At 37.7% G+C, this 72089-nt stretch overlaps 3 protein-coding genes across 9 annotated transcripts in view; all 3 read right to left on the bottom strand.

Moving 5' to 3' along the window:
• gpr171 (G protein-coupled receptor 171) overlaps nucleotides 1-1848 on the bottom strand; it is a 6288-nt gene extending 4440 nt beyond the window's left edge. Inside the window, exon 1 of one of the 2 annotated variants that reach the window (XM_039757984.1) lies at nucleotides 1795-1848. The gene's annotated coding sequence lies outside the window, so the exon portion shown is untranslated. Of the gene's footprint in view, nucleotides 1-1494; nucleotides 1744-1794 lie in introns of those variants that run through there. The other variant, XM_039757981.1, reaches the window with a different exon arrangement.
• A 24901-nt stretch (nucleotides 1849-26749) lies between these two features.
• Nucleotides 26750-65977, bottom strand: LOC120532056 (P2Y purinoceptor 14-like). 3 transcript variants are annotated; one of them, XM_039757971.1, is made up of 2 exons: nucleotides 65809-65977; nucleotides 26750-29343 (listed from the first exon to the last, which is right to left on the bottom strand). In XM_039757971.1, the coding sequence occupies exon 2, from the start codon at nucleotides 29336-29338 to the stop codon at nucleotides 28346-28348; it is 993 nt and encodes a 330-aa protein (XP_039613905.1). In that variant the 5' UTR covers nucleotides 29339-29343; nucleotides 65809-65977; the 3' UTR covers nucleotides 26750-28345. The 3 variants fall into 3 exon arrangements, with proteins under 3 accessions (XP_039613905.1, XP_039613902.1, XP_039613912.1); XM_039757968.1 differs by lacking the exon at nucleotides 65809-65977 and adding an exon at nucleotides 35300-35424; XM_039757978.1 differs by lacking the exon at nucleotides 65809-65977 and adding an exon at nucleotides 33498-33562.
• Nucleotides 65978-71013: 5036 nt separating this feature from the next.
• LOC120532031 (G-protein coupled receptor 87-like) overlaps nucleotides 71014-72089 on the bottom strand; it is a 21549-nt gene continuing 20473 nt past the window's right edge. For all 4 annotated transcript variants that reach the window (XM_039757947.1, XM_039757961.1, XM_039757956.1 and 1 more), the window contains exon 2: nucleotides 71014-72089. This exon is cut by the window's right edge and continues 352 nt beyond it. In XM_039757947.1, the coding sequence (XP_039613881.1) occupies nucleotides 71435-72089 (655 nt within the window). In that variant the 3' untranslated portion in view covers nucleotides 71014-71434.

The raw sequence follows: 72089 nt of genomic DNA, 5'->3' as shown, positions 1-72089 counted from the left end.
AAAAGATTAATAGATTAAAATCTTAACAAGTAGATGATAAAAGAAAAATAATGAAACAAACCAGACTTGCAGGTCTTTGAAGCTGACTATATCCACTATGTCACACCATTGCTGGATGCACTCACTCATATCAGGCCAATTTAAAGGCCATAAGCGGGTCACAATTAAAGGTTACCCAGAGTCCCTGAAGGAAACCCACACAGATACCTTTTTAAATCTTTAAAATGCCCAAAATGAACCATTTCTAAACTAGTGCACTACTATTAATGGCATTTAGAAGCATGTCAAGTTTATATATTCAATGATTCCTACTAAACAACAGGCCTCTAATTAAAAAAATTCTTTGCATCTAAAACCAGTAGCCAAAGTCACTAATGCAGCTAGTTGTACTAACTCTGTTGCCTTCTTTTACGCATTTGTTTCATAACAATCAACACAATAAATACTGTAATATTCATTTCAATTAAAAAAAATGTACTAGTACACTGTTAACCCAACTAAGAAAAAATAATTTTTTTGAAAAAGGGATGTATGGATGAATACCGAAAAGTTGAATTTTGCTTTTAAACAAATATTGAACTGATAGCTCTTTGAAGCTGGCAGAGTCTTTCTACACTTTTTACTACTGTGTGTGCAACACCATGACATTTATATTTTCTGATCTCCACTTGTTAAGCTTTTGTGATAATGCTCAAGGGAAGACATTTTTAAAAGGCTCTGTCATAGTGTACTTTGGCTACCCTTTAAATTTTAATTTGTCCTTTGATTTTCTGCATAAAAGAGGAACTAAGAAAGCAACGAAGTTTGTGTTTATTGCGTAATGTCCCAGCTGAAAGTCAAATCAGATTTTATGTTTAAAACTGCCTGCTTTTTATTTTTGTAATCTGCTTTGTTTTTTTTTTTTTTGTTTTTTTTTGTTCTAATGATGATGCTTAGATAATTCAAAAAGGAATACAATAAAGACTTAATTGTAACATAAGTCACAGGCGTTCTGGGGACCTGATCCTATCCTGACAGCATCTGAGATAACAACGTGGGCACCAGTAATTTGCAGGGTGCACTCTCACACTCACTTAAATGTTTTAATTTATTCTGAGAAGAATAAAAAAAGTTGTCACCAAAGAGTGAAAAATCTGTTAAATCTGTAAAAATATAATTTGAGGTTGATGCTAAATCTGGCATCTTTTATACTCTTCTATCTCCTTTTTATAATAAATCTTTTATATTAGTTGACAGCATGCTAAAGAGAAACTAACTATATTTTTTATTAAATAAGTGCAATTTTCATTTTATTCACTCTCAAATCTAAAACACATTTCATGGATGAAGGAATTACGTCTAGATAGTATGTGATTAACTGTGCAAGCCAGTTCTAAAAATGCAGCCAGATTATTATTTAAAATTTTAAAGGCTGGTTTAGTTTTGGTAGTCTTAGTTATAGACACACTTTCTTTATTACAAACTGACACACACAACAGGTTTAATTTGTCTTACCTTAATTTTGGCGACTTTTATTTTTCATAGAGCTAATACATTTCCTTTGACAGGCACGCTGAAAAGCACCCTGAACAATCATTGAGGCCTAAACCTCTGGTGAATGTCGACTTTGCTTCATGATGCATCTTTCTTCCGGGAGGCTGAATGCCCTTTGTGGTTTTACCACTACGTCAATTGATGTCACTGTTACAATAAACTTTCCAAACGGAGCTAGGTGTCATTTAAATCTGAAAGAAGTAATAAAAGTAACAGCCTATGCATTCCCGTAACATATATTAGTAACACTCAAAAGTTTACCTTTTTGTTAAAGTTCACCGATCTCTTGTGTCTGTTGTGCTTAAAGAAGTGCATGAAAGGGATTTCAGTGCAGCATTCTATGCACAGAATTTCCTTCTTTGCTAAACACATTGTAACTCACCAAACATTAACTCCTGATGGCTCCTGTCTGTTTTTTTAAGTTTTATTGAGCTTATAAACCACACTATTATACATACAGCTCAGCTCAGTCACATGTTGATCAGTACAATATTGCAGACATTACTGTTTAAGATAAGGTGTTTTAAATCAAAAAAAAAAAAAACAATGCCCCCTCTCCTAACCATTTCAAAGAGCTATTTAAACAGAAGGGCCATCACAAGATAGTTCCTCATCTGTTCTAGAAAGAAACAGACTAGAAGCCGAGGCCTATTAGGTTTATTTTAGAACAGCTTTAATGAATTCTTGCTAGCTCTGCACTATTCCACTATTGCTTCTCCATTGAGTAGAAGATAACTAAATGCACAAGCAATGTAGTATAGGGAATCATAAACAAATAGTAGAGCAAACAGTAATCATACTCCATATAATGTTATTAAGTAATTTTAGATCCAATACTATCTGTCAGATAAGCAGAACGCTTCTGGTAAAAATGGTCTAAATATGGGACAGCCCCAAAACATATGACCCATTGAGGCTAGTTCTTGTTTTTAGTTATGATCTTGAACTTGATAGATTTTAGATCATTTTATTCACAAATTGATGTGTGCTGTTAACAATGTCAGGCTATAGATTATGGGCCGAAGAAGACTGTATGTTGTGTCATATGTGTATGTTTTTATGTGATTGATTGGTGCCCCTTCCATGGATTGATCACTACGTTTGCTTGCATGAATAGGCTCCAGTTTGCCAGCAACCCTGCTCAGGATAAAATAAGTTTAGAAAATGGATAGATGTACTGTACATTGCGAATTTATATAGCACATTTTCATACAAATAGTGTAGCTCAAAATGCTTTACATGATGAAGAGAGAGAAAAAAAGACAAAATAAATAAGAATTAAAAAACAAAACTCCATATGGCTGGAGAAAAAAGTAAAATCTGCAGGGGTTCCAGGCCACAAGACCACCCGGCCCCCTCTAGGCATTCTACGTAACATAAATGATCAGTCCTCATTGTATTAAGGGTTCTCATGGAAGGACTTGATGATGACGGTCACGTGAAATTCTGGACTTTAATCCATCAATGTAGGGACATCACAGTGCTTTGATTAGGTGGTGGTGGTGCAGGTCACCACCACAGAAAACCGGAAAAAGAACAGAAGAGAAAGTAGGGGTTAGTATGGATTTTGGAAGCCACCATGAATAATAATGATAATTAATTAAATATACAGAGCATCAGGATTAAATTAAAATGAAGTTATGAGAAAGCCATATTAAAGTAATTTGTTTTCAGCAGTGTTTTAAAGTGCTCTACTGTATTTGCCTGGTGAATTCCTATTGGCAGGCTATTCCAGACTTTAGGTGCATAGCAGCAGAAGGCCGTCTCACCACTTCTTTTAAGCTTTGTTCTTGGAATTCTAAGGAGACACTCATTTGAGGATCTGAGGTTACGATTTGGAATATAAGATGTCAGACACTCTGATATATAAGATGGAGTGAGATTATTTAAGGCTTTGTAAACCATAAGCAGTATTTTAAAGTCAATCCTGAATGACACAGGTAACCAGTGTAGTGACATCAAAACAGGGGTGATGTGCTCAGATTTTCTTTTCCTAGTTAGGACTCCAGCAGCTGCATTCTGCACTAGTTGCAATCGATTGATGTCTTTTTTGGGTAGTCCTGAGAGGAGAGTGTTACAGTAATCTACAGACAACAAAAGCGTGAACTAATTTCTCAGCATCTTGCTATGATATAAGAGGTCTTACTTTTGCTATCTTTCTTAAGTAAAGAAATGCTGTCCTAGTGATCTGATTAATATGCGATTTAAAATTCAGGTCAGAGTCAATAGTTACCCCTAAATTCTTTACCTCTGTCTTGACTTTTAATCATAATGCATCAAGTTTATTTCTTTCACTTACGTTCCTTATCCAAGAAAATGAGTTAGTAGAGCCTGAAAATGCTACCAATACCTTTTTCATCACTAGCTAGTCTACACACAATCATACAAATTGACAGAAGATTAGGGAAGTTGAGAAAGTCCCTTTAGAAAGTTTCCAACTTGTACATAGAGAAAGTATGTTTCTGAAAGTTTTTACGTGAAGCATAGTTGTTTAAAGAATATGTACACATTGTCATAACATCCATCCATGCAAGTTAAACCTGCTAATCCTGAGCAGGGACGCACAGAAGCTGAGCTTATCAGGAGGCATTGGACACAAGACAGGAACAGTCCCTGGACAATGAGCCAGTCCATCGCAGGATGACTTACTAGGGCCAGTTTAGCATCTCAAATCTACTTAACCAGCATGTCTTAGATCACAGCGGTCTTAAAAGGTCCAGATACCTATCTTCTCTGTTCTTCAATATATGACTATCAAAGCTAAAATATATGATTATAGCCCCTTAAAGTGTTTCCTGTGTTGGTGTAATATTTTACATGAGTGGTACAGGTACAAAATATTGCATAATTGGAAATAGTTATTAATAGCTAAAATGCAGAGCATAATATTACCTTGAAATACTTTTCAAGATGTGTTAAAATGACATTGTGATCAAATGGTTTCCTATTGTTTCAACAGGTCTTCCTCTCATTTAAAGATATCTTGAAATGCCTTTTAAACATCTTGATTTGTGTGGAAAGTGGCTTTAAAATACCGTAGATGCAATTTAGGTATTTCTAAATCCACAGTGACTTATTTCAAGATTTCTGGAAACACAGTACATTTGAGATTTTTCAGAATATCTGGTTATCAAAAATATATTCAAAATATTGTAAATAGCATTGCAGATATATTCTTGTTGGTTTACATTTGAGATATCTCTAAAACACATTTTAAGATATCTTAAATACATTTTGAAATGTCTTAAACAGATACTGAAAAAAAAACAAGAAAATTCTACAGGAAATGATTTCAAGATATCTCAAAAGACATGTGAAGTATTTGTGAATGCGCCGCAACTTATTTTAAGATATCTGACAAAATGTATTGCACTTTCTTATAAAACAGGTTCAGTTGTCTTGAAATGAGATAACTGATATTTGAAAAGCTGAACTGCATTTCAAGATAGCTGAAATTCATTCTGAGATATCTGTGAATGTGAATTTGGCTGGCCATATTTAATAAATATTTGAAGGTTGTCTGTGCTCATCATACTTAGAATGGCTTATTCTGAATAACTGGTGAACATGTCCAGTTACCACTTTTACTAATTTTTTGTCAGTACTGAATATATCAAAACTCACATTAATTATCAGATGTTGACTTACTGCCCTCTAGTGGTGAACCTGAATATTTTATTTAGCCATCCAAGAGCTTCTTAAAGGACAAGTTCAATATTTTTCCTATTCAAAGTTATTTCTTCACACTCATGGTATATATTAATTTGCCACTACACTTTTCTGGAGTGAAGTGTTTTAATACATTTTAAAAATATGTTTATTTGTTCTTGCAGCTTACAATAGGATTATATCTCTAGGAAAGAAAAAGCCTTAAGTAGGTGCCAAATACTTCCACTTTGAGGTAGAAAAGATTTCATCTTAACAAAACATGCGTCCGGTTTTATGAGGCCTCCTTGTGATAATAAAAGGAAACTGGAAAAAAAAATGATCACAGATTCTTTGTACTGTTTTCTTGAGGTAAGAATAATGTACGTTTCTTTCTTGTTTGTATGTTTACAGTGGCTGTTGTGGACAACTTGGTGCAGAATCCCCCTAAAGCCCATTGAATTCTGTGCTGTTATTTTACAAAGTCCTTGGAGCAAGATGCACTCCCAGAAGCAGTGTAAATAGACGAGTGCAGTTTCATTGTGCTTTGCACATATAACAATAAATCTGAACCAAACTAATTACACCATATTGTATTGTTAATGAAAGAGCCAAGCCATATTTTCCATGGTGGTATCTTGCTCTCAGAAAGTGACAAAGGTAGAATGTCAACCAAGCAGATTCAAGTGGCACAAACCAATTATCATTTTTTTTAATGAATGATGAGTTGCTCTTGCTTATGACCTGGTAAAATGTTTTTAAGTGAGTAAATTCACTGACACTTACACTAATTAATCTGTAACTACACATGGAGAACATGCAGATTCCATATAGAACCTGGCACTGTGAGGCAAAATTGATAGCCCACTCTTCCTATGTTCCATCATTTATAATGAACTTACTAATCTTCAGCCTGATTAAGCTTAAAGTGAATTGCCATTGTTACAGTGACTCTAGTGCATATGTGAATGTGTGTTCTTCCTGCAATGCACTAGCATCCTGTCCAGGCGTTCTTCCTTACTTGCATTTGATAGTTCGGCTGCCTAACAAACCCTAACAACCCAAACCTGAGTAGGCAGAATGGATGCTTACATCGATCAGCCACAATATTAAAACCACCTGCCTAATACTGTGTAGGTCCCCCTTGTGCAGTCAAAACAGCTCTGAATTCTTGAGACATAGACTCTACAACACCCCTGAAAGTGGTATCTGGGACCAGGATGTTAGCAACAGATCCTATAAGTCCTGTAAGCTGTGAGGTGGGGCCTCCATCGATCTGACTTGTTTTTTCAGCACATTCTACAGGCGCTCGATCAGATTGAGATCTGGGTAATTTTCAGGCCAAGTCAACATTTTGAATTCTTTATTATTTTACTCAAACCATTCCTTAACAATTTTTTACAGTGGGACTGGGTGCATGATCCTGCTGAAATAGGCCACTGCCATCAGGAAATACTGTTGGGAGGAAGGAGTGTACAAATCTGCAACAATCTTTAGGTAGGTGGTATGTGGTAAAGTCACATCACACCCATGTGAATGCCAGTTCCCAAGATTTTTCAGCAAAAAATTACTCAGAGCATCACATTGCCTCTGTCAGCTTGACTTCTTTCCATAGTGCATCTTGCTGCCATCTCTTCCCCAGGTTAATAACATACACACACCCAGCTGTCTACCTAATCTAAAAGAAAATGTGATTCATCATACCAGGCCATCTTCTTTCATTGCTCTACGGTCCCATTGTAGGCACATTTGCCAGTGGATAGGGGTAACCAGGCCCAAATGTTGCAAGCTTCAATGCACTGTGTGTTCTAACATCTTTTTATCATGACCATCATTATGCTATTCAGCAATATGTGCTACCGTAGCTCTTCTGTGGGTTTAGACCAGACAGGTTAGCTATCCTTCCCCATACACATCACTGAGCCATGAGCGTCCAGGACCCTGTCGCTGGTTCCCCAGTTGTCCTCTCTTGGATCATTTTTAGTAGGTACTAACCACTGTATACTCCCTGGTTAAAGTAACTGAAATTCTCACACTTGCCCATTTCTCCTGCATCCAGCACATCATCTTCAAGAACTGACTGTTCACTTCCTGCCTAATATATCCCAACCCTTGACAAGTGACATTCTAATAAGATGATCAATGTTATTCACTTAACCTGTCAGTGGTTTTATTGTTGTGACTGATCAATGTTCATCATCTGTTCAGTTCCTGTCACCTAATTACATGCTATGTACAGTGCTAAAAATGTGAACAAATAACTGCAGTTGCTCATTGTTTCTGTAGGCAGCTTGATCCACCTTGTGATTTTTTTCAGATTGTATGCAAATTTGAGTGAATGGGGGTTCCACCTCAGAGTTTTTAGTCCACTGTTAGAAATATATTATTTTGAGGAAAGGATTGGGAATGGCTGCCAGTCAGAGCCTGAGGTGCTGGTCCACAGCCATTTACAGCAGGTAATGCATGCCACCCCAGTTCAGGCCTTGGCTGTGCGCCTGCTCAATATCCTCTCCTATTGAAGCACATGCATGCTTTAAGAATCTAGCATTATCAGGCAGTTTCTGTATCAAGTAATGAGCTTCTATACACTGAAAGAATATAAACAATCACTTGACATTATTCATTTACTCTTGCCTAGTTGTCTACAGAATGCAGGTAGAATACAATACAACACAATACAATACAATTTATTTTTGCATAGCCCAAAATCACACAAGGGGTGCTGCAATGGGCTTTAACAGGCCCGGCCTTTTGACAGCCCCCCAGCCTTGACTCTCTAAGAAGACAAGGAAAAACTCAAAAAAAAAAAACCCTTGTAGGGAAAAAATGGAAGAAACCTTGGGAAAAGCAGTTCTAAGAGATACCCCTTTCCAGGTAGTTTGGGTGTGCAGTAGGTGTCAAAAAAGGGGATAAATACAATACAATACACAGAACAGAACACAAGTAATCCTCAATACAATATAATAGTTCTCATCCATCCACTCCTTTAATTTACTAACACAACTAATTAAAGACAACATCAGAGAAACTTCATTTGGTCTAAATAAAGGTATAACTGGGTGTCATCTGTGTATGAGTGAAAATTAACATTATGTTTTATAGATCCCAGTGGAAGCATATAAAGTGAAAACAGTAAAGGTTACAGTACTGAGCCCTATTGACACCATACCTCAGTTCTGTGTATAATGATGGAGTACTGTCAGCACATTTCTGTACGTACTGGAATCAATTTCATAAATAAGAACTAAACCAGACAAGGACAGTGCCTGTAAGCCCAACATCATTTTCTAGCCTGTGCAGTAAAATAGAATGGTCAATGGCACGCGTTAATGCTGTTTATGTGCAATGACCAATGCAGAAGCCAAAGTGGAATTTCTCAAATAAATTGTGATGTGTAAGGTGTGAAGCTGATTGGTGACTACTTTTTCAAGTATTTTAGAGAGAAAGGGTAAATTTGAAATGGGTCTATAGTTATTAAGTATGTTTGGGTCCAAGTCTGAAATTTTTAAGTAATGGTTTGATGACCACCAGATGGAGCTCTCCCTGCAGCATGGAGGTGCCCCGGATACCAGCAGGGAATAATGGTGTTTTCCTCTACAGCACTGCTGGATACCACAGGGGGCCAGAAAGTCAAATGTGCCCTATAATGCGGACGTACATCATAGGCAAAGCAACAACGGAAGTGATGTACTTCTGGGATGAAGAAGAGGACTTTTTATCTGACCCGGAAGTGATAAGGAGTCACATGGACGAAAGGATGGGAAACACTTCTGGGTCAGGGACTATAAAGGACTGTGGGAAATCCCCAGACGACGAGCTGAGCTAGGTGGAAGGGTGGCAACACTTCTGGGAGTGGTGGAGGATTATTGATTGTCGTGTATTTATGAGTATTGTGGAGAGGAGGGTGCTTTGTGCACTGTTTAATTCAAATAAATTAATAATTTGGACTTTTATCTGCTTTCTGACGTATTGTCTGAGGGTTCAAGAGGACGAGAGTGCCCTCTATCTGTCACAACACTTTTAGTGCATCAAGTACTGCAGCAGGCAATAATAAACTATTACTAATGTTAAGGATAAGAGCTCCAAGAACATGCATTGCGCTTTTACTAGTTTTGTTGGCACCACATCTAGGGAACAAGAAGCAGATTTCATTTTAGAAATTAAAGTGATGACTTCCTGTTCAGTTACAGGATTAAAATTTATAAAGTTCTAAATGCAATGTGAGGCAGGGTCTGCCAAGCTAATATGCAGTTTGAACTGTGATGCTGAGATCTGGGATCTTATATTTTTAATTAAAGGAGTTAATAAAATCTGTACTGCTAATGTATGTTGGTATTTTGCACTGTAGATCTGAATTCCCATTTGTTAAATTAGCCACTGTTCTAAACTGTACCCAAGGATTTTTATTATTGTTGTCTATTATTTTAGAATTGTATTCTGAGCGAGCTTTAACAAGAGCTTTTTGATATATTTTTTTAACACTCTGTGTCCATGCAATTTGGAAGACCTGCAGCTTTGTTGTTCTCCAACTGCGCTCCAGTTTTCAACACTCTAATTTAAGAGCTTGAGTGTTTTCATTAAACCAGGGAGACTTTCTATATGCTTTGATCACTTTTGTTTTAAGGGGCACCACTGTGTCCAGAACATCTCCCAATGTCATATAGTAATGTGATGTTATTAATTTTGAAGCAGAATTACAAATTAGGTTTCACTCTGTCTTTGTTTTAACCTGTTAGTGTATTACAACAACAACAACAACATTTATTTCTCTAGCACATTTTCATACAAACAGTAGCTCAAAGTGCTTTACATAATAAAGAATAGAAAAATAAAAGACACAATAAGAAAACAAAATAAATCAACATTAATTAACATCGAATAAGAGTAAGGTTCAATGGCCAGGGGGGACAGAAAAAACAAATAAACTCCAGATGGCTGGAGAAAAAATAAAATCTGTAGGGATTCCAGACCATTAGACTGCCCAGTGCCCTCTGGGCATTCTACCTAACATAAATGAAACAGTCCTCTTTGGGTTTAGGGTTCTCACGGAAGGGCTTGATGATGATGGTCACGTAGAGTTCTGCCTTTTAATCCGTCCATCATTGTTGGAGCATCATGAAGCTTTGAGTAGGTAGAGGTGGCGCAGGCCACCACCACAAAGAAACCGGAAAAAGAAACAGAAAAGAGAGTAGGGGTCAGTATGGATTTTAGAGCCACCACGAATAGTTATTATGATGAATTGAACATATAGAGTATCAGGATTAAAGTTATTAAGTATTAAGTATTAGTAAGGGCAGAACCAAATCAAACATAATTAAGTAGTGATCGGAAATAACTTCACTTAATGGAGTAATATTTATCCATCCATCCATTATCCAATCCGCTATATCTTAAATACAGGGTCACGAGGGTCTGCTGGAGCCAATCCTAGCCAACACAGGGCACAAGGCAGGAAACAAACCCCGGGCAGGGCACCAGCCCACCGCAGGGAGTGCACACACACACACACACACACACACACACACCAAGCACACACTAGGGACAATTTAGGATCTCCAATCCACCTAACCTGCATGTCTTTGGACTGTGGGAGGAAACCAGAGTACCCGGAGGAAACCCACGCAGACACAGGGAGAACATGCAAACTCCACACAGGGAGGACCCGGGAAGTGAGCTAAATGTGAGGCAGCAGCGCTACCCACTGCATCACCGTTCCACCACTGAGTAATATTTAAATTTTGAATTTCAAATTTGTAAGTTATAATTAAATCTAATGTGTGGTTATGATTATGAGTTGGACCTTTGGCAAGCTGACAAAATCCTACTGAATTTAACAAATAAGTAAAACATTTGCTAAAAGTGTCAGTTTCCACATCAATGTGTACATTAAAATTCCCCCATCAACACTACGTGATCATAAGTTATAGCCAAATCAGATAAACGGTTGCCAATTTCAGTCATGAACAATGAGTATGGCCCTGGTGGTCTGTAGACTAGCACTATAATTGTGTTGGAATCTGTTTTAATAGGCATTCAAAATTGGGCATCAACACTGAATGTCAATAACGGTGAATGGTGATATCTTTCGGTGGTGAATCCATCGCCATGGCCTGAACAGTGCTACACCTCTGCAGAGGAAGACAAGTTTAGTGAAGTGAGGTCTACAGCCGGTCTCCTTTTAAAATGGCTGTATCTCTCAACAGTTTGCTTTTTGGCCTTTTTGAAACAACATGGATATGCAATGTATGTGTAATTTTAAGATAAGTATCAATACTCAAAAACATTTTTGGCTTGAAATGTAGATGTAATTATTAAGTTTTATTCATTCATTAAGTCTTTTCTTTATAATGGTATCCATAAGCTCCATTATAAAACACAACAGCAGGCTAATGATTTTTTTTTTAATTTATAAAATATGCTTTACTTTTTAACTCCATTTCATGTGGCAAACTAATATATACCATGTGTCGAAGACTGGGATGGCAACATGATGGAAGGAAAGGGGGAGAGAGCGTGCTCAGGGTATTATCTTACTCAGAATGCTAGAGGGCAGTACCCCTCCGGGGTTGCTGTGGCACCACAGATTCTCACAGTGGCATGCTTTGTGTTGGAGTTCGCTGCAGCCCTGTTGAGTTCCATAGGTTCCACCAGGGAGAGTGGCAGAGGATGGAGAGCCCTGTTATGTCAGGCTTATGCCACACTTGTGAGTACTTCTGGGACATGCTAATGGACCACCTAGAGTCCTCCCAGGTTTGGCTTAAAAGGAGCCAGCTGTCACCACTCCGGGGGCCAGAGTTCAGAGGGAGAGGACAACGCTTGCCGGAGAAGGAGTGGAGGCGAACGAGAGAGAGAGAGCCAAGAAGAAGGCAAAGAATGTATTGTGTTAATTAGTACTGTACTGTCCTGGGTTACTGTGGGGAACAGAAGAGGAGCGCTTCTCCACTGAAATAAATGTGTGTTGTGCTTGGAAATTGTTTGTAGTGTCTGTCAGTGTCAGGTTTGGGTGGCTGGTGCAACCCTTCAGGCCACATATGATTATGATTAACTTTGATTTGAAAAATGTTGAACTTATCCTTTAATTCACTTTTTCATGGTAAAGATATGTTGGAGCTTTAGCTTATTGAAGCAATAATGGGTGTAAATAAAATCAAACCCTAAGAAGACACCAGTTCACTACCATGATGATTTCTTTACGTTTATGTCTTTGGTCAAGGCCTCTTACATGACGTCTGTATATTGCCACATCTCTTGTTTATTACTGCAGGGTTTTTTGAGCCATTTCAGTTTTGTATTTAAACAGTGATCTGACACTTACAGGGCAGAATTATTCAGACATTTTTATTCTGTCCATTGTGTCTCAGCCCACCCCATTCAGTGTTGGTTCCCATCTTGCAGCTCCTGTTGATTCTAAAATGGATCAGCAGATTAGGAAATAAATGTATGGAAATATAAAGTTTTTTTATTAGACTTTTTTGTGGTTTTAGAACTTTATTGTGATGTTTCTGTTTACTTGAATTTTTCATTTTGTCCTTTTGGGTCAATATTGCTAGGGTGACCAGATGGGTTCGGCTAAAAAGGATTCCAATCAACCGCTAACCGCTGTCCGTTGCACCATTAGGCGTAAATATATAAAAAACAGTGTTGCTACTACTTGATGTTACAATTATTGATAACGTGATAACGTAACGTGATGTCATGCGGTGACACGGAAGAATGGAGAATGGCCGAAGGCTGCTCATTCTCGGTATATATCATATGTAATCAGTCAAAAATGGTCAACTCTGTTTGTGATTTTGTGAAAGGAGGACATTTTAATGAATTTTTGGAACGCCTGGAGGACGGAGGAAACCATGTTAAAAAAGAGGACATGTCCTCCTTTTGGAGGACGTCTGGTCACCCTAATATTGCTGTCATGTGCTGCCAGGCAATTACTCTTTTGTATGTCAGTGTTGCTCCTTGCACTATGAAATAAGTGGCAGGTATTAAAGTCTTGAACATGTTACCCAACAATACATAAGAGAAAAAGTGAAATATAATAGAAAATACATCTAATATCTTATAAATCAGAAATTGAGAAAAGGGATTTCAGAGGTTTGTTTCAAATTATCCTTTGAACTTATACTTAATGCTTGTCCTTTTTAAAGTTTTTCACAGGTATTTACCAGCTCCATATGCAGTTTTTGTTACTATCCTAGTTAGTCAACCTTCATATCCAGACTGAAAATATCATCCAGTGCACAGAAGAATAGTGGTCTGTTAATATGTCAGTAGTTGAAATGTAGATTAGCATTTTAACGCATTTGTGTTCATAAGGATGAAAAAAAAAGTAGAAGTGCCATTGAAGTCATTAACACAGTTGTTGAGCTTAATGCCTTACCATTTTCTTAGCCCACTTAATCCTGAGAAAGGTGATGAAGGCTGGAGCCTATCCCAGCAAGCATAAGGGCGCAAGTCAGGAACAATGGCTTTGAACTGTGGGTGGAAACCAGAACACCTGAAAGAAACCCACACAGACAAAGGGTGGACGTGCAGACTCAACACACGAACCCTGATCTCCATATTGCAAAGCAGCAGCACTACCACTGGGCGATAATGCTGCCAACACTTAAAACATCTTTTGCATATATCTATGTTATCAGGACAAAACCACACTTAAAGTCAAAACTAAAAGCTACACCCAGCCACTAACATTTCGTATAAATTATCACCATGATACAAAACAAACTCATAATTGGAACAAAATAATATTCAAAGCTCATATGATATTCAAATATAATTGTGGAAGAATTACATTTTTTTATTAGAGCCACGTTTCTTGTTAAAGTCTGTATTCAGTGTGGCCGGAACTTGCATGCTTCACAAGGGACATGGACTCCTTTTATAGTGCAAGTGTGCCGATATCACATGTAACATAGCAAACAAAAGGTTGTACTTCTGCATACATGAGATGTTGCTAGCCATAGTAAATGTCATATAGGGCAAAACATCATAAAAGTAATGTGTGTCACTGAAGTTAAGAAGTTATATATTTATGCTGACTGATAAAGCATTTCCTTAGATTTTTGGTGAACATATATAAAGTAATGCTTGTTGTAACATTTTCAAGCTACTGTGAATTTTAGGGCTGTCTATGATGCAGCTGTTTTTTCTGGACAACATTTTCCAATTTTGCTATACAGCAGATTTTAATGTCTATTTTTTAAAACAATTACCTACCTCCTAAAACTTACCTATTTTAAAAATAGATTACTAGAAGAGATGAGTTAGCTACAGTCATGGCCAAAAGTTTTGAGAATGACACAAATATTATTTTTTGCAAAGTTTACTGCCTCAGTTTTTATGATGACAATTAGCATGTACTCCAGAATGTTATGAAGAGTGACCAGATGAATTGCAATGAATTGCAAACTCCCTCTTTGCCGTGAAAATGAACATAATCCCAAAAAACCCATTTACGCTGCATTTCAGCCCTGCCACAAAAGGACCTGCTGACATTGTTTCAGTGATCCTCTCTTTAACACAGGGGATAGTGTTGATGAGAACAAGGCTGGAGATCACTCTGGCATGCTGATTGAGTCAGAATAGAGAGGTTCAATTGTTGAGAAGAAGGCTTCAGGTTGCCCAAAAAAGTCCAGCAAGCACCAGGACCTTCTCTTAAAGTTGATTCAGCTGCGGGATCAGGGCACCACCAGTGCAGAGCTTGCTCAGGAATGGCAGCAGGTAGGTGTGGATGCATCTACATGCACAGTGAGGCAAAGACATTTGGAGGATGGCCTGGTGTCAAGAAGGGCAGCAAAGAAGCCACTTCTCTCTAAGAAAAACATCAGGGACAGACTGAGATTCTGTAAAAGGTACAGGGAATTGGACAGCTGAGGACTGGGGTAGAGTAATTTTCTCTGATGAATCCCCTTTCTGATTGTTTGGAAAAAAGATTGTCTGGAGGACAAAAGGGGAGTGCTACCATCAGTCATGTGTCATTCCAACAGTAAAGCATCCTGAAACCATTCATGTGTAGGGTTGCTTCTCAGCCAAGCAAGTGGACTCACTCACAATTTTGCCTAAGAACACAGCCATGAATAAAGATTGGTACCAAAACATCCTCCAAGAACAACTTCTCCCAACCATCCAAGAACAGTTTGGTGATGTACAATGCATTTTCCAGATTGATGGAGCACTATGCCATAAGGCAAAAGTGATAATTAAGTGGCTTGGGGGAACAAAACATCAAAATTTTGGGTCCAAGGCCAGGAAACTCCCCAGACCTTAATCCCATTGAGAACTTGTGGTCAATCCTCAAGAGTCAGGTGGACAAACAAAAACCCGCAAATGCTGACAAACTCCAAGCATTGACTATACAAGAATGGGCTGCCATCAGTCAGCATTTGGCCCAGAAGTTGATTGACAGCATGCCAGGGCAAATTGCAGATGTCTTGAAAACGAAGGGCCAACACTGCAAATATTGACTCTTTGCATAAACGTAATGTAACTGTCAATAAAAGCTTTTGGAAGTTATGAAATGCTTGTAATTATACTTCAGTATACCATAGAAACATCTAACAAAAAGATCTAAGAACACTGAAGCAACAAACTTTGTGAAAACCAATACTTGTGTCATGCTCAAAACTTTTGGCCACGACTGTATTGTTTTTTTTTAAATATTTAACTGTAAGATTTCCTCAATACAACTGGAGTGATGATATCAATTTAGCGAGCACACCAGTGTAGTTTCATTGTTATCCAAGCCCTCATTTAACCTCCAGTAGCATGGGCTCAGTTTGATTCTATTTTGCATACTAGTTCAGTTCTGGTCACTGATACTGTATATGATACGTTGCAGAGTTGTAAAGCTTGCATGTGCGAGTGGTGGCATACAATTTTAGGTTATATTTTTTTAGATTCACATAGATTCATTTCAGTGGATATAATAAAGGCGCTGCGATGGGTTGGCACCCTGCCCGGGGTTTGTTTCCAGCCTTGCGCCATATGTTGGCTGGTACTGGCTCCAGCAGACCCCCGTGACCCTGTAGTTAGGATATAGCAGGTTGGATAATGGATGGATGGATAATAAAGGCGCCTCTCTGGATATTACGAAAAGAAGTTGTTTACCATTTCCCAAATTTGTTAAGCTTAGGCTAATTGTGGCAGAATAACAAAAAGCACAGTGGTTCATCTGCCAAGTAACTACTATGTTACTTAACTCTGTTACTTACTTTAGCATACTTTTCAGCTGTTTGTACTTAACTTGAGTAAACCTCATTCATAGCTACTTTTACCCCAGTACGTTTTTAGCAAGTCCTCGTTACACAGATAAAGCTATTATAGGCTCACAAAAGAGACCTATCAAGTGTTGTCCACTTAGGCTATAGTTCAGCATTGCTCAGCCGCCGCCATATATTATTCAAAAATAAAAGCACAATAATGTGCCTTATTTGCTAGGTTGTTCCAAAGCTTCCCATGTACTGCTAAGACATAGAAACTGAATGTGCATGTTCCCCATGGTTGTATCTGAACACTTTGTTCGAGGTTGTAAAATGTAAAGGTAATTCATATATAATGCAGTGTCTTCTCTGCCTCCTAGCACCTAAAGAAACCTCTACTTTCAAGAATTTGCCTACAAATTTAAAGAAGCCAGCCAGGGAAAAGAAGTTTCCACTGCGGCCCTCCAGGACCAGAGTTGGGCACTCCTGCTCTACATTAAAACATCTTTCTTGTTTATTGCTGTGTCTTTTTATTAATAATGGTAATAAAAAGAAATTGATTTTTTTATTGCAACTGGTTGTGGAGTTAAATTAAATAAAGAAATAGTGAATAATTTGTAGCATATTTCAGTTATCTGCGGTGGGTTGGCACCCTGCCCAGGATTGGTTCCTGCCTTGTGCCCTGTGTTGGCTGGGATTGGCTCCAGCAGACCCCCGTGATCCTATTCGGATTCAGCGGGTTAGTAAATGGATGGATGGATGGATGGATATTTCAGTTATTGTTATCAATTTGCTGCTTAGCTCGGGCGGCACGGTGGCGCAGTGGTAGCGCTGCCGCCTCGCAGTTAGGAGACCTCGGTTCGCTTCCCGGGTCCTCCCTGTGTGGAGTTTGCATGTTCTCCCCGTGTCTGCGTGGGTTTCCTCCCACATTCCAAAGACATGCAGGTTAAGTGGATTGGCGATTCTAAATTGGCCCTAGTTTGTGTGTGTCCTGCAGTGGGTTGGCACCCTGCCCAGGATTGGTTCCTGTCTTGTGCCCTGTGTTGGCTGGGATTGGCTCCAGCAGACCCCCGTGACCCTGTATTCGGATTCAGCGGGTTAGAAAATGGATGGATGCTTAGCTCTATATTTCAAGTTCCTGCCTTTGCATAAAGTAGTGTAGTGTGATACAATACAAATTTAAGACACATTTCAGCAATTTCATGTCTAGTACCAACTGACCCTGTCAGTTTAGTAAATCCTAATCCTACTTTAGGGAAATGCTTCCTCTTGAATGTCTAAAATCTTTCAGCATTTTCGCATCCAGAAACCAAGAAGTATGTGGTGACTCTTTAATGTTTTTTAATTCGTTATTGGATTAGTTCAGTGGCTACTGATGTTTGACAATGAACGGTTCGGCACTGTGGGGATTTTATTTAGCATAACTGGACAGCAGGAACTTAGAAAATTAGCTACTATGTAAGCTAAACAGAAAGCTTTGCAGTTTATGAAGTGCATATATATATATTGTTTTGGTGGAATATTAGAAGTTTCTCTAACTCCAGTTATGTAATGATTAAAGACATTATTTTTACTATTATTATAAAAAGTATTTTATTTTTTTTTACTTGAGTTATTTACGATTACTAATGTTTTTAATGTAATTAGTTTAATGTTTAATTAGTAATGTTAAGATTTGGCCTCTGGCTTGTTACCATACATTTTTAAATTATTTTTTAAACTAAGCTAAAGAGATGCTGCTTTCAACGCAGACTCGAGCATGGCCCACCTCAACTGCCTTTCCGACAAGCTGCAAACTTGAGAAAGGTCACACAGTGAGCATTGTCACAAGAATAGACTGGAGCCATAAAAATGTTTGGGGCAGCCACCTGTATATTGCTCCTTGGCTGCAAAATTAGTATAAATGGTGTACAGGTGTGTACAGGTTTTAGTCCAAGACAGAACTGATTTGCTGGCATAAAGATGACAGCTTTAAAGTAGAGTGGAGGAAGTGACATCATCATTGGTGGCTGGAACCAGAAGTGGTGCCACTGTGGCCACAACCGGAAGTGATGTCTTCAGGTGAGGGGGGTGGGGGGCATTACCGGAAGTTGCATCAATGAAACGGAAGTAACTTCATTGGGACCAGGCAGAATTTCCCGTAACTGGAATCACTCTCCTTCAGGCCCTTTAGCTGTCTCCCATGTGCATGTGTGTGACAGCGTAAAAAATCTGATGGCTGCGTATATCTGTAATACCTGAGAGTATAAGAGACTCTGAGGAATGTAAAGTGGGATATATTAAACATTCCAGTATTCACCTGGTATCAGTGTGATCACAGTCTCCTAAAGAGCCCATTATGCCCTGTCGCAAGACCTGTTAGTTGTAAAATGAAAAGGATAAAAGTACCAAAGGTCATCTGGAGATGGAAGAGGTGCAGATCTTTAGAGCAAGAATAAAAGTAAGGTGGAAAGGATTCAGATCTCACCTGACTTCATATAATGGAAAATGTTCTGTTGCTTTCATGTTTGAAATGTTAGATCTCATAGTGAGTTATGATAAGTTCAGGTACTGTGATATGTTGGGTACTGCAGAGAATGCGATTGCAATTATTTCAGATGCTATTTTAATTCTGGATTAATTTCATCAAAGTGAGCGCAAAAAGCAGCGGACTGGAGATTTTTGTGAATGGGCAATGGTGAAAAAGGGAATATGGTATAATTCAAACTAAACTGCATAATGAAAACATTGAAATGCAGATGAATTTATCCATGTCACAGCCCAGGAAAGTAAGGTACATCATCCTGGCTGAGTCAGCAACAGAAATAATTCACTCTGTACTAATATCTTAATGATGAATAATAATGTTGACTCCAGCAGCCGTGTCACATGCATTTCAAAACAAGTAATCCACTTGAAGCTAAGCATGTTCAGGCCCGGCCAGTACTTGGATGGGAGATAACCAGGAAAAGCTTGGGTTACTGCTGGAAAAGATGTTGGTGAGGCCAGCAGGGGACGCTTACCCTGTGGTCTGTGTGTGGATCATAAACCCTCAGTGCAGTGATGGGGACACTGTGCTGTACAAATGGCACTGTCCTTCAGATGAGATGTAAAATCGAGTTTCTAACTCTTTGTGATCATTGAAGATCCATGGGCATCCTGGGCAAAGAGTTGGGTGTATCCCGATGTCTTGGCTAATTTGCCCATCACTGACTGGTCATTCTGGCCCCCTAATCACCCCCTGTCTCTAACTGGCTAACTATCTCTCCCCCCTTCACCACCTAACAGCTAATGTGTGGGGAGTGTACTGACACAATAATGGCTGCAGGTGGATGCTGCACATTAGTGGAGGTTGAAGTGGCTCCCTACTCGGTTTGTAAAGTGCTTTGAATACAGAGAAAAGCGCTATATAAACATAAAAAGTTATTATTATTATTATGAATCATTCTGATTGCTGGTGACCTGAAACAAGTCAGGCATGTTCCATTCATGGACACTACAAGCTGGACTTGCTCTACCCAAATATAAATGACTGTAAATATAAATGGCACAATCTGACCTCACTGTACTGTCACCTTCAAGTCTGTTATTGACAACAGTAGCACTCTAAAATCCAAGCCCGATGTTATGTGTTTTATTTTGGGTGTTGTTGTTTTTTATTTATTTTAGGAGCATCTGTGAAATGTTAATTTCCACTTGGAGACAAATAATTATAATTTAATCTGGACCTAAATTTCAAGTATCATTTCTGAGTAATTTTTAGAGATAAGACCATCTGAAACATGCGCATTACAGCATTACAATTAAGAATCTTCCAGTTCAGTGTCACTTATTACGTACAGTATATCTTTCATTAACATGATCAAGCAAGAAGACGAAACTGGCCTGCCAGAGATTTCATAAAATTAGACCACAGTGTCTCAGCTCAGTATTGTCATCTTCTTTTTAGCCCTAGTTTGCTTCTTCGTGAGCAGCTTCTTTATCCACAGCATCAGTCTTAAACATTAAGCCCAATGTTTGTTACCATGTATGGTATATACAGGTGTGCTTGGGTTTGATAATCATCCAGAAAACTGCTGGGCTGGAAGCATGTCCTTTTTTTAGTTATTTAAGGAATTAGATTTAACTGTAGGATGTTCTCACCAAATGGCTGAGAAAGCTAATAGAATCAAATCAATGTGTATTCAAAATGCATCCCCCGGGTTCAATATACAGTGGCAGAAATGGAGAATGTCTACCTATTGGAAATTTCTCTTGCTTGCTGATCTTTATTAGATCAAGTAGAGGAGCAAACTGATAATCCCATTTTGGTAGAAACCTCTATGCGCGTGAGAACTAGAAGACTACTTCCAGCTCTAAAATGTATTCCAAACTTATGTCTTGTTATAGAGTATCAAGTTGAACAAAAATATATGTGTTCTTTTTCATAGGCAAATAGATTTGCTTTTACTGAAACATCAAAAATGGTTCACAAATGGCAAGACCCATTACAGTGCTCCCAGTCAACCTCTCACATTAGCTGACCCCTAACCTCCAGCATTCGTAAAGACTCAAACTGCATTTGCAAAACTGAAAAATGAGGTCTGAAAGAAACATAATTAGCAAGTGTAATTTTCAAATGTGCACAATGAAGATTTATGTTATTGAGTTAATAAAACACACATAAGCTCTCTTGCCTTGGTCTGTGAAAAGGGAGATGAGATGATCCTTCAGTTCATTGCCCTAGAGGAGAGGCAAAGTTAAAAGTTATTGGGGCTAAGGGGATTAAAACATAGTTTTGTCTTAGAACATAGTTTTTTGATATACATGTACAGCTTTAAACAACTCAGTGAATGTACGCCTTCACTGGTGTGAATCCTTAATTAGGCCTGGGGAAGTTAACATTTTTGTGGCCTGTTTAAAGTGTTAAAAAATATTGTCACCTCCAGGGCCAACAACAAGGCAAACGCCTCTGGCAGTGCTTCAGTCAGGTTGGCATTTCATGTTGGTTTTTTTCGTTTTGTTTTTTAACATTACAAAACAATAATACTGTAATGATCAGACTGGAGATGCAGACGGCCATGAGGCTGGACAGCTACTGAGTATGGTGCTTTCAGAAGGTGCAGTGCATTTTATAAAAGAAACATCTGAGCAAAAAGAGAAAGTCCTGGGAAAAAGAGTGGAAGGAGCGCGAGAGATGGGATGGAGTGTGGAAGCTGCTGGAAGAGGGAGTGGATGAGAAGGAGCATTGGAGTGAACAAGTGAGTAGAGGGGAGTGAGAGTGAAGCAGTAGTATGTTTCTGGGCTGTAACACTGAAACCAAAGACAGTACAGAGGGGTTAGACAAGCCAGAGTGCGATTAAAGTTAAGGAATTTACAGAGTTGCTTTTATGTCAGCTTCTCTGAGTAGTCCCGTCATCCTTAGACAGGTCTCGACCACCTGAGAAGTGTGTCTCTCTCAGGTCAGGACCCAGGAGCATTACACTGTTATTTCTACGGTGCAACAGTTGAAAAACACTTGTGTAGAGTATAATTATCAAGTTGTTGATGGTAAACAATAGATGATAGTATTTACAGAGTTTTAACACAAGTTTTAACGTTTGCCCATTTAAGAGATTCATATTATTTCAGTTAAATCAGTCATCAACAGTGCATTCGAAGTCAACAGTCATTTCAATCGTGTAATTTTTACTTTGACAAGTCTGTGTCTCGTATGCTATGCCAGTTTGAGAATTAATTGGCCTTGTTTTCTTACTGCTTTCTTTCAACTTGACTTTTAGGAAGGCATTCAAATACTACTTGCTCAAGTGGTATTATGTTAAAAGTTCAGGTTTCAGGTCATTGTTGAAGTGTATTTTTTTATATTCTTTTGTGTTAATTCTACATTAAATGTGTGAATCACTGTGTATGTACTTCATGATGTATGTATTAATTTTATAATTACATGTTTTAATGTTAGATGCGATTAATCACGATTAATTGCATACATTTATTTGTTTAATAGCTATTTTTTTTTGTAAAAAAATCCCTATCCTTCATACAATTATATAAAGTTTTGTAGCGATATAAACAAACTTTGGTGTCGTTCAATATCTCAGATTTCTGGGAGGTTGATTTATATCGTTAAATATCATTATATTGCTTCAGGGTGCTGGCCTCAGGAATCTGGGATTAGTCCCAGCATAAGTCACTGTAACTGTAGAGGTATATATCTGTACACTGATTTCCTTCCACATCTCAAAGTTGTGCGTATAACATTAACTGGAGACTGTAAATTAGTTTGCCGTTGGTATGTTTTGATTACAAGTTGAATTTTTTAGTCATTACTCACATTTCTTTTAATTTTTGTCTGTGTTACATTGGCTGTGGTGTGTGTGTGTGTGTGTGTGTGTGTGTGTACGTGTGTGTTCACCCAGTCAGGGGTGCAGCACAGAACTCTGGGTCGTATATACAAGCAGTCTCTGTGGGACACTCCCTCTCAAAAACATACTTTTTATTCCAGACTCAAGGCCCCCCCCCCCATGGGGCTCTGGGTATTCCTTACCCTTCTCCCCCTCACTACAATGCTCATGCACCCAGTGACTGACTGGCACCCTGCGTGGGTGTTATTCCTGCCTTGTGCAGGTTGATTGCTGAGATAGACTCCAGCTGCCCCTGCCCTGGATAAGTGTGTTAGAAAGATGGATGGATAGATGGATGCACATTTTACAATCTGTTTTAAAAAATGCATTTGATGAAGATAAGATGCAATAAATCCTCATTCATGCAATAGTATCAGTTCACGATTTAAACTAAGTTATTACTTAAAGGAGCCTAATAGGCTTGACTGAAATGTGAAAATAAAGGGAAAGAATGAGAAATAACAGCCTGTATATTATCAGTAAAGACTAGTTTCAATAGAGGAGTTGGATGGATTGAACAGCTATGCCCACTGCAGCCCTCCATTTACTGAGCTGGTCGGGCAGAATGTGTTGTGTCTCTTCAGTTCACATTAGGGAAACAAGGGGCTTTTTTGTTGTCATTTAATAACAAATATATAGATTTAAAAAAATGTAATGAATGAATAACAAATTACAAGCTTTCTGATATGCATAAAACATTTTGTTTCCAGTGTTTACAGGGGCACAATGTTTGTAGCTGCTGTTTCATTGATCCATAATGCTGAGCTCAAATCCCACAGCTCACTTTCCATGTTCTCGTCTTGTTTGTGTGGTTGGTCTTTCAGATGCTCCAGTTTTCCTCCCACATTCTTATGAACACGTGTGTTAGCGTGCGTGAGTGGGACCTGCGCTGGACTTGTGCCGTGGCCAGGACTGCATCCTGACTTTCACCCAATGCTGTCAGGATTGGTTCTGACCCCATGTGACTCCAAATTGGGCCAAGGGAGTTTTTCTTTTTCTTTTTCACAGTAAATATTAATACTCATTAATGTTTTTTCAACTACCTCTTTCTTTTTGCAAAGTGAAATGAGTGACGTTTGCCTGTTTTAATAGAAACAGCCTTCTGTTAATAAAGGGAACTTGTTACTTTCCGAAGAACAGATCTGGTTTCACAACTTGGATGACGACATTAAAAGCTTGACTAGAAGTTAAAGATTTACAAGTTTCTTTAGAGTGTCTGTTATAAGTTTGCAATTAATAAAAGTTGAACATGGGAACATAAGAAAGTTCTAGCTCTTCTTGCCTGCACTGGAATGTTTCCTATTGTCCTCATTAATTTATTTGTAGAAATGTCACTTTCAGAAGAGAATAAAGAAAAAACAATTTCCATCCAAGCAGAAAAACCTCTCAAAGTTCAGAGCAGTTATATTTTTGTATTTTTCTGGTAATTGAATTACATTGACATTAATGCAAATGGACAAAGCACACTGACAAAGAATGAACTTGTCTAAGAAATTATAACATGACATTCTCAAACCCATTTAGCCCAAGTCAAGGTTGCAGGGGTCAGCAAGGGGAGTGTGGAAGATGAATGTTCTCTTTGTTCCCTTGTACTAATTCATGTCTAAGAAGTAAGCTTTACGAAACCATATATTATGTAAAAGCATGCTTTGCTGAGCAAACAGAAAAGTATTTGTCCAAAGGACTCAAGGTCTAAGCATTCCACACATGAGTCTGCCTTATCATGTTTTCCCTTAGTTTACATCTGAACGCCATAACAAAGGGGCCAAGAAATCAAGATGCACAAGGGGCTCAAGGATTGTGTATAATAAAAGTGCCGACTGTTACATTTTATAATGATATTAAATCACGCATTCTAGGGGTATAAAACTGGACCCCACCCAACAGACGGGGTTCAGAAGAGCCCTGACGCTGTCATGTATATTTGATTGTCTGCTTTTCTGAAACTCTTCTCACTGTGACGCTGCAAAATAAAGCTGCTATATAACCACACCTGCTGTCTTGTCTGAAGTCTTCGTCCACAGGAGCAAGGCAGGAAACAGCATTATGCAGGAGTTAGTCTGTCACTCGGCCCACTCATATCCACATTGACAGGGACAGTTTACAGTCACTAGTCACCCTACTCAGCATTTCTCGAGAATGTGAAAGGGAAACCAACAAAGACACAGGGAGAATATGCAGACTCGACTTGGACAACTCCCCTGTGTGGAAATGAAACCCTAGATGCCAGATCTGTGACATCATAGCGCTGAATGCTGTGCCTCTCTGCCCGAGAAGATAACTTGTAAGAAAATCAAACTTGAGGCAAGTAGGCTGTCCAGTCTGTGAAGCAAGTCTCGTTGCATTTTGTGACATTTACTAACTCCTTGAACTAGCTGCTTGGCATTTCTTGATGTTGTCAGGTTTTCTTGATGATTTTATTGAACTATCCTTCTCAAAGTGCATCTACAAACAACCTAACTTTTTACTGATGTAGGACATGTTTTGTAATTCAGTTAATCAAAGTGTTTGCCATGTTGCTTGATGTGCAGCACATGCTGTAGACTAGCTTGGAAGTGTATTTTAAAAAGATTCCAGTGACATTCATAAAATGTGTGAATCCCCCCTGCTGTTCTTTTTATTACTTTAAATAAAAAGGCTAGGCATTCTCTCATGTAAAGTAATGGTAAACTATGCCATTCCATTTCACAAACACACACTAACCCATCTGAGCCAGTAGATGTTTTACACTCATTTGGTTTATAGCTAGGAAACAGCTACAAACAAAGTCCTGTGTTTAAGCAGTTTTTCTTCTTCTTCTTCATTGTTTGTTTGATGGTATTGTAATATTGATTATGTAGGTAGATAGATAGATAGATAGATAGATAGATAGATAGATAGATAGATAGATAGATAGATACTTTATTAATCCCAAGGGAAAATTCACATACTCCAGCAGCAGCATACTGATAAAAAAACAATGTTAATTAAAGAGCAATAAAAGAGCAGTGCAAGTTAAAAAATGCAAGGTGGAGAGTGTGAGGCAGGTATAACAGTCTATAATCTTGTGTAGTGTTAGTGTTTACCCCCCCGGGTGGAACTGAAGAGTTGCATAGTGTGTGGGAGGATCGATCTCCTCACTCTGTCAGTGCAGCAGGACAGTGACAGCAGTCTGTTGCTGAAGCTGCTCCTCTGTCTGGAGATGATATAGTATTTGTTTTACTTTATGTCTATTACCACAAAATCTATTTTTTTTTTTTTTTTGCTAGTTATCCATTCTTTTTCAGATGCATTTAATCAGATTGCAGGCTTACAGAGGGCCAAGTCAGAGGGCCAGGCAGATGTGTTGGGGTCCCTGTCTATTGCAGGGCACAACTTATACATGTCCAGACTTACTCACTCTCTCAATATAGAATTGCTGTTTATCCAGAAACACGTTTGGGATGTGTTAGAAAACCAGAGAACCTGCAGAAAAACTTATATAAACATGGGGAGAAAGGCAAAATACACACAAGTAGTTACTGGATCCGAAAGCTGTGAGGAACTTGTTATTATTACAATTATTATTTATCCATCAATTATTAATCTTACTTAATCAAGGGTTGGTGGTAAAGCCAACCTTGGTAGCACAGACCATAATCAACCATGTCTGGATGGGTGATCAGGGCAAATTTAAACACATCCAGATCCATACTCGCCCCTCTCAGTTTAAACTTACCAGTTAAACTTATACCACAGAAAAGCTTATGCAGACAAAAAGACAAACGGTAAATATGTAAAATCTGCACAGACAGTGAACAAGTCTGGAGCTGATGGGCTATTATTATTATTATTCTACACCCTCATAGTACCATAAAACCTTTTTTTCCCATAATTCTTTTTCTTGGACTACAACTTACAATGGCTTTTTAAATATGATATCATAAGATTTCAATACACTAAGGATAAACAATATTATCAGATTCTTTCTTTAATTTACAGAAATACTTAAGAATAACCCAATTAATCAGGTAATATTGCATAGCAAAAAGTAATGAAGGGGCTGAGGTTGACATTTGTTTTGAAGAGGCTATATGTTAAAACTTCTTACAATATTTCAAAACATTTTACCATATCCTCAAAGTTAATGTCTCATATACTGTACCAATACACCAGTACAGCAAAAGTGTTGGTGGACAATCAAAATGATTTTAGGAAATTTCTTTTTTAAAATGCCAGTCACCCTCTGTGACCTTATATAGGATTAAACAAAATTGATAATTGATATCTGAATGGACATCCAATGCCTTATTTTTGATTCTTATTTGTTTACATGACTCTTCATTAAGTGAGGTAGCTGCAGTGTGATATTTACATGAAGTTTAACGCAGGAGCCTTACATTGGCTGCTTTGAAAATACATTATTAGGGCAGCAGCAAATTCAAACAGCAATAAAATATTACTTAAACTAGACACAAGCACAAGGCATTTGGGTTGCTTAACAAACAATAATCAAAGGTTTGATGCTAAATACTGCAGATAGCACTGTTGTCTTACAGATCTGATGTCCTGGATTACCCTGCATCTCGATCAATGTCCATGTGGTATTTGTACGTTCTTCCCATATGATGCATGGATTTTTTTCTTGTTAGTCCTGTGCTCCACCCACATCCCCTGAGATGTACAGATTAGGTGAACTGGTCATTGTGTGCATATTTGATCCCTGAGATGAACTGTTAGCATGTCTAAGGCTGGGGTTTGCTTCTACAATGGCTCTGCCTCCCAAACCCCTGAATTGTTTGACAATGAATTGACCTCAGTAGATACAATATATTGGTAAACTGCTTTTATCTAGCCATGTATTAATGACAGTCTTAACTGTTAAATGGCCACTGCTAAATTCATAAATCATTCCAATTTTCAAGGTTTATGACAAACTATATTGTATAATTGTACCCTTCTTACATTGTTGTATTTGCTTTTCTTCCTTGAATGCCCCAATCTTAACATGTTTCATTGCACAGGTAAACTGGGTGTCTAATGAATATGGAAGGCATCATCCATTCATCCTTCCAAGATTTTTTCTTTAAATCAAATCTATCCAAATTTTTTAAATTAATAATTAAAGTATTACATTTTGTAAACAAATTAAATTAATTGGCATATAGTATTCATTTATGAATTTTCAATTTCTTCTGTAGGAAGAATGTTCTATCAGAGTTGCTATGTCTGACTCATTCAAGGTAAGGAATGTGGGTGTGGGTGTAATGCCATCTTCTATACATGGTACAATGAACTGTAGTTAATTATCACTACCACTTTTGAGAAAGTTATTTCCCACTACTGCTTTACAACCCCAGAGTCTGAGTTTAAATTAAGTTCAAATTGTGTGAATACTTCCATCCCAAAGACACCCATGCCAGGTTAACTGGTGAGTGTAAGTGGCTGACACACCCTCAAGTTTTCGGCCTTGTGCCTGATGGACATTTGAGCAGACAAGATCACTGCTCCTGCGCCACTGGAAGGGTATCAACAGGACATGATGCTCTGAGTTCAAATGTGAGGTTCCAAACTTCTCTCAAGACAATCAGGAGAGATGAATTCTTAAAGACCTTCTGCCGTCCGCCCTGAATTGTCCAGGCTCAGTAATTCCTAGAGTATGCTTTCACTGTTTGGAGAGCAAGGTGTCCTGTTACTTACATCAGCTTCAGTTTTGGAAAACATTTGCATCAGTAATCGTCGAAATGTTTTGCACAAGAGAAAGTAAATCATAGGATCAAGACACACATTCATCGCAGATAAAAACAGAGTGCCTTCTTTGAAATGAAACAACAGGAGCTGGCCTTGATAGCTGAATGAGATGCCAGTTTGACTTAATGTGTAAGGAATCCTGCACACGTGGTAGGGGACAAAGCAAATAATGAACACGATCAAAACACTAAAAATGTTTCGATTGAATTTTCTCCTTGTGACTGAGTTATCTCGGCTGCACTTTTTGTAGGATTTATAGATTTTTACTGCAATGGATGTATAACAAAATAACAGAACGATGAAAGAAACCCAAAAGATGATTATGCAGAAATAGGTAGAAACCTTATGCCATTTCATTCCAAGACTACTCTTTAGTTTAAAACAGTGTTTAGAAGTTTCTTCTGTTGGAATTTCATTTGTTAAAATACTGTTTGGCACAAGAAGAATGAGCATCATGAGCCATATTCCTGCTGATAGGGATTTTGAGATAGTGACACTCTGAATAAACGAGTTACCCGAATTTCTGACCACTTTTATAAAGCGCTCCAAGCTTATTAATGCCAGGAAAATTATTCCAATGTACATGTTTAAGTAGAAAACAACAGCAGAGTAACGACATACAATGACGCTGAGTTGCCAGTTCCCAAGACCAAAGTCACTTATGATCTTAAAAGGAAAGGAGAGTGTCATGAAAATATCAGCGGCAACCATGTTCTTGAGGTAGATAGTAAAACTAGACTGATTGGAAATTCTGAAGAAAATCCAAGCAGCCAATGAGTTTAAGACAATTGCCCCACAGAAAAGAAAAAGATACAGTGTTGGCAAAATCCTCTTCATTAAAATGGTGTTATTGAGAGCTGTGGAGTTGACATCAGTAGTGTTTAATGGAGCCATGGAGCCTTCAATTAAAAAAAGGAAGGGAGAATTGTTTAGTACAGATTTAGATATGGAATATTTTACACTCTACAGCAAACTTGCCAGTGTTAAATTAATACTTTAAATGTTGTGGTAGATAGGGGGCGCTCTTGCTCCCTTGAACCCCTGTCCACGACCTCAGACACCAGGTAAAAGTCCAAATATTGACTTTATTTTCTTGCCACAGTGCACAAAGCACACTCTCCACCACTATACTCATAAATACAAATAATAATTACAATAAACCAATCCTCCAGCTCCGAGGCGCGTTACCACCCTTCCACCCAGCTCAGCTCGCCGTCTGGGAGCTCCCACAGTCCTTTTATATTCCCTGACCCGGAAGTGTTCCTAATCCCTAGGCCATGTGACTCTTAATCCCTTCCGGGTCAGGTACAAGTTCATTTCTTCATCCCGGAAGCCTGTCGCTCTTCCAATGACGAACTTCCGGGTCATAGGGCACAAAGAAGTCTTCGGTCCTCCCTGCAGCTCCCTCTTGTGGCCCCCATGGCATCCAGCAGGGCTGTTTATAAAAACTCCATTGTCCATGATGCCCTGCTGGTCTTCTGGGGACCTCCATGCTGCAAGGAGGGCTACACCTGGCGGCTTGGGGGTATTGGCCGGGATTAACGGCCGGCCATCCTCCACAATGTTTCTATGGCTCTGCTCTTAAAAAAGTAAGCAGTTAAAGCAAACGTCATTGCTAACCCATATCTATGATCCTCCAAAGGGAACTCCACCCTCCACCCTCCCCAACACCCTGTAAGATGATTTGCAGTGATTTTCAATGTAAAAACACCCCTCAGGATGATGTTCCATGGTGACTGTGGGTTGTGAAGACACAAAAAAGGCAAAATTGGCTAGTGAGAAAAAAAAAGTTTAACAACCACTGTTCTAAATGATCCAAACTTGCACTATATTTCTCTCATAAATGCCAGTTAAATGTTTGGTGGCCTATAAAGTACTTTCTCTTGACATTCTGGCAGTTTTACTGGGAGTGTGGAAATTCTTTCATTCATTACTTTATTCATCATTTTAGAAATCTAGTTTTTCCAGTACAGGATCTATTATATCTAAACTTGCACCATTAGGGCTTGTGTGGGATACCATTTGTCAGAGGACCCATGCATTTATTAGGGAAATTAACATAACAAACTGGTACACATAAGACATGCAAACAGCAAAGAAACAGTCATCAAGGGTCTCATTTAAAGAACTGTGTGTATATTCGAGCATGAAAATATGTGTCCAGCAAAAAAACAGGAAAGTGTGTATGCAAAAAAATTATAAAACCTAGGGTATGCAGATTTCTACACAATTTACCTTTATAAATTACAATCATCTTGTAAATGTGTGTATGTAAACGTGCCTTGAAACCTGCCCGGTTGCCACTCCATATACCATATGGACTATACAAATCAACATAAGCAACTTCAATGGCTGGTAAAGCAGCCTCTTTTCCTATACAACCAATCATATGGTGCTCTCAGCAACTTAGTGTATAAGAACATGTCTGGTAATATCTGTGTCTTGAGGGTTGGGCAGAGACGTAAGGTGCCAGTGTGTAAGAATATAGCCACTATCACCTGGCACATATGATGACATGATTGCTGTTACAATGAATAGTACAGGCCATATTAAAGATGGGGGGATTCTACTAGTTACCTTACCAACAAACCAGCCACCATGTACAGTACCATCACATCTGCAAAATGTACTTTGCATTAAAATAAATGAATTATGGGTTAACTCAGGCCATTGAGACACGACATTTGTCAGTCACATGCTGGCATCACAGATGTCTTGTGTGTTAGTAGAATGTTACTGCTATAGTTAACAAAAGTTACAGTGGGTAATAATGGACCCGGAGCTTGGCTGAAATATTTTTGGCCTGAGTGCCAGTTTCCTGAGAAGTGACAATGGGTAGAAAATATAAACTGACAAAAAACCTTAAAAGTGCAAATATGCAGAATTGCCACACTTAAAAGGAAATTAAAATAGATTCTGTACATCACATTTAAGGTTTAATATGTTTATCTCACTGCGTTGGGCTGACGCCCTGCCTGGGGTTTGTTTCCTGCTTTGCACCCTGTGTTGGCTGGGATTGGCTCCAGCAGACCCCCGTGACCTTGTAGTTAGGATATAGCGGGCTGGATAATAGATGGATGGATGTTTATTTCATCAAGGCACATTATAATAACTGATCATTGATATAAAATATTATGCACGTGAGTCTTCATTTAGCTGATTTCACTACATTTCCCGACTTTATCAAGGTTGTCATCATTTTAGGGTTTCTCTAAAATGTTGCGTATGGATGGATGGATCGAAGTTGCTGGAAATATATGCCCATTCTCCAATCAAGTTTTCTTTTATTAATCCTGACTTTTATGTGGAAAGCTGTATAATCATATTTTGGGCCCCTTTTGTGTGTATGCAAGTTTTATAAATCTGATCCCTGGTCTGATCTTTAGAGTTATGATGAGGCAGCAGCATTTACCACTCCACTTGTCTTATCTTTCAGTTTTAAGGTATCAAATATTTTAATCAATCTATCAAAACATCTCTAAAATCAAACATCCAAAAGTACTTTATTTTAACTAAAGTTAGGAAAATCTTATTTTGTAAATGTTAGGTTCTTAAACTATGGATTGCGATCATGGGTCACATGTGGTCTGCTTTTGGGTTTCGCAGAATTGCGAATCACAATAGTACTGAACCAAATAATGATTGGCAAAGATTATTGAATTCTCTGAAGTGATTGTAGGCTGCGAAGACACAAAAATGGCAAAATTAGGTCATGAGAAAAAAAAGTTAAATAACCACTGTTTTAAATGATCCAAACTCTGACTATACATCTCTGATAAATGCCAATTAAATATCTAGTAGCTTGTAAAGTATTTTTTTTTAACTTTCTGTGGGGGGTGCGATTAAAACTGTTATGAAAACTCGGGTCGCAAATACTTAAATGTTGAGAAACGCTGATTTAAGTGACTCAGAGAGTGTGTTCATTAATATGCCCTTTTTGGGGTTAGCTTCTGCCTATCACTTGATGCTTCTAGAATAGATGCTGGCTGTCCAATCCGGAACTGAATCAAGTGAATTGGATAATGGACTGAATGGTGAGTGGATTGCATGTATATTGGCTTTAAGATAACCTACTTTATAGGTGTCATGGTGGTGCAGTGATAGTCCTGCTGCCTCACAACAAGAAGACTGGAGTTTAAGTGTTGAGTGCTCTCTGTGTGGAGTTTACATGTTCTCCCCATATAGGACACCCAGGTTAGATGAAATGGCATTGCTAAATTGTGCCTATTGTGTGTGTGTGTGTGTCAAAATGCAGTTATATTTGTTTGTTTTTTATAGTTTTAAATATTTGTTCTTATTTTTGATATGGAATGGTACAGTGGCTGCTGCCTCATTGGATGCTGCATTTGGTTGCTCACTTATGTGATGTTTGCTTGTTCTCCCCATGCCTTTATGAGTTTTTCTCCAGGTACTTCTGTTTTCATCTCATCGTTGGGTTATATTCTAAACTGGTTTTGTATGAGTTTGAGTTTAGGTGTCTGGACCCGGCAATGACCTGTCCACAACTTGTTTTCTGCCTTATACCCAGGGCTGTGGATATTGGCTTGGACTTCCACGACCCTGAGTAAAACTAAACATTTTTTTGAATGTTATAATTTTCTATAATAACAATATCATTTTTATTCCTGTGTGGCCTTTAAAACTTTTACATCTTAAAGACCAAAATAAGTCACCTATAATATTTATTTTTGAAAGCTGCTTGTTGTTCACAATTGATCTTATTAATAAAAAACCACAAGCGTTTGTCATTCACAAGTCCACTGCTTGCTGCAGCAAATTTATTTTCCATGAAGAGATTCACTGAGGCTCTTCTTCAATATTAAATATCTGAGTCCCAATGACGTGTGAGATGTGACAATGTTCTTGAATTCTTTTTTCGCAACAATCAGACTATGCAGTCTTAAAACCAGATATGAAAGAAAAGGCATAATAAATTTAGACTGTATTTAGTCCTTAAAATCTGTTTTACAAATTTTTTACTCAAATTTTTGTTTTACAAATTTTTTTACTTTATCATTACTCAATAAAGAATAGGGAACGAGAAAATAAATACCTTCTGCTAATACTTTAGCCTTTACTGGTAAGCAGGCAGATCCCCAGATGTGTCGAGGTGGCTTCATAAACCGCTGCAAACAAATGGTGACTTCCTGGAGTTGAGCCAGTATCAGTTGATCATTCTACTGCTCCGCCTGTTTTTTTTTTTTGTGACTATGAATTTAAATCAACTGTCTTTAAAAGGGGAAAAACATTATATGTGTCTTATTATTATTAGGTGTTTCAATTATTTTTGAAAGTGGTGTGAGGAACAAGGCTCATATTGACTGTGCTTGGTTTGGAGTTCTGATTCCTATTTTGAATGTATGACATATGTGTTATAATGTACATCTAAGTTTATTTATAGTGTATTTAACTTCATGTCATCCTGTGTATAGGTACACATTATGGACAGATCAGTAACCTTTTTAAGTTGATGATTGATCATTCACTCATCCATTAATTCTACTGCAGGGTTGTGGGGAGCTGGAGCTTGTTCTGACAGCATCAAATGTGAGGTAGGAGCTTTTGGAGAAAATCCTTTTATACACCATTTGCATCTTTGACTTTTAGGCTCACATGGATTTTGTAACTTTGTTAAATAAGCAAATATTGTTGTAAGAGATGCAGACATTTCCTTGAAAGAAGGTAATAAGATTTCCATTACAACAAAGGCACTTTATACTGAACTTTGTCTGTTTAGCTTAAAGTATGCAGATGTTTCTCTAGGAAGCAGCCTCTGCCCTTGAATCTCAGCACCATCGATATATCCCATTATTAAGGGTTAGATTATCCTGTTTTACCATTTAAGTAAATGTGGTCAAGTAAAGATTTGCATGTTACCAGCTATATGCTAAAGATGTTCTTGTACAGTATATTCCTATCTATAAAAGCTTTGCCTGAACAAAGAATTGTTAGCCTATCTGTAATTACAACACAAGAATAACATCTTGAATGGTATACTCCTGATATGTCTTTTTAAAATTCTTTTTTATGTACTTGCTGGACTGTTTTTGAGTGATGAATTGAGCCAGAAATCAAGAGCATTCTAGAATTAAGAATTGTTTTCCCTAACAGAACCAACTCTCAACAAGAATCTAAGCCATTGTAGTGCTCTCTCAATGCACACAATCAAACCAGGGTAATTTATAGACCTGACCTATTTGGGGATTTTGGAGGAAACCATAGCACCCCATTTAGAGCATGGAACTCCACAGAGAAAGTGACCAGGGTGAATGTGAGTTCAGGTCCCTGGAGCTAAGCAAACTTCTTCAATATCATACTGCCTCATTTAGGAAGCAGCAGTACATAATAATGATGATGATTTCGTGCATTGACTAGAGTGAGCTTTGAGACAGCAATACAATCCACGGAGTCAGCAATGTAATCCTCTGCACAGCAGTACTTCCCTATTTGGGAAATGACATTAGATGACGATAATGATGACTTACGGAAGCTCCATGTAGAGATTACAGTGGGATCATGTGTGCCACCACATGACCTGTTTAGGAAGCAGCATAAAATGATGATGAAGATGACTAACCAGCACAACACCACACACTTAATAAGATAAGTAATAAAATCAAGCCTGTCGAGCTATGAAACAGGAACACAAATCATTTTGCCAACTTCTATTCATCCATTCCTCTATGTGTATATCCATTCATCCATATTTCACCTTCATTTTCCACTCTAGGTTTACCATACGTATGTAAGTCCATGATTGACTTAATGTGTACAATGCTTTAGTTTTGTCGAAACGGGAACATATAGAATCCTCAGCCTCACTCAGCCAAGCAGCACTTGAAAAAACTGACTTACCAGGGGTCTGATGAAAGTGAGCTTTCTTTTAAGAGGCATCCATTTAAAGAATTTAGCATAGATTTTAAAAGTGATACAGGCCTCCGGCACCCCATACAAGCAGCAGCCTTTGAACAGTTCACAAGTTCTTCAGTAAATGATGAAATGTGGAGGATGTTCACAAACTTATAACCTCATGCTGCCCTAGCTTCCTAAAGATGCTGCTAGTGCTACACTCTCAAGCTGTTTATTTTTTCCCACATCTGGAGATTAAACTTACACTGATGTAAAATGTGGACCATTGACCCTTTGTATGATTGATGGTCATTTTTAATGCTTTTATCCACGTCTGTGTTTGTCTCACTGCTGTTAACTGCCAAAAAATTAGTATCCCAGGAAAAAATAATATTTGCTTCCGCTAATAATGACAGTGTTTTTTTTTATATTTTTGGATTGAGAATAAAAGAGAACTCCATTTGTTTTTAGTTTGTAAAGCCATAAGTCACATTGGCCAAATGCTCGTTCTCACAAGTATAAAAACAAGTAAGACCAACGCTGCACTTTAATTTTATTAATATGTTTGCTTTTCCTAAGCACATTAAAAAGGATATAAATGAGACATGGAGTTTCTTTTTATTCACCTGGTGTGCATGACAATTAAAAAGCTAGCATATTAAAGTTTAAAGTTAAAAAGCTAAATTTGGCAAAGTAAGATGTACCAACAATAGCAACATTTATATCTAGGGCAAATGTTTCTACTGAGGAGGTAGCTCAGAATGTTTTACAAGATGTCAAAAACAGTTACAAGAAAATTTAAACAAATTAAATTAGGTAAGAATAATAATGGACAAATAAAACAACAATAAATTAAAACAGGCTGACATAAAATAGATATATTATTAGTAGAAAGTTTGAGTCCTTGAATATAGTATCATATTCTAAGTCTCTAGAGATGAATATGATGATAAGGTTAGATGACAGGAAGGACAGAAACAAAAAAAAAAACATGAAACAGCCAGATACAATAGAGACCAAAGCAAAATTCGAGAAGGTTCCAAGACCAAAAGACCACCCAGCCCCCATTGAACATTCTACCTAGCAGAAATGTTCTTAAGTAGTTCTTTATTGTTTTTCTGGCTTTGTCTTAAAAGTATTTGATGCAGTTGGTCTCATGGACAGCAGGTTCACCCGCCTTCATTCAAACATCACAGGCGGCTGCATAGGACTTTGATCAGGTGTAAAACCAGAGAAGAAAGCAGAGTAAAATAGAGATTAGTAAAGATTACAAATTTATGAAGAATGTGATGAAACTATTAGGAGTAGAAACTAAATTGCTGTTACGGAAATGGCAAATTAGAAAGTGGGTTTTTAAGACTTTTTTTTTTTAAAAAAAGATCTATAGTGTTAACCTGACATCTCTCTATTGGTAAATATTCCAGATTTTTGGTGCAAAAGGCCGCCTCACCAATTCTTTTATGCTTGGCTCTTGGGATAATAAAAAGGCTTCTATTAGAAGATATAAGGGTATAACTAGGAATGTAGGGGGATGGGCACTCCAAAATACAGGAAGAAGGAAGATTAATGATTTTTTATCATTAATAATATCCATCCATCCATTATCCAACCAGCTATATCCTAACTACAGGGTCACGGGGGTCTGCTGGAGCCAATCCCAGCCAACACAAGGCGCAAGGCAGGAAACAAACCCCGGGCAGGGTGCCAGCCCACCACAGGGCACACACATCCACACACCAAGCACACACCAGGGACAATTTAGGATCGCCAGTCCACCTAACCTGCATGTCTTTGGACTGTGGGAGGAAACCGGAGCACCGAAGAAAACCTATGCAGACACAGGGAGAACATGCAAACTCCACGCAGGGACGACCCGGGAAGTCAACCCAGGGTCTCCTAACTGCGAGGCAGCAGCGCCACCGTGCCGTCCCTCATTAATAATATTTTAAAGTTAATTCTAAAAGGCACGAATAACCAATACAATGATGCTAAAACTGCTGAGGTGTGCTCCAATTTTCTTTTTCTGATTAAGATTCTTGGTCCTGCATTGTAATTGCAGCCGGTTAATAACTGTCTCAGGCAGACTAATTACGAGTGCACTAAAGGAATCTAGCTGAGTAGAAACAAAAGGAAGAATTAATTTCTCAGCTCCTTATCCATGATTACACCAACATTTTTTTACTTCTGCCTTAACTTTTTGAAGACCCCAGATTCCACTATCATGTCTTGCGCAGGAGCAGAACCCGAGGTGAAGGTGACCCAGCTTGGTGTACAAGCAGCATGGCACAGAGTTCAAGTAGCCAATTCAGTGGAGTCTCTGAACTTTGGTCTTTCTGTTCTCTGAGATGCTTTTGACTGGAAAAGAACTGTTGGATCTGTATCTGAAGGAACTCCAGTTCTTCCACAACACACTGTAGCTCATAGTCAGCCGTTTTGAAACAAACCACACTGCCTTATGATATAGGAAGAAACCAATTTACTTACTAAAAATATTTTAAATGACACATCTCACAATCATGCATGACATGCAAATGTAACCACGGAAGTCATCTGATATATGGTCCAGGATGACAGTCCTTCATGGTCATTCTGGTGGTCCAGGCACAATGGGTTAAGCTTGCATCCAACCTTAGAAAGTATCTGTGCCACCTACTTGTGGGAGTGAAATGAATAAGCATCACCACAAGATCATTAGGTTGCTAGAATTAAACAGTAAGTTACTGGCCCAAAATAAGAAGCCATTCTAAGAATTTACAGCCTCTGTAAAGAAATGAAAAGAGACTGAGCAGTAATGGAGAACTGTAATTCAAATTCTTAAAGAAATGCCTTTATGGGAGAACCCAGTAAAGTTGCATATTCTGGTGTTCTTCAAAATGATTGTGTCACATCAATAGGAATGCAACTGCTCTCAGAGTGGGAACAAAAACATCATAGTGGGATGAATAATCCATAGATTTGTTTTCAGAAGTTCTGTATATTATTGTGTTTCAGTGACTTGGAAAGCTAACAGATGTAATAATGTCAATGTCTCACTCTGGGATGTCAATCACTGAAAATTCTCCAGTCCTCCAGCAGATTGTCAACCTAATCAATCAGCCTGCTTAGCTGAAAAAAAGCCATTCTCAAGTTACTGAGGGTTTGAGCCTAATTTAGTAAAGGGTGACAAGTTTACCAGTTCTTGTACAGTAGGGCCCCACTTTGAAATCTGTTTGTGTGGCCCTACACCTTTAGAATTACATTACAGAGCATGCAGAATTGTAAAAGGAAAGATTTAAAGGGATTCAAGGTAGGAACCACTGCAGGGCACACTCATACATACCTAACCTTTCCCATTATGGGCTAATCTAGATGGTCTTTGGGACATAGTAGGGAAACTATAATGCCATGCAGATAGTACCCAGACAACAATAAGGCCAATGTTAGAATCCAGCATCCTGGAAATGCGAAGCAATAATGCTAGTTTGTGTGATGCCATGCCACTCTCTTTGTTATCTAGTCTGTAACATTGCACATGTGTGTATATATGTAAGAGGTATAGTCTTTTCTAGCCTCTAATAACTTGTTCAACGTGACCTAAATGGTGTAATTATTCATGCATTGGTTTTGCAGTCTGGATTTTTGAATGCTTATATTATGTAAATGAAGCCTTATGGCAGGAACAATACACCTAAGAGATCAATCTGAAGCTGATGTTCCTTTTTACAAGGTGCTCCCATACTTGCCTTGGCAAGATGAGGATCACATTGTATATTGTCATGTTCCCATTTCCACACTTTACCACTTCACTGTAATTGTAATCATGGGTCTGTTATTGTGTTTCCTATTATTTGTAGGAATTGTGTGCAGAGGCAAAGATTGCAATTGGGTGTTTCAGTACTTCGCTGTTCTCTTCTCATTCCTGCCCTCTTCTAGCTTCCCAACATTTCTGCTATACAGAACCTTTCAAAATGAAACCATTGGCAGGTTTCCAGCTCAAAAACATACACATGCAATGGGCCTCTTCATTTTCCAAAAACAAAGACAATGCCCAATTACTTCATATTTTTTTTATTTTATCATTAGTTTGAGACACAGGCTTATTTTTTCATACCTGTGTGTATTCTTTAAGCCATAATGTGCTTATTTTGTGCCCCGTTAGAAGGAACGTCTTCATGGAAGCTACTTGGGGTTCAGTTCAGTTCAGATTTATTGCTGGCAGGGAAATATAGCTTGTCAGTAGGGATAACAAGTCAAGAAACACTCCAAATATACACCTCCAAAGCCATTCATTGAAGTTCACAGCTATTTGTGTACTCTAAAAGAGATCTGATAGAATAGTCCAGTATTTAAGCATATAAAACACAATGATTCAACACCATCCAACCTCTGCTCCTTAGGGACAAGCTGACAGAGATGGGAGTAGATTCATATCTGGTAGCATGGATCGTGGACTATCTTAAAGACAGACCTCAGTATGTGTGTCTTGGGAACTGCAGGTCTGACATTGTGGTCAGCAACACAGGAGCGCCGCAGGGGACTGTGCTTTCTCCGTTCCTGTTACAATACAACTCGGAGTCCTGCCACGTGCAAAACTTCACTGACAAACACTGCTATCGTGGGCTGCATCAGGAGTGGGCAGGAGGAGGAATATAGGAAACTAATCAAGGACTTTGTTAAATGGTGTGACTTAAACCACCTCCAACTGAACACCAGCAAAACCAAGGAGCTGGTGGTGGATTTTAGGAGGCCCAGACCTCTCATGGACCCCGTGATCATCAGAGGTAACTGTGTGCAGAGGGCGCAGACCTATAAATACCTGAGAGTGCAGCTGGATGATAAATTGGACTGGACTGCCAATATTGATGCTCTGTATAAGTAAGGACAGAGCCGACTATACTTCCTTAGAAGGCTGGCGTCTTTCAACATCTGCAATAAGATACTGCAGGTGTTCTATCAGACAGTTGTGGCGAGTGCCCTCTTCTACGCGGTGGTGTGCTGGGGAGGCAGCATAAAGAATAGGGATGCCTCACGCCTGGACAAACTGGTGAGGAAGGCAGGCTGTATTGTAAACATGGAGCTGGACAGTTTGACATCCGTGGCAGAGCGATGGGCGCTGAGCAGGCTCCTGTCAATCATGAAGAATCCAATGTATCCACTGAACAGTATCATCTCCAGACAGAGGAGCAGCATCTGTCACTGTCCTGCTCCACTGACAGACTGAGGTTGATCGCTCCTCCCCCACACTATGCGACACTTCAGTTCCACCCGGTTTGGGTGGGGGTTGGGGAAGTCAACGTTAATATTATACAAAATTATTGTTATCACTCTTTAATTTAATATTGTTCTTTATCAGTAAGCTGCTGCTGGAATATGTGAATTTACCCTTGGGATTAATAAAGTATCTATCTATCTATCTATCTATCTATCTATCTATCTATCTATCTATCTATCTATCTATCTATCTATCTATCTATCTATCTATCTATCTATGTATCTTTAGAGAAAGTGCAAAAGAGGTAATGAGGTCCAATATAACATTTCTTGCAGCTGTTGTGCTGTCTCCCATAACGCTTCTGTGTACTTGCATACAGTCTCCAAGGGATGTATTTCCTTTCTTGACATCCCTCTAGGCAGTCTGTTGTGTGCCTCTTGCTCTGAGCGGATTGATTCCATCTGCCATATCTCTGTATTACATTCTTTGTGGAAAATGGCCAAAGCACATTCATTTCCATCTGATTATCTAATATACCATGGCCATTGGCATGTTAAAGGACTGCGACTTTGAAATATTTATCTACAAGATGGGGGAGTGGTAACAACATCTGAGGAGAGTAGGAAAGACAGCTACTCATTATTTTTTCCACTCTGTTATTCAGCAATTTATTTTATTTGTGATAATGATAAAAGATCTCACATAATTTTTGAAAATGTTTCCTAGAAGGGAGAAACAATGTAATGGGTGGTCTCTCCTTCTGAAGGGCAGAGATGGTGTATTTGCAGGAGACCTCCTTATAAAACAAACATATTGATATGATAAAAGAACCAGAGGTTTGGGGAGCTGCATTCATAATGCAATTTCATTTGTAGCCACTGATGTAGTGTCCACCTCTGAAGGGCAATATATGGTGGTGAGAGTAATTTATACAAATCTGGCTAAAATATAGACACCAAGTAGCACTGATAGAGAATTCATATTAAATACATTAATTCTCATTATACACACTGTCAAACACGTGCATTTGTGGGGTTTCTTCAGAGCACTTTTGAAGAGGGTAATTCATGTCCAGAAAGCAAAGTGGTACTGTTTCTAACAGCACCTCTCCTTTGACCATCAAAGCAGAAGGTTTCAGGCAAGAAGGCTACTGAGGTTGGTGCCTACAAAATGGAACTCTCTTCTCACCTCTCTCTGACAGCATCAGAAGTTGTCTTTCAGTTGGACGCTGCATCTGCAAGTGATGCTTCCACGCCAAGAGTGACCACAACAACCGCTACAAACTGTAAACTGTTTTTATTTAGAAAAAATAGGCAAGCCTATTAAATGGGGATTAACCCAAACCTTAATCCTGTGCTTTTGATTCTCTTTATAGCACATATAAACTTACAATATGTGAATATTTTAATTCGGTCTGTTATAAAATCTGAATTTAGATAGGTCTTCTGCAACTGCAACTATAAACTTTTAAACATCTGCAGTAATTTCACAGTTTATTTAATGAGCAGTAATGGCGCACTGCACGAATACACTTGACTTGATCATTCATCCTCTTTCTCTGTACGTTTAGCATTTGTTTGCTCAGAGGTTGATGCACTTGCTACTTCCTGAGCAGCTCCCTAGCCACTCACTTCTTCTCTTCTTTCATCAGCATCTGTTGGCATTAAAAATGATTAAGTCAGTGTTTGTGTTGCAATTACTTAGTACGTTTTCTTTCATTTTTCACTTAAGATGGCACTTGAGGCAGATTGAAGATTTAAAAATGATTTAAGATTTGAAGAGGTAGGGGAAGTGACAGTGAAGGCGGTAGGGATGAGAACCCTGCTGGCCACTGCCAAGAGTTGATTCTACAATAAAATAGAATAAGAATAAAAAGAGGAATAACCTTGGAGGTCAATCATCACCCCGTAAGCAGATAGTAGGCGTCACGTAGTGTATGTGTACCAAGTTTCAGGTCAATAGTTTAAATGGTCTGCGAGCTACAGGTGATTTAAAATCCTGGACAGCCACAGTAGCATATTATATATAAAGATCATAATCTGTATGACTCATGGACATTTCTGTATCCAAACTCAATAGATACTCTTTCTTTTTATTATTATATCAATGTTTACTTAAGTATTGTTTTTTTAATTGAATAATTACTTATTACTGTACATTAAATCTTGCAAAAATAAAACTATTGTTATCTCTGACCATGCTCTTCTTATTGTGGAGATTAAACTATTATGCACCACAGATCCAACTCGCTACTAAAGCTAGCTGGTAATGATTTTATAAAATTCGTCTTCATACACATTGATAATTTTTTAAACATCAATGCTTCTTCAAAGATTTCTACAGGGACACTCTTGGAAACACTGATATTAGCTCTTGTATATAGCTAGAAGAGCATCCAAGTTTATCACGTAATTTTTTTAGCAGATTAAGAATTTAAAATATCAGCAAATAAGGCTCTCTATAAGAAAAGCTAACATTTGCACTGCAACTTATTATTAAGTCGTGTTATCAACATAATGATCATGTAGAAAAAGCTTATAAGATTTTAGCACAACAAATACATAAAAAGGAAGGAACTCAATTATATAGTTATACAATGCCGGAGGAAATAAAATAAGGGAGCACAAAAAATAATTAATACAATTAAGGAATACTATAAGTCATTAAATTACTCATAGTGCAAAGAAAGGGAGGTTCAAACCAAGGAATTTCTTGATAAAATACACATGCCACCGCTCAATTTGGGTTTGGTCCCAGTATAAAGTATCTTCATAGATGAAATTGTTCTGTACTAGTCAGGAAGCCTCAATACACATCTTTAATATGCATTTGGATTATTTCAAATTAATATGTGGAACCAAACAAGGGTGGCCATTATCACCACTGATTTTTCCGATTGCACATGAATCCCTAGATATTCATTTCTGGAAGCAGTCAAAGATAAAAAGGATCATAATAGAAGAGCTAACTCAGTCTCTGATGTAATTTCAACTTTGTCATTAGTATTAGGTTACTAATACCAATTTCATAAAATCTCTAGATTAAGAAATAATTTGAAGACAATTATCCCAACTGCCACATTAAACTAAATCAGTTTTCACAATAGAATAAAAATAAAAATATCTGTTTAACTATAATTTCAGAAAGTTGACATAAAATATTAAACATACAGTCTTCCCTCTTATTTTAGCCAGGAGAATCTGTACTGTTAAAATGAATATCCTTCCAAAGCTCCTGTACCTCTTTCAGAAGAGTGTTATTTATATTAACAAATCCTTCTCTAAGATGTAAGACATTATAATAACCTTATTCACCTGATGTACAAAAAAGGTAAATCTATAAAATTCTAAAGCTGAAGGTGGCTTGGCAGTGCGTAACTTTCGGGTCTATTACTGTGCCACAAATCCAAAATCCACACCTGCTTTGTTAGCTATAAAAAGGAAATCTTTATTCAAAACCCTCTCCCGTATGATTTGTTCTGTGCTCAACATAACGCTAATTATTGAAAATTTACTATCAATCTAATGGTTCCCCATTTATAATTTTATGGAACCAATATAGGGCACATTTTAAGACAAAGAAGCTCTTATCTGCAACCTTTTCAATTAAAATTTTACCAATGGAATGCAATTTAGCTATTCAAAAAATATATGCTAGATCAATATGTGCCAAGCAGGCCATAGTTCAACTAAATACTGTTTTTTCTGCTGTATGTTCCTTTGGCTTTCTCATTGAAATATTTGGGAATCAACATTTTTCCTTTTTTGCAGGACACTGTATAATCTACAGTAATTATCTTTAAGAACATGGAGGAATGCCTTTCCTCATGGTTCTTCCACTATCTTTTAGTTGTAGACTAGTGTGGCGTTGGAGTGGAGCTGCACAGTACAGTGGGGCTGTGTGAGAGAGACAGCCCAGCTGACATCACTAGAAAGAAAGCATTCTGCAGTATGTGATGGATAAGGGAATTACTCCTTTAGTTCACGCTAATAAGGAAGACGATTCAAAGAACCATTAGCATTCAAAGGTTGTCTGCTGAGAAGGTTTATTGTGTGTTTGTGGCAGAAAAACTGGCAATTATCAATCGAAATATAAATTCCTGTGTTTCAATTTTGTTAGTGCCATTCATTCTTTCCCCATTAAATTTTGAATTTTTTCTCTTCTGTCTGACTTTCTGTGGAATGATAAGAGGCCTTCTGTTAAGCACTCCACATTCATGATAAGTCCAAAGTTGGGGGTAGGGTTTTATTACTTTGGCAGTATTGAGCTGGTTAAATTCACCCACAAACCTACCATTCCTGGTCCCTTATTGAATTGAACATGTTGTCTTCACTCTGTTCTTCCTTTTCATGATTGGAACATGGCTTCTTCACTCTGTTCGTCCCTTTCATGACTTGAAATTAGTTAAGGTAAACCTGCCTATGTTATGTTCCTTAGTTGTATATGCTCTTTAAATTTGGTAGATAGTTGAGAAACATCTTGGCAAATATCCAGACTGGCCAATCTATGCTCCCATCCTATAGAATCTTACATTTTGCATATGGGGGGCAAGCTCATCTCTTTATAGCCATGGGCTGGTCGAAGCATCAAGATGCTTGGTGGTGATTCTAGATTCAGAACATTCCAGTAACTGAGGTCCAGGTTTTCTATTCATCTTTCTTTCTTCTTTTTGTGTCTTCAGATCTGCCCAGACCTTAAAGCAAATGAGGTTCTAATTTCTTCTGCATTACCTTCCCATCCCCTTTTGAACAGTTCCTGCTTTTTATTCCCTAACTTTAAGCCAGTGACATCCCTGAAATAAAACACAAAACCTTTTATTCTGCTGGAATCCAGGGTCTTCCAGGTAGGTGGTGCAAGTGCATTGACAAGGGTGGAGACTACATTGAGGAATGACATTATCAGTTTTGTTAAGGTTGGTTCCATTTTCTAATAAATCCCATTTTCTAACTTTAGCTTGACTTACTCTTGTATTAATAATAGCATTTGAATCACAATATGGCATATACAGTATATGAAATTCCTTTTTGTATTATATTAAAAAAAAATTGATTGGCTTATAGATGGTCTTGTTATGGGGTTTGATGATCAGACGTATGATTCTGGATAAGCTTCACAATAGCCCTACAGTGCATTGGACATAACTAAGAGTACAATTTAAGCCAACAAAAGCAGATAGGCATCAAATGCTTTCATTGGAGCTCTAATTGAACAGACATGTAGAAAATATCAAAATGTAATTTTATATACAAATAGGGTTTATGTTATAGAGAGCAGTATTCAAGAAAATAAGGACAACTATACGAAGTCAGTGAACATAAGAAAGAAAATACTGAATGAAACATAACCCTTGTGGTAACTGAAGCAAAGAAATTAAAATATTCCAGTAAACAACATTGTTAGTTGGAATAATGAAAAAAAATACAAATCCTTGTTTGATATAAACAAAATTCATGTGAATAAAGAATATAATGAAAAAATTATAGATTATGTAGAAATAAGGATAAAAATAAAACAAAAGTAGATATGGGAAATAAACAAAATGGTTATAAACAAACAAAATAATGGTCCAACGCAGATATGTTCCAAGATTATGAAAAACAGACAGAATCAAAAAGTACCACATTTTTCACTAATGAGTGAATAATGTATAAATAAACAACTCTTTGAAATATGCAGAATGAAAAAGCCCATTGATATATATATCAAGAAACAAATGAAAAAATAAGCAAAAAATAGTAATGTCAGTTATAGAAACAGATGTAATGGGAATAATAGAGTAATCTGCTATTTAGTATCGATGTATATGTTAAGAGTTCTCAGTGTAAAACACGATTTAAAGTGCTACTTTCCTTTTTTTTTCTATTATGTGAATGTAATAAATGAACAGTAGAAGCAGAGGCTCATAATGAAACATAATTTGGCCCTAACTCTACTCAGAGAGACAGTCTACATGCTGTTCACAGCCAGACATAGCTGACAATCCTCCTAAGGAGTATGAGTTTCAGCAAGCTGGAGGGTAGGTGGGCAGTTTGGGTATGGGTGCATCAAATCACATCAGTCATGGAAAAATGTGCATGTGACTCAGTACCACTTAGTATGTGCCACTGAAAAAATAACTCAATGCCTGAAGGTGGGCATGATACGTTCATATCACTGCACAACTAATCATGCTCACCAACGAACAACATACTGTAGTGTTAGCATTACTCACAATATATAGAACATTGAAGCTTTCAAAGATTTTATATCTTTCAAATTCAAAAATCTTTGTGACATACTTATTTTTTATTATATAGTAGTATATATCAATATTTCCTACATTTTTTAACACAAGAAATGTATGAACTCAAAAGTGATTCTACCTTTCTTAACATACATGATGAATTGCAGAGTAAAATAACATAATAATAAAAAATGTTATTGTTTTGTACTAATGACTAAGCTGGCTATAAAGCAGCTCTATGAGCAGCATTGTGGAAGGCACAGACTCAAAACTTAGAGAGCACTTTGATTTGTGTCTCCCAGCTGCTCATGCCCATCGGCTCAGTGAGCCTTGCATGTGGACCCCGGACTTGGGTCCAAGGTACACAGGGAATAGTATGGCATACGGTTGCCTCTGATCCTGGCTGAGTGGAGTGAGGTGGAGCTGGGAGCAGGTGTTGCCTGAGCAATATGGTGGAGGTGGTGCTGAAGAAGTCAATAGCCACTCACCAGCAATTGGGGTGAAGGGGCTACTTCCAATATATTACTGTTACTTTTAACATAATATTCAGTGTATTATATGTTTTAATCTATTGCCTTATGTTGTATTTTAGAATTGTATGTTTATATTTTATGCTTTTGCTGTGGTATGCATTTCACTTTTCCCTTGGGGATTAATAATGCATATCTAATCTAATAAATCAAAATTCCATAGTGCTTATTGATAGTGGTACTACTAAATTTCCTTATAGTTTCTTAGTGAACAGTATTTATTTAGGTCAATAAGCATACGTGAGTGTAATTAATAAGCATAATGTAAAAAAGAAGTTAAGAGTTGGTGAGACAATTAAGTATTATACCTTAAAAGTGAATACTAGAATTTCAGTCTCAAAGTGTAAATCAAGGATTAACTGATGCAAGTCACAAAATAGAGAATACGGAGCCATTGGGCTTACTCAGGCTTGCAATAACAACATTGTGAGCTGTCGACATAAAATGAACAGTTGATGAACTTAGACACATGGGTCATATACATCACTCATCTTTCTATAGTAACCTACAAATTTGATGAATACCATCTAGTGGTACTGTGCTGAAATTATGTAAATACAGCATTGCACAGAAACAAAAACCTTAAAAGATGTATTTAAGTCACACTATGTGACTGGGAGTCACAAAATAAAATATGCTTTTATCAGTACTGGTAATAATAATAATAATAATAATAATAATAATAATAATAATAATAATAATAATAGGCAGTAGAATAATCCAGAACTGCCTTTATGGAGCTTGCACATATTTCCTATATTATAATGGGTTTTTCTCCAAGTACTCCACTTCTTTTACAATATTACGTTAGTATTCCCACCACACATTAGCTACTAGATGTTGATGGGGTAAGAGAGGTAGTTAGCCAATTAGAGACAGAGGATGATTGGATGCTGGAGTGGGCAACGCTGTGATGGACAATTTAGCCAAGGCATTGGGGTACAGTTAGGTCCATAAATATTTGGACAGAGACAACTTTTTTCTAATTTTGGTTCTGTACATTACCACAATGAATTTCAAATGAAACAACTCAGATGCAGTTGAAGTGCAGACTTTCAGCTTTAATTCAGTGGGTTGAACAAAAAGATTGCATAAAAATGTGAGGCAACTAAAGCATTTTTTTAACACAATCCCTTTATTTCAGGGGCTCAAAAGTAATTGGACAAATTAAATAACTGGAAATAAAATGTTCATTTCTAATACTTGGTTGAAAACCCTTTGCTGGCAATGACAGCCTGAAGTCTTGAACTCATGGACATCACCTAATTCTGGGTTTCCTCCTTTTTAATGCTCTGCCAGGCCTTTACTGCAGTGGCTTTCAGTTGCTGTTTGTTTGTGAGCCTTTCTGTCCGAAGTTTAGTCTTCAACAAGTGAAATGCATACTCAATTGGGTTAAGATCAGGTGACCATTCAAGAATTTTCCACTTCTTTGCTTTAATAAACTCCTGGGTTGCTTTGGCTGTATGTTTTGGATCATTGTCCATCTGTATCATGAAACGCCCAATCAATTTGACTGCATTTAGCTGGATTTGAGCAGACAGTATGTCTCTGAACACCTCAGAATTCATTCGGCTGCTTCTGTCCTGTGTCACATCATCAATAAACACTAGTGTCCCAGTGCCACTGGCAGCCATGCACACCAAAGCCATCACACTGCCTCCACCGTGTTTTGCAGATGATGTGGTATGCTTAGGATAATGAGCTGTTCCACGCCTTCTCCATACTTTTTTCTTGCCATCATTCTGGTAGAGGTTGATCTTGGTTTCATCTGTCCAAAGAATGTTTTTCCAGAACTGTGCTGGCTTTTTTAGATGTTCGTTAGCAAAGTCCAATCTAGCCTTTCTATTCTTGAAGCTTATAAGTGGCTTGCAGCTTGCAGTGCACCCTCTGTATTTACTTTCATGCAGTCTTCTCTTTATGGTAGACTTGGATATCGATATGCCTACCCTCTGGAGAGTGTTGTTCACTTGGTTGGCTGTTGTGAAGGGGTTTCTCTTCACCATGGAAATGATTCTGCGATCATCCACCACTGTTGTCTTCCGTGGACGTCCAGGTCTTTTTGCGTTGCTGAGTTCACCAGTGCTTGCTTTTTTTCTCAGGATGTACCAAACTGTAGTTTCTGCCACTCGTAATATTGTAGCAATTTCTCGGATGGGTTTTTTCTGTTTTAGCATCTTAAGGATGGCTTCTTTCACCTGCATGGAGAGCTCATTTGACCGCATGTTGTCTGTTCACAGCAAAATCTTCCACATGCAAGCACCACACCTCAAATCAACTCCAGGCCTTTTATCTGCTTAATTGATAATGACATAACGACAGACTTGCCCACATCTGCCCATGAAATAGCCTTTGAGTCTATTGTCCAATTACTTTTCAGCCCCTGAAATGAAGGGATTGTGTTAAAAAAATGCTTTAGTTGCCTCACATTTTTGTTCAACCCACTGAATTAAAGCTGAAAGTCTGCACTTCAACTGCATCTGAGTTGTTTCATTTAAAATTCATTGTGGTAATGTACAGAACCAAAATTAGAAAAAAGTTGTCTCTGTCCAAATATTTATGGACCTAACTGTAAATGCTACTCCTTTTGAAAGATACCCATGGGTCTTTTATGACCACTGAGAGACAGTTTTTAATCTTATCCAAAGGACAGTGCCAATTTCTAGGGCACAGGGTCCCCTTGGCATATTGGGATCCATGCACAGACCACAGGATAAGCACTCCCAGATTGCCCCATCACCACCCCTTTTAGCAGCAACCCAAGCTTTTCCTAGATGGTCTGCTATCCAACAATTGGCCAGGCCTAAATATGCTTCGCTTCAGGTGGATTACCTATTCTGAAGTGCAGGTGGTATTACAACTTACCTTTTATATGATAGATCTAACATTTCCCAATTTGGGATTTTTCTGCTGTCAAGCTGTAGCAGTCTCGGTCTGGTTCTCTTGGGTATGATGTTCTTCTTCATAGTCTTCTTGAACAAATCTCCTAGAACATGCTGAATGCAGTAGCTAAGGAGTTTGTTGCACCATTTCCTACCTTCCCACACTGATACTGAAGTTTCTTCATTTTCTCTCTTTCTCTCGCTCTCTTAGCAATTATGAGTTGCACCTCAAGCCACCTTTGTTCCACATACAGAATATTATTGATAGTGTATGAGGGTGCCTGTCTGTTCAGTCATCAGTTTGCTAAAGTTGCTGTATCCATTACAAGGTCAATGAGATCTTGAGCTGGTCTTATTGGTCTTACCTGGCCCCCCAATCTCACTCAAACCCGACCTAACTGCATGTTTTCAGCTGGGTAGAAAAAAGATTACATGAGGTAATTACAGACAGGGACTACTCACCATACACACCACAATTTATTTGAGAAATTTCAGTCTGGCCTCTGCACTGGTCATAGTACAGAAACAGCACTAATCCATGTTGTAAATGACATTCTGATCTCGTCTGATGAAGGCAGTTCCACTGTAATTATGTTGTTAGGCTTAAGTACAGCATTTGATGCCAATGACCATACTATTTTAATACACACGCTGGAAAATGACATTGGGCTTATACAGGTAGGCACTGTCCTTGCCTGGTTTACTTCTTATTTATCAAATTGATTTCTGTACTTACAGAAATGTGCTGACAGTACCCAATTATTATACACATCAGTGGGCTACAGTGTCTTGCAGGGCTCGGTACTGGGACCTTTATTTTTTTCTTTTTATATGCTTCATTTAGAACTATAATTAGAAAACATAATATTAATTTTCATTTGTACACAGATGACACCCATTATACCTTTCTTTTTGGACCAAATGACATTTCTCAACTGCTGTCCCAATTGGTTGTGCAAGTGAGTTGAAGAAGTGGGGTGAGAAATGTTAGTTATTGGAGGGAACGATATTGACCATAACAACATTCTGTCACTTTTTAAGTCAGCTGGAATTGCCATTAGTCTGACTGAACCAGCCGTCAAGTGGCCATAGTTCAACAATTAATGAATTGTTTATATTTATTTTAATATGTTTCTACTCTATTTTCTGTGTGTTTTAAAGAATTTGTATCTTTATATGTGCTACTTTTGTATTTAGTAATTAATATAATCTAATATAATTATTATAATAATATAATTATAATCAATCCTTTTAACTGAGAATTTGTTTACAGTGCTCTGTGTTTGCACTCAGTGAAGTGTGCATTACAGAAATAAATTATATTATATTGCACTTGCAATCTCCACTAAGGAAGATGTACCCCAGTTAAAAATCACCATACCAGCCTTAACAGCCAAAATATCCACAGTATGCCATGTAATATTGCTTTTTCAAGACAAGCTTGGCTTGTCAAATTTTAAACTGAAATAAAAATTGCAGGAACTTATTGGTAGATGGCGCTCTAACAACACATAAAAGTCTGGCTACAACACTAACTATTAATAAGTAATAATCCACCACAGAAAACTGTGTTGACTTTCTTTCTATCAGTTCAAAAGGGACATGCAATCTTTTTCAGGTTGAACTGTTACAGTGCTTTTTTTTAGCTTTTACATCTGCACACAAGCAAAGAGCATGTAATAAAATTCTAGGCCTTAACTACTCAGTACAGTCCACAGAGGGCCTGTGCAAGTGTAGGTTTTGTTTGTAACCAGTTCTTGATGTTAATTGTCTTCTAACCTAGTTAAATATGCCATCATTAGCCAATTTTACCTTTTACTGTAGTGAAAAGGCAAGCAAAATAACATCTTTTATAGGCTAACTAAAAAGATTACAATATGCAAGCATCAAGAAGAAGGGGCCTGAGTTGCCTCGAAAGCTTGCATATTGTAACCTTTTTAGTTAGCCAATAAAAGGTGTCATTTTGCTTGGCTTTTCACTACCTTCATAATGGCTAACATGATGCAACACCCTAGTACTACATTTTACTGTATAAATCTATAATTGCAGATTGTGATTGATTTGCCTTTGAAAAGAGTTTAACAGCTATAACTAAACTATTGCAGAGTGGACAGATCATAAATGCATATGGTAGTCTGCTGGGCTACCAGTTTTGCAAATCTTATAGTCCAGCTATGTTCTCAGGTAGTTCAGCTTTGTGACCCGACATTTGCGCGATAGACATATGTGCGGTGACAAAATAGCGCCGATTAAAACGCGCCGACAAAATCACGCAGACCAAATCGCCCTGACAAAATCGCAAAAGTTTCATTAAATATGAATTACTAGTTTAAAGCATATATAATAATGTTTATTTTAGAAGTCAATATTATGAGACGCGGCATGCCATCAGCACGGCACGCAGATAGTCCTTAAGATCACGCCCTGCATATGTAGGAAGAATTGCAGCAAGGGTGTCCCACTCTCTTGGCCTCTCTAGCAATTTTGTCGGTCGCGGTTTTGTCGGGGTGCATATGTCTATCGCGCATTTGTTGGTGAACCGTTAAGCTTTATATATGGGGTACAGATTTACCAGCAACGTTTTACAACAACATTTAGATTTAAAGTTTTGTTGTACACAAGTGCATAGCACTCAATCTTCTACCACAATATAAACACAATCATCATCTTGAAAGAGAGTGTTATAATAAATAATTGATTTTTAAGGGATCATGTCATGTTGATTTGTGGTCTTTTTCTAATGTACACAAGAATATTTTAACAAAAACACAGCATTAATATTGCATTGTTAAGTATGTGTTCTGAGGCCTCATTTGGACCCCACCAATTTGTTTCTCAGTGATAAACATCATCAGTTTGACCTTCAAGGATTATTCTGAGGTGCAATATGTCCTTTACAGTGTCATATGCCTTCAGTTGACCACAGCCAATCATCTGTGTACACAGCTGCATTAAAATTTACTTGGACCATTAAGCAGGTCTTCATGTTAGTAAAGCTGAGTTTTAGGCCAGAGAAATCATCTTCAGACTTTGCAGTATTTGACCCAATAGTAAGGAGCATTTTCACAATCTTCGGCATACTTGAGTGGGAAGCGTTATTTTCTGTTGGTTAATGGTCTCCTGCCCTTTCTGTAGCTGCATAAGGTAAGATCTGTTTGTAATAAAGTGTCACCCTCTGATTTCCAAAAGTTCAATGGCAATTTCCTAAGGCTGAAATCTTGAAAATTTGCAAAAAACATCAACACAAAGATGCTGAATATTTAAGGTCAGTTTCTCAGCGACGGCAAAGTCCTGTCAGTCGAAAAGAGTTGCCTGCTGCATCAGCGTACATTTTTGTTTCTGTGTTGTACATTTCATGAAATGACTTGGCACTGCATCAACATTTATTAGATCCTAGTTAATTTTGCCTGAAAACTAAGGACTGCTTCAATATGTCGTTTCTGGACATTCCCTGCATATAGCACGGTACATCCTCTGATTTGGTTCTGATGCTGTCCTCACCCTGCAGTCATCGCTACCTTGTGTAAAATTCTCCATATTTACTCAGCTGAAAGGGTTTTCCAGTGTATTTGAAAAGTTATTTTGCAATTATTTTTGTCATAATGCTGCTTATAATTATGTTTATAATTTTTATAATTAATATAATTCTAATTATAATTATTACAGTTTTATAATTATAATTTTTATAATTTTATTCGTTATTGAAGCAGTTAGGCAGTAATAGCACAATTCACCTTGTCCTTTCCTCTTTGTTTAAATAATCCATAACAAAGTAAACATTGAATATTACCTTATTTGTTTTGTGGTAAACAAAAAGAAGATATGGTTAACTTTTGACATTCTTGCCCTCACTGCCCCGGTTGCTTTACCACTAACACTACTGTTTCTCTTGATTGCGTTATACTGTAGACTTGCTACGCAATTTCCCTATGTTACTCACTAGTAGGTGTGTGTGTATTAGATGGAGGTTACAGCTATCTGGTGTGCTGTAAGCAGCTGCCTTTAAAAGTAACATTATCATGTTAAGATCATACATGAAGAACTGGATATTTTGTTTTTATCAAATTGTTTTTAATTAGGAAAATATTGCAAGGACCAAAGATCGAAAACATTGGTAGTCTGTAGATCCTTGTGAGTCTGTAGTTTGGCTGTTCGGAATTAAAAACTTGAATTTGTCCAGCCCTGTATTGTAGTCTCTCTTTTTAATGTCTAACCATGCAGCAGGTGCACTCAAACTCAGTTTTGGGGATTCCCTGTGCTGCGGGTTTTAGTTCCAGCCAGTTTCACAATCAGTCAGTCATTTTACCTCAAACTGATCTCTTTTAATTTTCTTATCCTTTTTTCTCTTCTTTTATTCTACATTCAGAGAAGCACAGCAGTGTGATTTTTACATTCATATGACATTTGGAAATATTTGTATTTTTGCTATATCTTTAAATGCTTAATTCTCTCATTTATTGTTTAAATATTAATTTGTATGTTTATGTGTAGTATGTTAATTTACTGTAACTATATCCTAATAATGACAGCTAAAAATGTGCAGAGCAGAGCAGGCATCTGGACAAAAGGCACTGAACGCTGAAAGTCTGAAACTTCTTCAACACCAGACCAACTAATCATGAGTAAATAATGGATTAAACAAACAGAACATCTGGAAGAGGGGAATGAAAATCATAATAATGACGAAAATCTTTAAAACCAGCTAAAAAACAGTAAATGCTTGGTACATTCTAATAAAAAATTGCCAAACCCAGTTTTTTAATTTCAACAATGACCCCAAAACACATCTTCTTCTTCCTGTTCATTTCTTCCCACTTCTTTTTGGGGTCAATGTGCCTGATCAATCCATTCCATACAGCTCCTCACCAGCCAAATCCTTTTCTTTCAAATCATCTTTTTCTTTATCCATCCATCTCCACTACTGCCTCCCTTGATTTCTCTTCCCCTTTCTATAACCATCATTATTTACCCACATATTCATTGTATCTCCTCATCACATGTTCACTTTACTTCAACCTACTTTCCTGTACTTTCTTAATTATCTCTCCTACTTTTGTTGTACCTCTGATTGGCTCATTTCTTATTCTGTCATCCTTAGTAACTCCACACATCCACCTCAACTTTCTTTGTTTTGATACATCCAACTTCTTCTCTTGAGCGCCCTTTACTGCTTATGTCTCACCTCCATACACCATCGCTGGTGTTACCACTGTCTTAAACAAACCTGTCCTTTAACCATCACCTTAATTCTTTGATTACACAATATCCCTGGTACCTTCTTCCAATTGTTCCATCCACACTGTATTGTTCATATTTACATGTATACACTCTTTTCAATAGCTCTCCCTGCAGGTTACCTTTCTAAATCCTGATCATCATTATACCTCAAATATTCTGCCTTCTTCCTATTTATCTCTAATCCTCCATTTTCCAAAGCTCTCCTACATTCTCTTAGCTTCCTCTTTACTTCCTCTTTTCTGTTGCTGCACAACCCAAGGTCATCAGCAAAAAGCATGCACCAGTTGCATCAGTCTTTTTATCTCATGAGTCCACACATCCATAACTAAATCAAAGAGGTAATGGAAGATCCCTGATGCACACCTACTCTAACTGGTATCTTCTCTGTTACTCCAACACTGCTTCTAACCTGGGTCCTCATGCCTTCATACATATCCTGGACAATCTTCATATACCTGTCTGGTACTCTTTTCTGCCTCTTGTATTTCCAGACTTGACACCCTATTTTACATGGCACCTTCTGTTAAGCCTACTCCAAATCAATAAACACCATAAGCATACCTTTCTGTTTTTGTCAATGCTTATCTTTGAGCTGTTCAGTGCAAAAACTGTATAGTGTTGTTCCTTTGCTCTGTTTAAAGCATAACTGCTCCTCACCTGTGGTGACTTCTTCCCTGAGTCTTCTCTCTCTATTAGCCCTTCCTCAGATTTTCATCATGTGTGACATCAGCTTTATCCCTCCATAGTTTAAACAATCCTGAATATCACCCTTCTCCTTCTTCTGTTCATCCCAATACACTTTTAATGTCTTTTCCCCTCAACTCTACCAGACTGGTATTTGATCTAGTTCTGTGGACCCCAAAACATAGAAACTGGTAAACAGCTTGCTTATTTTGGTTAAGTTTTATCTGTAACACCGTCAACAATATGTTAGTGGCTACAGTGTACATTAAGGAAATGCTAAATGATTGGCAGTATAAAAGAATTTTGATGAAAAAGATGAGAAGCAAATAATTTTCTTAGAATTGGACAATATTTACCCAAGAGTGGTAAAATAAGCTAGAGGTTACTAATTGAATGTAAATCATCATATGCAATATGGAGTGGGAGATAGAAATCCCTGTTCTATTATTTAGAAAATGTAATTGACAAGGGTGCTTCTTAACCTGGTGGACATGTAATCTCAGTGGTGCAAGGGTGCCAGCTGTTCTTTTAAAGATGTTAATAAACGTACATTTAATTAGCAATAGAAATGAACTAGTTGTTTTCTATTCTGTAATCGTTTGACTAATATTATTATTTTTTTAATAACATCAAAAACTTTGAGAGGCCAACTCTCTATGTGTACTCCGTAAGGTAACAGCAATGTACTAGACAACTCAACACAAATACATTTGTTGTTGTTGCTATGAAGTGCCTTTTATTTTAATTGAACTTTTTTGTTGTATTTTATATATTTATAAACCCTTTTTGTGTTTTCTTTCTTTTTATATAATATTTTTAAATTAGTATTATTTTGTTTATTTGTTATATTTTATGAATTTATATTGTTAATTACGTAATTATTAGTTTTATGTACCTTGTCTTTTTTATGTTGAGCCTAAAGGGGTGAGGCCCCCTGACATTGCAGCTGTGGGACCAATGCTAGGCCTATGTACTGTAAGCCTGCAACAGGGCTAACACTGAGATATTAGCTAGCTTACCAGCTCATATTATTCAGCTCAGATTTTGGGATTAATGTTGTGTTTTTTTTTTTTTTAAACTTTATTATAACTTGAACCACTTTTGTTATTTGGCCAAGGGGTTTTCAAGGTTCCCCATTCTATATAAGAGTTTGTAAGCTTGGTGTTCCCTGGGGGTGAGGGCACAGCCTACTTCAGAATTTCAGGGCCAGGCTAACCTTATGTTTCTAGGCCTTTTGAGAGTGGTTGTTTTTTTTAATTGAAACCCACACACTTTGATTTGATTTGATTACTTCTCTAACTTCCTGTCTTTTTCTTTTCTCTTGGCATTGTTCATTCTTCTGTTGTTAGTGTTTTTGAGAGTCTGGCATCACCTGAGCTACGCAGATACATTATTGTTATTATTATTATTATTATTTGAGGTGAGTGATAGCATATTTATATATAGTACAGTTGCAATATATTGTAGCTTAAGTGTTAGGTTTCAAGGTCTTGAAATCCCCCTAAATAAAAAAAATGAAGTAATTTTTAATAAAGGTGTAAGATCACATTTGCAGAATCCAGGGAGTGCCAGCTGTGGAAAAAGTAAAGAAACAGATAAACAGTTGTGCAGATAAGCTCAGTACCACCTGGGAAGAGATTTGGGTTATGGAAGGATTGAAAGTCCTCTAAATTTGACTTTCTTATTTACTTAGTTTTGACGAGGAGTTTAAATGATAAAGTTATAAAAATCAAAAGCAATAAATATTTGCCAATAGACTGGTGTTTTAAATAGTGTCCTTATTTCTTTGTTGGTTAGATAATTATGAATTTGAGGTTACTCAATCTAAATGATTTACTTAACTGTCGACATGCAGGGAAACTCACTGATAGATTCAGTGAACTAAGAAGGAGGCCATACAGCATAATACAAGCTTGTCAGCCCTATCCACTTAATTTGTCCAAAATAACATAACGAAATAACAAGTCAGGTTTTGAAGGACCTTAAAGTCCTACTGTGTACCACACTACTTGGTAACTTGTTCCATGTGTCTATGATTCTCTGTGTGATGAAAAACTTTGTAATGTTTCTGCGAAATTTACCATTAACAATTTTTCAACTGTGTCCCTGTGTTCTCGCTGAACTCATTTTAAAATAACAGTCTCGATCCACTGTGCAAATCCCCTTCATTATTTTAAACACTTTAGTCGTGTCACCTCTTAATCTTCTTTTGCTTAAATTGAAAATGCTCTTTTAATCTTTCCTAATAATTCCTCCCCTTCTGACCTGGAATCAGCCTAGTTGCTGTTCTCTGGACTTTCTCTAGTGCTTCTATTTCCTTTTTGTAGCCTGGTGACCAAAACTACACACAGTACTCCAGATGAGGCTTCACCAGTGCATTATAAAACTTAAGCATAACCTCCTTGGACTTGTACACCACACATCGTGCTATATAACCTAACATTCTGTTTACCTTCTTATTTGCTTCTGAACATTGTCTGGAAGTTGATAGTGACAAATCCACTAGGACTCATAAATTCTTCTCATAAGATGTACTTTCAATTTTAAGACCTCCTATTATGTATTCAAATCTAACATTTTTACTCCCTACGTGTAATACTTTACATTTACTTACATTAAAGTTCATCTGCCACAAATCTTCCCAAGCCGTTATGCTGTCCAAGTCCCTCTGTAATGATTCAATGCATTCCAGATTATCTGCCAATACACCTAGCTGGATTTCAAGTGCAGACTTAAACTGCTTGTTATTTATAATCCTATTTAATTAATTATATGTATTAAGAATACCAGTTGCCCGAGCAAAGACTCCCGAGAGACACCTCTCCCAACATTATCGAATTCTGATAAGTTTCATCACACCATAACCATCTGCCCACCTGTGTTTTACCCAAGTTTGCACCCATCTACACACTATACACCCTAAACTTCTACTTCTTTTAGTTTCATGTCCAAGCTCTCATGTAGTACCTTATCAAATGCTTTCTGAAAATAAAAATAAATAATAAAGTAAAGTTAAACTCCTACCCTTGCCAGGTAGTACTCAGTCTTTCCTTTAATAATTCTTTCCTTTTAATTTACCGGTGTTGTATGTTTAGCTTATTGGCCTATAATAACTTGGATCTGCTTGATTAGTGTGCAGTGACTTCCTAAACATATGTGTCAAGGGTTTAGAGTACATATGTACTCACGAATTTCCTCAACCACTTGAGGAAAAATATTATTTGGTCCTGGTGATTTATTTGATTTCAGCCTATTTAATCTAAGCAGTAGTTCCCCTTTTACAATCTTCAGTTCCATAAGTATCACATTAGTAGTCCATTTTCTTCTGGGAGGTTATCCACTTCCTCACATGTGAAGACCTCAGATATTTGGAAGTTTAGGTCTTGAACTATTCCACTGTCTGTATATTTTAATTCTCCTTTACTATTCTTGATATACTTCACGTTCTCCTTGACTGTTTTTCATAAAAATACTGAAAGAATCTCTTTGGGTCGTGCTTCTCCTTATCTGCTATAATACTTTCTAACTGCCTTTTACCTTGCTTTATATCCTTATTAATTGTTATCTTCATCCTCTTATATACCCTACAGTTAGCATTAGAGTTGTTAGACTTAGACGCTTTATACAAAACTATTTTGTAGTTACAGCTTCTTTTTTTATCTCCTTACTTACCCACTGAGGAGTTTTTTTAATTAAAACTAATTCCAAATTTCACGATGAACCTGTCCGACGTTATATGTAAAATATTTTTAAACCTGTTTCGCTGCTCCTTGACTGTCTCCACACTTAAAAGCGTATCTCAGTTTATTGTTCATCTCCTCATGTACAGTTCTAAACCTGGCGTATCCTGAACTTCCTGCCCCCAATTGCCAAATTTAAAGAATCCTACTCGTATGCCTACCCCCAACATTGGTGCCTTTCTGGTTCAAATGTGACTGGCAAAACCCATTTGTTCCAAAAGGAGACCCAATGTCCCATTAACCTAAATCATTCTACCCTGCACAAAGATTTGAGCTACATGTTAAGCCTTCTAATCTCCTCTGTCTTACGTGGACTAGTACATGGCACAAGTAGAACTTTGTAGAAGACTAGTTTGTCAGTTCTGCTTCTCAGCCTGTCACCTAACTCTTTGAATTTGAATTGCAGAACTTGCAGATTGCCCTTATGTATGTCATTTCTTCCAACATGGACAATGACAACTGGATACACCCCTGCTCTGGCCAAAAGCCTATCCACACTTTTCAGGGGAGTCTCTCACCTGTGCTCCCAGAAGTCAGCACACTGTGGAGAAAATTGTAACTTTCTTGTAAAATGAGCTTAAAATGTAACTTGTACTTACAAAATGTGTGGTACTTGGACACAGACCTTTGGCAGAAATCTAATGCCATAAGCACCTCTCTTAATTGCTTTGAAGTCAGCTGCCTACTTTAACTTAAAATATTTGCTTTTTTTTCGAAGGAATGAACATGCATGTTTTTGCTTTCTACTAGCGCTGAGTTACTTTTTGAATGCTATAAAGTGCTCTGTCCAATAATTCTTTATATGCCTTAACTTCTTACCACTTAAGAATTGCTGTTGCTTCCAACTGTTCAACACTATGATGACAATTATTTCAATACGGACTCTTGGGTTTCACCTACCTCTTTCTGTGCTTTCTGCCCTGGTTCACCTTGCCTCGCCACTGTTATCTTTGAATACAAGTAACAAGTAACTTTTCAAATGTACCCCAAATATTGTGCTGGAAAAGAAAAAGCAAAAAAAAACTCTTCTAAATCGAAAAGACCTTTAAAAATTCCTGCATGGTTCCTTAGTGGCAAACAAAAACAAAGTATTTAGGAGAAACACTCACACAGCAGTACACAATACACTCTGCACTTCTTGTTCCAATTCAACTCGTAAGGAGTTGAGTTGAGCTGAAGAAACCTGATGCCACTTCCTCTGAGAGCCCCTCCTTTTCCTGTTTGCTATGACGAAAGAGACGGCAGCACAGCAAAATGCTGTTATTCGACTCAGTGAGCCTTTGACAAGCAGAATTCTTGGATTTTCTTTCACAATACAGCAGAGGGCGCCAAATTCACAGTAATCCTCAATGGAGTGATTTTTCTCAGATGCCATATGTTCTTTTTTCTTTAATCGTGCAATGCCATGCCATACCATTTTCTGAGCTCCCTTGATCCAGAGTGGGGTCACAGGGGTCCAGAGCCTATACTGCTCATTAAATGGGACATTCCTGGCTGGGGCCCCAACATTTCTACTGACTCCTTTGTTTATATTTCACAAGCTGTGTACAAGTCGTTCATTAAATGTTTAAAAGGTTGTACTTTGGCACAGTAGTCAGTGCTAAAACCACAGAGCTCCCATATTCCTCTGAAGGTATTTATGTTGAGTTAAGGTGAGATGCCTGCTCGGGTTTGGTGTTGTTGGAAGTCAGTGTATCTATTAGTTTGCCCTTCAATGAACTGTCATTCCTTCCAGGGTTGTTTTCTGTCTGATCCTGTCCAATTAGGCTTTCCTACATCATGACTACAATATGTACTTAAAAAAGCAGCTTCAGGAAATGGATAAATGGAAAAATCTGAAACAGTAATGACAAAGAATATAACATCATTTATGTAGAAACTCAAAATGCTCAGATGCCCTCCATTTCATTCCAACCACCTTTGCAAAGGATGACCGAAGTGATGGGAGAAGGGAGACTTTAATGTCTGGGCTGCAATGTAAACAAATTTAAGTTTGATCCAGCTAGCTAAGATGTAGTGGGAGTTTCTTCAAAAATGTTCCCACCATCATTTCACAATATATCCTTGCAGAAATGGCTAATGAGGGAAAGCTATTGTGTGACCCATACAATAAGTGAACAAATTATTAAATATAGGAGTCTGTTGATGTCATTTTAATGATTTTTTTTTTTTTACCTATTTTCAGTAGTCTGATATGGGAAAGAATAAAATCTAGGTGGAGTTTTGGATGTTTTTTGAGATGGCTTAAGAAACAAAAGATGTCTCTAAACAATTGCTGTGAAGGAGAATTTGGGATAACTGAGGACAGTGATTTCGTTTTATCAGCACTGGAGATTCCTGAAATGGGCTGAAAGGACAAGTGGAGGGCAGGAAGACCTTGCTATAAACATGATGGTGTGGTCTTAATTATTGTAAACTATTTATTTACATGTTAACAAGATTAATGCTTTAATTTAGTTTACAGAAAAGGGCTGTATGGGAATAAGAAATCCTGTTACAATGTTACATGTGAAGCAGAAATCATCCCTTGAATGGCAGTCCATCATAGGTACACTCATGCACACACACACACACACACACACACACACACTTACTCACACCACAACAGCCTCACCTACTCATCTGTAGGCCATTGGGTTAAACTAAAGTTCTCAGAGAAAATCTATGAAGAAATGAAGACAGCGTCCACATTTACAAAAAGTGCTGGTTAAAGTGAAAAAAATAAATAAATTTGGACTGTTGATTTTATGAGTAAATTTACTTGGAAAAAAAGATGTGCAGACCTAATATATGAAGGATGTAGATGTTATTTAAACCTCAAAGCACATCATCAACATTGCTGTAAAGCAGTGTTTCTCAAACTCGGTCCTGGGGACCCCCGTGGCTGCAGGTTTTTGTTCCAAGTAGATTCCTAATCAGTGACAACACCTTATAGCACTGATCTCCTTTAATTAGCTGGGATTTTTTTTTCTTTTATTCAACATTCAGAAAAGCATAACAGCATGATTTTTACAATTATAAGACATTTATAAATATTTCTGCTTTTGCTCTAGATTTAAATGCTAAACTCTCTTTTGTTGATTTCATTATACTTTGCCCTTTCTTTGTACAGTTTTTCCCCCTTCATTGTATCTTAATAATGACAACTTAAAACGAGCAGAGCAGACACGCTGGCAAACACTGAATAATCAAAGGCTGCAGCTACTTTAGAGTCAGACCCACTAATTAGTAAATAATGGATTAATTAAACAATTAGAACACCTTGAAAATCAGAATGAAAATCAAGATGAAAATACTTCTAAGAAAAAAAAATACACTATTCCTATATAACTGCTTGGTACATTTTATTATATATTTTTTTTTCACAAACTTAGTTTTCTAATCAATATATTGTTCCCTAAATACAGAACTTGGGAAATATCAGTTCATTTAATTAGCCCATTAGTTCAATTAAAAACAGAAGCTGGTTGGAACAAAAACCTGCAGCGACAGGGGGTCCCCAGGACCGACGTTGAGAACCCCTGCTGTAAGGGGATGTTATCCCAATTTATAATTTTTGAAGAGGCTAAATAATACAGTGTTCTGTGTAGAAGATTTTAAATCTACTACTTGTCGGTAACACATGGTCATAATAATAAGGAGTTAATAATTTGTAAGAGATTGATCTTTAATTGGCTGTAAATATATTTATGATCTCATTTTTGCTCTATTTTACCCATAATTAATACTTAAAAAGTGCTTCGCTTGCAGTATTGAAATATACCTTTTACCTAATGTTAGATGGTAAAGAACAAAGAAGAAACCTTATTTATGCAATTCTGACACCCATACGGGTGTAATCAATCTCAACTTAGCCATGTCCCGCTATACAAAGCAGCTTGCCACCTTACATGAATAGCCTGTGATGTGGTTGGAAGAAAACAGATTTGGGTCAGATTGAGCACTTAATGCAAGTTACAGATAATGAAATGCTTAGCGTTATCTCTGTTTGTAAACCTTGTTTTGAGTTGGAACCCCCTCACTTTTGTGTTTGAAAGTTCTCTCCTTCCTTTGTCCTAAATAAACAAGATAGCACTGGTAAGCTCTCCAAAATGTTTTTAATATTTTTCAAGAACTTTAAAACATTCAGTATAATGGAGAAGATTTTAAAACGATAAAATGGGAGTGGGGTGTTAATGGTATGTGAAGATTTAGCTTATCAGTAAGTGATTAGGTTAAGCAAATAATTACATCAAAAAGCAGCTTTGCAAGGTTCTTTTTGTTGCATATATTACATTCCCTTTACTTGCCATTTTACAGCAACACTTTATACCCAAATGAGGAACAAATGTTTGAAACTTCTGGTGTAGTGCATATGGTGGGAAATGCAGCAACTGTAAATCAAAAATATTGTAAAAGAAATGAGGCCAAAGGAAAAAAGGGTCTTTCTGGTAATGTATTGTTCTGCAAACCCCAAACCCCAGAAACAACCAGACCAAGACAGCCCCAGGTGCAACTAAACATTTTTTATTCACAAAAAATACCTTTAACAGGTTTCTTCTTTTAGCACAGCCCAATACAGCACAGTAAAACAAACTTTTTCTTCTTCTTTCACCTTGACTCCTCCCAGGCAAGTACTATCCAGCTCCCAACTCTGACTCTCCTGGCTGCGATCGAGCGGCGTCTTTTAACTATAACTCGGGAGTACGTCTGGTGCTAGGGTGTAGCACACTGGAGGCTCTTCCGGGTCGAATGGAAGTCCCTTAAAATAGGGATTGTGAATCCTGGCAGTTTCCCCTGGAACTCAACAGGGCTGCCCCATGGGACTACAGATCCCAGCATGCTCTGAGGTTGTCTGTGTGTGAATCCTAACCCAGGGGGACTGCTATCTAACATATTGGGGAAGAAAATATTCAACAGTGCCCATCTCTCCTGATTCTTCCATTGCAATGGTCTCTGTTCAATCCTGGCTGGGATACCAGCCCATGGGTGCAGTCCATTAAATACTTTTATGTTATTATGTAACAAGACCTTAACAAAGACTTATTTTAGTCTTAATACCACTTCCAAAGCATCTGTAAAGTGGTCATTCATCTCTATTAAATGGGGCATACTAAGAGCTGGAGTTAATCTGGAAAAAATACTTGTGAAAGTGAAAGATTTACAGATCTTATGCTGCAGTAATCAGTACCAAAAGAAACATGTCTCATTTATGTCACATCTGACCATTGTGAAGTGAATTTATTTTTGAAGGCCCCATTGCAGAGATGAATGACCACTTTGTGTTGTGAAGGCCAAAAGAAGTCTTTGTTAAGGTCTTGCTATATAACAGTGTATGAGTACAGATGCATTTGTATAGTACCTAAAGTATTGTCCAATTTTCAAAGAGATGTCCTTCTCCCATTTGATTGCTTTTACTAATAAAACCATGCAGTTACTATCTACTGCTTCATCTATTATTTCCCACCCTAAACACATATGTTTATGACTGCCGTGTTTTTACTTTTAATAGCAGTTTTTGAGCTAAGTTAGTTGTCTAAATATGAAGAGCTACATTTATGGATTTTTACTGTTTCAAAATAAATCCTTGCAACTAGATATTTAAATAATGTATGTATCTGTACTTGTTCTCCTGTGACTCTTAATTTGGTTGAGTTGGTTTGAGAATGTTATGGTATGTACTGATTCTTTATAAACCAAACCAGTTGTAAATGTTTAAATGGTCAGCTTTGTGGTCTCATACTAATTAATCATTTTAGGAGGTTTCTAAAACACACAGAATAATCCCGGTCCCCACTCAAAATGTTTGTGCTCCTTTGCTTACATTTTGTCTGCCAGTTTAGAAATAACAAAATGTGAACATTTCATTTTTTCTAAAATGTTTATCAAATAAAGTATGTGGTTTCATAACATACTTTCAAATGAGGGCTTATTCATCCAACCATTTTTAGAAAACTATTCATTTATCAAGACAAAAAACAGGAATACACCCTGGACAGAATACCAGTACATCACTTTGTATACGCGTATATTATATATACTCATGCTTACCCAATTTAGAATCTCAAATTAATCCAATCTGCACATCTTGGAATGTGGGTGGAAAATCAGTGTCCCCAGGGAATACTCCCTACACACCTGAAAGGAGAAAGTGCTTACAGCTGTGAGGCAACAGTACTCCTTTGAAGAGAAATTTATAAATGTAAGTGAAATAGAGTGTTCTCACCAGCCAACCTGTTACTTTTAATTTAAATTAAATACTATTAACTGACACAATATACAGTGGTGTGAAAAACTATTTGCCCCCTTCCTGATTTCTTATTCTTTTGCATGTTTGTCACACAAAATGTTTCTGATCATCAAACACATTTAACCATTAGTCAAATATAACACAAGTAAACACAAAATGCAGTTTTTAAATGATGGTTTTATTTAGGGAGAAAAAAAATCCAAACCTACATGGCCCTGTGTGAAAAAGTAATTGCCCCCTGAACCTAATAACTGGTTGGGCCACCCTTAGCAGCAATAACTGCAATCAAGCGTTTGCGATAACTTGCAATGAGTCTTTTACAGCGCTCTGGAGGAATTTTGGCCCACTCATCTTTGCAGAATTGTTGTAATTCAGCTTTATTTGAGGGTTTTCTAGCATGAACTGCCTTTTGAAGGTCATGCCATAGCATCTCAATTGGATTCAGGTCAGGACTTTGACTAGGCCACTCCAAAGTCTTCATTTTGTTTTTCTTCAGCCATTCAGAGGTGGATTTGCTGGTGTGTTTTGGGTCATTATCCTGTTGCAGCACCCAAGATCGCTTTAGCTTGAGTTGATGAACAGATGGCCGGACATTCTCCTTCAGGATTTTTTGGTAGACAGTAGAATTCATGGTTCCATCTATCACAGCAAGCCTTCCAGGTCCTGAAGCAGCAAAACAACCCCAGACTATCACACTACCAGCACCATATTTTACTGTTGGTATGATGTTCTTTTTCTGAAATGCTGTGTTCCTTTTACGCCAGATGTAACGGGACATTTGCCTTCCAAAAGTTCAACTTTTGTCTCATCAGTCCACAAGGTATTTTCCTAAAAGTCTTGGCAATCATTGAGATGTTTCTTAGTAAAATGAGACGAGCCCTAATGTTCTTTTGCTTAACAGTGGTTTGCATCTTGGAAATCTGCCATGCAGGCCGTTTTGCCCAGTCTCTTTCTTATGGTGGAGTCGTGAAACTGACCTTAATTGAGGCAAGTGAGGCCTGCAGCTCTTTAGACGTTGTCCTGGGGTCTTTTGTGACCTCTCGGATGAGTTGTCTCTGCGCTCTTCGGGTAATTTTGGTCGGCCAGCCACTCCTGGGAAGGTTCCATGTTTTTGCCATTTGTGGATAATGGCTCTCACTGTGGTTCGCTGGAGTCCCAAAGCTTTAGAAATGGCTTTATAACCTTTACCAGACTGATAGATCTCAATTACTTCTGTTCTCATTTGTTCCTGAATTTCTTTGGATCTTGGCATGATGTCTAGCTTTTGAGGTGCTTTTGGTCTACTTCTCTGTGTCAGGCAGCTCCAATCTAAGTGATTTCTTGATTGAAACAGGTGTGGCAGTAATCAGGCCTGGGGGTGGCTACGGAAATTGACCTCAGGTGTGATACACCACAGTTAGGTTATTTTTTAACAAGGGGGCAATTACTTTTTCACACCATGTAGGTTTGGATTTTTTTTCTACCTAAATAATAAAAACCATCATTTAAAAAGTGCATTTTGTGCTTACTTGTGTTATATTTGACTAATGGTTAAATGTGTTTGATGATCAGAAACATTTTGTGTGACAAACATGCAAAAGAATAAGAAATCAGGAAGGGGGCAAATAGTTTTTCACACCACTGTATGTGTCCAGTTGTTTCCTAAATAGTGTCTGCTCACACAGGATAGCACAGTTGTTATCAATGCTGCCTTACTGCTCTAGTGACCCACTTTTAATTCTGGGCCACGGTCACTGTTATTACAGAGAGTAGGTCATTTCTTCTCATGTTTACATGTGTTTTCTCCAAGTTATCGGGTATCCTTGCACCTTTCTGAAGCACACTCTGTATATCTGCTCAATTTGTCACTTTTAATTGGTCGCTTGTGCAGAGAGTGTGTGTTTGGGTATGGGTGTGCTTTATGAGGGGCTAACATCCTGTCTGAGGCTGTTTTTTACGTTGTACCCAATGCTGTTGGTCATGTTGCAAAAAATGGGTTAAAAAAATTGTTGGTTGAAATAATATTTACAGAGAAGACATGGTAAAGGTATTTATTGGTGTGAATAAATAAGGTGGCTATCAGGTGCTACATTAAACTCCTGTCACAGGTATTGACATGGAAGAGGATGAAGAGTCTATTTCATGCAGATATTAGAAAATATTTCTCTGCATTTATTAACGTATCTCCATGAGTTACTACACTGACTATTGGATAAACAGTGAAAAGCCAAAATTCCTCACACTTGTATTTACTCAGTTTCTGACTGGTTCTCTTTTGAATTAGCCTTTAGTATTATCCTGGCGGATGCTCAAGGTGTCTCAACAGACCTATATCTATATCTATTGTGGTCCCCGGTCGGGGCTGGAGCCCGGCCGGGATGCCCAGGAGGACCGAAGGAGTGCCTGTGCCTCCTCCAGACCGTGAGGGGGAGTCCGCCCTGGTTATGTTGGGGGCCTCGGGTAAAGGGCTTGGAAGCCCAGCCCTGTAGGGACCCGTGGCCACCGCCAGGTGGCGCCCCGGTGCCTGGATATCCCTGGAGCTCAGCACTTCCGCCACACCAGGAAGTGCTGGGGGTAAGATGACAGGGGACACCCGGACGGCTTCCGGGTGCGCAGCTGGCACTTCTGCCACACTGGGGCATGTCTGCGGAGGAGTGCCGGGAAGCAGCTGGAGCCCATCCGGGTTCCTATTTAAGGGGCCGCCTCCCTTCAGTCGAGAGCGGAAGTCGGGTGGAAGAGAGACAGAGCTGGAGAGAGGACTGGAGGCGGCCAGAAAGGCAATTTGACTGTGTGCCCTGGACATTGGGGGAATCGGTGCAAGAGGCACTGGGGAGTGCACGTTAAATTGTAAATATGTTGTAAATAAAGAGTGTGTGGTGAGAAACAATGATGTCCGTCTGCCTGTGTCCAGGTTCAAGTCCACACTAGTTATAACTTTTTAAAAAGTTAAGCCAGCCTTTAAATTTAAATATCCTACATTTAATCTCAAAGATTAACCTTTCTTTGAGGTCTCCACCACTAGTATGAGTGGTTAGGTGTTTCATACTGTAATTACATTTAATTTTTAAAAATAATGCTGGCATTAAAACACACACCTATATATTTCAGCCACTGTATCACTACATCCACAAAGAACCAGAAGAAAGCCCTACATATCGACTCACAACATGTAGGTTACAATGTTAGTGTACTATAGACAAATTTAACATGTACGTCAAACCAACAATGACAAGAAAAACAGGAAGCAGACCACCTCATAGGACGTAAACCACTAACCATAAATATAACATTTCATATCTGTACTATACTATAATTATCAAAAGTAGAATGTAGCATATACTGTATTTAAATGTCTGGAGGCTGTGTTTTTAGCTTCAAGTGATCCATAGATTGAATCTTTTTGGATTGTGAATGTCAACACAGGACTAGGACTTTTTCCTCTCAGTAAAGTTCACACTAAAAGGATATCCAATTGGCCAAATCTATGTCTGTTTTGAGCAGAACTAATTTGATTGGTGTCTAGCAGGTTTTATGAACAGAAGTATGTACAATGCGATGCCTGGATAAGTTAAGTTAAATTAGTCACATCTAAAATACACAAATAAAGGTTTTATAAAAAGACTATTGTAACCAGTGATGGATTGCTGACTAATTATTACATTTTAGAATTATTTTAATCTAAGCTGCAAAGAGTTTGAGATGAAAGTCTAAAATGACAGTGGGGTTCAGTAGCCAGAAGACTGAAACAATGATGTGAAAAAGCTAAAACAATCAGAAAAACTAAAGTTGAAGAAATGTTGCTGAACTATACTTTCTGATACATTTATTGATTCTTCTTTTTTATATAAAATCCCGTACACCTAGAGATGCACACTGCCATACTAAACAGAATCAGTAAGAAGATATCACACATCATGTCTGCATCAGAGTATTGTTACTATTAAAATGACTTCACCCAAGAAAAACTATTTAAATAAAAAGATGATGCCTGTGATAAGAATGATTATCAAAACAGCATTGTGATAAATTACAAAAAATAAAATTAAACTAAAATACCTCACTTAACATTGTAGTTATAACTGAAATATACTATAATTTCAGACCATGGAAAAGTCATCACATATAAATTCAAGCTGATGTATGGGATGCATGGGATATTCCAAGGAAATATTTTATTAATAATTTTGTGGTGAGAAAGAGAGTAGATGCACTAGCGTAGACAAATTTCTGGAAAATTGAATGTGTTATATTTGTTTTGTATAAGTGACTCTGTTCGGTTGCATTGTAAACCATTTTACCACAGTCCAGTGAAATACTTACTGGTTTAAATGGAAAGGATCAGCTATTGAGATCTTCCAGAATGAGAGGTCTTCTACTTCTTCTGTAAGTGAGTTGACAATGATGAAGTATTTTGGGTTCTGAGGTTCAGTTGTAGAAGGAAGATCTTACCAAGCAAATAAAAGATGAAGTTTAGCACATTAAGAGCAGCAAGGCATTTCTCAATAGTTCAAGACTGAAATTAAAACAAGTAATTAAATGTTTCTGACAGAGATTGACATAAAATAGTAATAAAAAAAAGCTTTTCTGTGGCTACCCTAATAAGACGTCCTGTGCCTTAATCTTTCTTTTTTTTGGTAGTAAATTGAGATTGAGTGCTTGTGTCTATTGAACCTCACATTAGATGTGATATGGCAGTTTCTTTCATTATTTAAGGCACATCAAAATTAATCGTTTACAAAATCTAATTTTCTGAAAAATTTGCAATGAGAAAACATTTGCATGTGACAGACATGAGACGTATGTCAGTTGGTGCAAAAATAATTTAATTTTGGAATAAACATTTCCTGTATTTTGTCAAAATATAAAAATAAAATCTATAAGTTACATCCATAATTCAAATGAATGAGAAGCCTTCTATAAAATCTTTTCAGAACACCTTTACAGGCTATTATCTTTTAAAGTAGTCCTGCAGATTTGATGTCTTTGGGAATTTCACTGCATTCCATTCATAAAAATGTCCCATTAGCATGAATGCATTTCAAAATAAACTCTCTCCCGCTCCTGTCTTTCTTTGAGGAAAGCCTTAGAGAGATTTTGTCTCCATCCGTCCATTTCGCCATCCTGCTTTTTCAAATTGAACCAGAGATAGCTCCCCACTGTGGGGGATATTCATGAATACTGACAAGCTCAAGCAATGAGATGACAGGAAAACCAAGTGATGAAACTGGAGATCCTGGTAGATACTTCCCAAAACATGTGGATGACATACAAACTCGACATAACAAAGGCATTTCAGCTTGCAAGTATTGTGATGCTGTTCCACTGTTCTGCTCTAGTGGGATTTCAGTTGCCTTTAATGTTTCCTGCACTTGGATATTTTCCACCTTCATTTATAGTTGGCATATAGAATGTTAACCAGAAGCATCCAGTTAGTAAGACGTGGAACTTCTACTGTCCAGTGGGTGAATATTCTCGAAATCGTCGAACTTGGGGTCTACTAGGACTCGTTGTCACTCTATTAAAAGTGGAGCAGTGCTGTAAGTTCAGCTTCTGAACCAGTAAGGTTTTAAATGATTTACACATTAGTAAATATATTATAGGATCCAAGCAAACATTGCATGCTGATATAAACAGAGTAATCTTTTTTGCATCATTCAAAATAGCATTCTTATTGTCATCAAAATCATTTTGAATCTGTTTTAAAGTAAATGGGATTCTGCACATATGGTATGGTACAAAACAGATGAAAAACACTAAAAGAACAGTACAAATGTTTTGGTTAGACTTTCTTTCCATGTCACGATTACTCACAAATTGTTTTTCAGTATTCTTGATATATCTACATATAGATAAGTAGCATCCAACCAAGACAAAGAAAACAAGCAAGAATATTAAAATATTGATGTAGGATACTGCAGCGTGCCATCGCTTGCCGAAGTCACTCTTAAGCTTTGAACATTCTGTAAAGTTTTCTTCGGGGGATTGGTTTGTTAAGATCATATTTGGAAGTGAAAGCAGTCCCATGGTCACCCAGACTCCTGCAGAGACAATCCTTGTGAAGTGAACACTGTTCAGCCTTGAATTTTTGAAAGGTTTCACAATT

Source organism: Polypterus senegalus, chromosome 1, assembly GCF_016835505.1.
Source record: "Polypterus senegalus isolate Bchr_013 chromosome 1, ASM1683550v1, whole genome shotgun sequence".
NCBI classification, from domain to species: domain Eukaryota; kingdom Metazoa; phylum Chordata; class Cladistia; order Polypteriformes; family Polypteridae; genus Polypterus; species Polypterus senegalus.
This window is presented reverse-complemented; position numbering and strand designations above follow the sequence as displayed.

Bases quoted from the DNA above. Each gene is read 5' to 3' on its own strand.
- LOC120532056 (XM_039757971.1), bottom strand. From the start codon at position 29,338: ATGGCTCCATTAAACACTACTGATGTCAACTCCACAGCTCTCAATAAC.